The sequence below is a fragment of the Hevea brasiliensis genome, chromosome 18 (assembly GCF_030052815.1).
Source record: "Hevea brasiliensis isolate MT/VB/25A 57/8 chromosome 18, ASM3005281v1, whole genome shotgun sequence".
NCBI classification, from domain to species: domain Eukaryota; kingdom Viridiplantae; phylum Streptophyta; class Magnoliopsida; order Malpighiales; family Euphorbiaceae; genus Hevea; species Hevea brasiliensis.
This window is the reverse complement of record NC_079510.1, coordinates 33,402,294-33,474,382: the sequence shown is the minus strand read 5'-3', so window position 1 is coordinate 33,474,382 and position 72,089 is coordinate 33,402,294. Positions and strand designations below refer to the sequence as shown.

The window sequence follows — 72,089 nt, the reverse complement described above, 5'->3', positions numbered from 1 at the left end:
TGCTGGAATAGATAATATTTACCTACTTAATTTAACAAGTCTTGAAGAAAATTGTGAAACATGCTTTATGACTTCAGATGATAGTGCATGGTTATGGCATAGAAAATTAGGACATGCTAGCATGAGTACACTTGCTAAACTCTCTAGAAGGAACCTTGTTAGAGTACTTCCAAAGCTAATATTTGAAAAAGAATTTCAATGTAAAGCTTGTGCACTTGGTAAGCATACAAAATTATCTTTTAAATCCAAAAATATTGTAACTACGTCTAGACCATTAGAATTATTACATCTTGATCTTTTTGGTCCAATCACACCTAGAAGTCTAGGAGGCAAGGCATATACATTTGTAATTGTTGATGATTTTTCAAGATTCACATGGACTTTCTTTCTTGCCCATAAAGATGAAACCTTTGATATATTTGAAGCTTTTTGCAAAAGAACTCAAAATGAAAAAGGATATTGCATTACATCTTTGAGGAGTGATTATGGAAAAGAATTTGAAAATAATTTGTTTGAAAATTTTTGCTCTCAAAATGGTATTTATCATACATTTTCAGCTCCTAGAACTCCACAACAAAATGGAGTTGTTGAAAGGAAAAACAGATCTTTGCAAGAAATGGCAAGAACAATGCTGAATGAAAACAGTTTGCCAAAATATTTCTGGGCAGAGGCTATAAATACAGCATGCTACATTTTGAACAGAGTTTCCATTAGAGCTATTTTAAAGAAAACTCCTTATGAACTATGGAAAGGAAGAAAACCCAATATTGCATATTTTCATGTCTTTGGTTGCAATGTTACATTTTGAATAACAAAGACAGCAATCTCAAGAAATTTGATGCTAAATCTTGTGAAGGAATATTTCTAGGCTATTCAACAAATAGCAAAGCATATAGAATTTTCAATAGAAAAACATTGACCATGGAAGAATCAATGCATATACTTTTTGATGATGCTAACACTTCCTTGCAAAGGAAAGATTCTTGTGATGATGAAATTGAGCAGATTCTAAATTCAAAGAATTCAAATAAAGATGAGCTTGATTCAAAAGAACTAGTGGAGGATGATCAAAATGACATAGAAGAAGAACTCCCTTGCTCCACAAATGTTGAAATTCAAGATGACTCCTAACCAAATGTGGAAGAACTACAAATTGAGGAATCTCAACATCAAGATATTCCACAAGAATGGAGGTACCATAGAAATCATTCCAAAGATGACATTCTTGATATTCCATCACAAAGAATGATGACAAGAGCTCAACTTAGAAGATATTTTGGTAATGTTGCTTTTGTTTCTCAATTTGAACCCAAAACATATGATGATGCTCAAAATGATGAAAATTGGCTTTTTGCTATGCAAGAGGAATTAAATCAATTTGAAAGAAATAAAGTGTGGACACTTGTTCATAAACCTAAAAAGCATTCTGTTATTGGAACTAAATGGGTATTTAGGAATAAGATGGATGAAAAAGGGCATGTAATTAGAAATAAAGCTAGACTAATAGCTCAAGGATACAACCAAGAGGAAGGTATTGATTTTGATGAAACTTTTACTCCGGTTGCTAGAATTGAAGCTATTAGAATGTTGTGTGCATTTGCATGTTTTAAGAATTTCATGCTTTATCAAATGGATGTTAAAAGTGCATTCTTAAATGGATATATTGATGAAGAAGTTTATGTAGCTCAACCTCCTGGTTTTGAAGACCCTCATTTTCCAAATCATGTTTATAAGCTTATTAAAGCTCTCTATAGATTAAAGCAAGCTCCTAGAGCATGGTATGAGAGACTTAGTAAATTTTTGCTTCAAAATGATTTTAAAAGAGGAAAAGTGAATACTACTCTTTTCATTAAGAAACTAGAAAAAGACATGCTTATTGTGCAAATCTATGTAGATGATATTATTTTTGGTGCTACTAACCATTCTCTTTGTAAGAAATTTTCCAACATGATGAAAAGTGAATTTGAAATGAGTATGATGGGTGAACTTACTTTCTTCCTTGGATTGCAAATTAAGCAAATGAAAGATGGAATTTTTATAAATCAGTCCAAGTAGATAAAGGATATGCTAAAGAAGTTCAAAATGGAGGATATGAAAAGTATCGGAACTCCCATGAGATCAACAGTTAAATTGGAGAAAGATGAAAAAGGTAAAGAGGTAGATAACAAACTTTATAGAGGTATGATTGGTTCTTTACTCTACTTGACAGCATCTAGACTAGATATTCATTTCAGTGTATGTTTATGTGCAAGATTTCAATCATGTCCAAAAGAATCTCATCTTGTAGCAGTTAAGAGAATTTTTAAGTACCTCATTGGCACTCACAACATTGGCTTGTGATATCCAAAATGGGAATCATTTGATCTTATTGGTTATAGTGATTCAAATTTTACTGGTAGTAGACTGGACAGAAAAAGCACTTCTGGAACTTGTCAATTTCTAGGTCATGCATTAGTTTCATAGCACAGTAAAAAGCAAACATCTGTTGCACTTTCTACTGCAGAAGCTGAATATATTACAGCTGGAAGTTGTGTTGCACAGATTTTGTGGATGAAAAACAGCTTAAAGATTTTGAAATTAAATTTGATCACATTCCCATAACATGTGACAATACTAGTGCTATAAACCTATCAAAAAATCCTGTCTAACACTCTAGAAGCAAGCATATTGAAATTAGACATCATTTTATTAGGGATCATGTTCAGAATGGTGATATTCAAATTGAATTTGTCCCTTCTGAAAAACAGCTTGCTGATATTTTTACAAAGCCACTTAATGAGGAAGTTTTCTGCAATATAAGAAGAGAACTTGGTATGATTGATGCTCTTGATTAAGTTTTGATGCATTCTCATGTTTCTAAATGAAAATGAAGTGATATATGTTGGTTTGTAATATTAAAAATGCATTCTGATATTTTTGGTGCAATTTGAAAAATTATGGGTCTTATCAGATATGAACAGTATTCTGCAAAATTTGATCACAGTGGCATACTAATCTGTTTGCTAATTTTCTTGATTGCTAAATGCTTTACCACTGCTCCTAACTTTTCGTTGGCAAACTAGAAGTCAGGTTTGATTGTACCAAAACTCTAAAATTATTCTTATTTTCGAGCGCCTATTCTGCATGTTTAAAGAGCATATTACTTAAATACCCCTCTATCTAGAGCATTGCATCTCTATGTGATTTAAGGGCAAAATAGACTTTTGACATATAATCTAGCGCGGGACTCAAAATTTTTTCAGAACCATCAATCTTCTCACTGCTTCTCCACTGATACACGGTACCAGACTCTCTGCAAATGTCTCCATTTATGTCTTTTAAGTTTTAAAATTCAAAATTTCTTCTCTCTTCGTTGCATCGCCTTCCAAAAACCCGAATGAGTGCATCTTCTCTCCACTTGCAAACCCATTTCGTTCGCAACCTTTCAAACCATTGTCTCCCTTCATCGTTCTTAAATATTTCCGAAACCCATTGGCTGTGAATCAAATCGATTGTTTCAAGTTAGAAAATCCCCAAAATTTTTTATTCATTCCCATTATTTGTCTAAATCTGCCGAAAGAAACCACTTCTTGTTGGATTAATTTTTTGGTTTTTGATGCATTTGGTATTTATTCGCATTCTCTGTCTCTACAAGTCTCAGGTATTGAATCTAAAACTTTAATGGAATCATGTTTTACATTTTTTTTAGACTGTTCTGTTTGTTTTGCTTTCGCAATGAGCTGTTAATTTTTTTTTTTCTTTCTAATATCAGCATTACGTAAAAATGTGGTATATAACTAAATCATAAATCGATTGCCATGGATTCTCAAAAACCCGAGTATCTCTTGCTGTCTGTTCTATTTTTATGACATTGTGCTAAGTTGTGCTAGAAATATGTTGATGTACTTCGAATGATTATATATTGGCTGCTCACATCGTTGAATTTGTGAACTCAGTTTTCACTGTCCTTTCGGCCTAATTTTCTTCTGGGTTGGTCATGGCGCGGGAAAAAGGAAAAGGCAAAGCAAAAATAACCACATATTCATCGTCTTTGGATTCCACTGATGCAAGTGTTCCTGCATCTCCTCCTCCGCAAAAAGAAGTCCCTCTGGTAATTGGAAAATCAAAAGAAACGCCCAAGAAAAGAACTAGTGAGCTTGTCCAAGAAAAAGGAACTAAAAAGAAAAAGACTTCAAAAGCTCCAGTTATGCATATGGAAAGGGCCATTCATGAACCCAGGTATATCCACTGGCCTGCTTTTACTGAAGTTTCTATTCCTTTATAATCCTTGTTTGAATATAAAAAATGGGACAAATTGTGCTCTGACACTGAAGGAGTATATATGGACTTAGTTCAAGAATTCTATAAGAATTTAAGGGTTGATGATTCTGACAAAGATGAATCTTTTAAGGTGAAAATGAAAGGGAAAGTCTATGAAGTGACGGTTGATAGATTAGCCAAAGCCCTAGGAATCCCAAACAGTGGGAATAAAATTTGTTCTCACAAAGAAGTTTTTGCTGTTGGTGGATTTAATAAAAGAGATTTTGAGACTGAAGTATTTAAAGGGGAAGTAAAAGATAAGACTAGCATTACCCATGCTCATCAACACATCAAAATTCTTCATAGTTTTATCATCTATGTGTTGAATCCTAGAACTGGTAGTCCAAACTATTTAAGTACCCTTGATCTCTGCATAATTTGGCATATTGTGAATCAAATTGAATTTAATCTTGCCTACTTTATGCTGAAGCAAATCATGAAATGGAAACCACCTTACAAGCTACCCTATGCCCATCTTCTTAATGGTCTGTTTAGAGACTTTGGGATCCCTCTGGAAACCGAGAAACTTAGAACAAATATGATCCCAATTACAAGTCTGCAAAAAGATGATGATGGCAGAAAACTTAGATTTGAACAAGGTGCTAGTTCCAAGGATAGTGCAAGCGGTACTGTTAATGTTGAAGGAATTATGGAAGAAGTGAACAACTTGAGGGAATTTGTTGAAATTGAACTTGGAGAGCTACAGAAATTTAGAGGTTTTTAAACTGTTCTTATGAATACTCTTGATTCTAAAGTTGATGGCACTTTGATGTTAATGTATAAAATTGTGGAAGAATTATTTAAAATTAAAGTTCATCTGGGTATTTCAAGTACTGAAGCTGGAGAAACCAGTAAGGCTGCTACTAGTTCTGTTCCTCAAACAGAGAAAGAAAAAGAAAAAGAGGAAGAGAAAGGAGGAGAGGAAGAACAAGAAACAGAAGAGGAAGAACAAGAAACAGAAGAGGAAGAAGAAGAAACAGAAGAAGAAGAAGAGAAAGAGAAAGAAAAGGAAGAAGAGGAAGAAGAGGAAACTGAAAAAGATAAAGATGATTCTGATGATGGAAATGGTAATGGAGGTAGCAAAGAAGGAAGTGGGACGGATATGAGTAACTCAGAATCTAAGACAGAACCACAGACTCCTGCTCCTGTTGCTCCTACAAAAGAAAAGGCAAAAACAGCTCAAAAGAAACAAAGAGCAAGCAAAAAGAGGCAACTGGTAAACCATCTAACAAAAAGACTAAAACTGGCAAAAAGTTAATGAGACCGTACTATCACAGAATCGAGTTAGCACCGCCTGTTATTCCCTTGACACTAGGAACTGAAATGGCTGCTGAAATTCTTCAAACCTTGAGTGATAAACTTGTCAAGCCAAAAAAGTTGAAGATGGCTGCTCCAAGACCAATCAGACGAAGCTCTAGGCTAAAAGGATAAACAACCATACTGCATGTTTACTGATTGAATTTTGTCTAACAGTCTGTCTCTTAGTTTGCTACTTAGTTTGCTACTTAGTTTGCTACTTTTAGTTTTTCTGAACTTTAAATTAGTTTGCTATATTAGTTACTGTTTTGACTATTTATTCACTGCACTTAAACTGACTTTGGATTTATACACATGTGCATGATTTCTCCCATTATCTTTTGATGCTGACAAAAAGGGGGAGAAAATGAATGAGTAATCTTGTTGATATAACTTGTGGTTGATATAGTTTGTGATTACTTGTGGTTGATATAGTTTGTGATTAGTATATTGTTGATATAACTTTATGGTGTGCATATTGTTGATATAACTTGTGAATGATATACAATTTGTGATTAGTGTGCATATTGTGCATATTTAGTTAGTATCTTTAGTCACACTTGACTCCTTAAGAAAATGCTTATGAATATTTCATTGAAATTATTAAGGGGGAGTTATTTGTGATTAATTGTTGATATAAGCACATACATAGGGGGAGTTATTCTCACATATACATTCATACATATACTCACACTTATTAATATTTACATGGTGATTCAATTGAGTTTTGTCATCATCAAAAAGGGGGAGATTGTTGACCCCACAAGCTCAAAGGAGCATAGATTTTGATGATACCAAAATTCAACTAGAATCAAACTAACATTGTTTTAAGTGTTATGCATCTCAAAGAAAAAGACACAAGATTTCATGATGGATTCGTGCTTCTGAAGAAATGATGACATTTTAAAGATAACACAGGACGAATCAAAGGAGATAAAAGAAGAAAAGGTTACCTTCCAAGGCTTCATTGAAAATCAAATTTGAAGGTACATATAGTATAGAAGTTAAGTTTTATTTTTAGGATTACTTGTGAAAAGAATTGAGGAGTAAAAGTCAATGATACTTATTTTCAATCTCTCAAAAGATTTTTCTTTTAAATATCATTATTGGCCTAAAAGTATTTGACTATGATTTGGTGTAAAGTTTTATAGTTTTGAAAGTTATGCAGAAAAGTTTTCCTGGTATGCTAACTGGTTTGCTACTTATTTTAGTATGCTAACTGGTTTGCTATTTTCTCCAGTATGCTAACTGTCTCAACTCTGCACAACATCGCAGAAAACAACAAAATAACGGGTATTTTCTTGAAATTCGTAACTGTAACGTTCAAATGAGTTTCCAAACGGTAAAAAATGTTCCAAAGCTATAAATACACCTACCTTTGGCCATTTTGCACTTAATGAAAGTCTCCCCACTGTTCAAAATCATAAAAGCTTTCATTCAAAGTGCTCAAAGTGTTTTATTGCTCTTCATTGGCTTATTTACTCATCTCTTCTTTATAGATTCTGTTTTATTGAGTGAGAGTGAGTTTTAAACACATTATTATCATTTATGAGAGGTCATTCAAGCACCTATTGAAGCTTGATTGTGATAAAGTGTTTGGGATAACACTTGGTAGAAGTGTGAAGCTACTTGTAAAAGCTTTGGTGAGAAGATTTGTAAAGGGCTTTTGTCTCTTGCCTTTAAAAGAGAAGAATAGTGAAGTGAAGACTCAAAGTGGGATCTTTGAGAGAGTGGATGTGGGCTAGTTGAGCCGAACCACTATAAAAATTTCAGTGTTCATTTTCTCAACCCTTGCTCTTTACATTTATGCATTTTAACTTTATGATTGATATGCTTTTGCTGATATGAAAGTTGAGGCCATTTGCTGTTAACCTTGCTGCAAACTGAGAAAATTAGTTTACTGCTAAATCTGCTGATATATGATTTAATCTGCTTGTTGTTTGATCTGCTGTCAGTTAGTATATATGGTATACTGCTCTGTCGTGTTAAAAACGTATTCGAATCTCGATATCTCTGTGAATGCCGATATAATTTGTTAGATCAAGATTATCGATTGCATATAGCCTAACTTTGAATCAACTTGTCAATAGAGTTGTATTGTTCATATTTCACATTAGTCAGTTGAGTTGAACCTAGCTGCAATTTTCAAAGGTTTTGAGCAAGAACCGAAATTGTTTTTAAAGTCCAATTCACCCCCCCCCCCTCTTGGACATATTTTGGGACATCAGAGGGATTATTGATGCTCAAACAGGAGGAGAATTTATTATGAAGGATGAAGATGAAGCTTATGAGCTATTGGAGAAAATTGCAAAGAATACTCATCTTTGGAGTAGTCCAAGAGGAACAGCTCCAACTCAAAAGAGGCAAGCTGCTAGATTGTATGACCTTGATCCATTCAACATGATTAATGCAAAGTTTGATGCACTTACAAATGTTTTGGCTAAGAAGATGGAAGATTTAAGTATGTTGATTAGTTCATCATCATCATCTGGAAGTTCACAATAAGTTGCTTATGCAGAAGGAATTACCAGCTGTGGAGTAGACTATGGAGAGCAAGCTGCATATGTTGGTAATTATGGAAACAAACAAATGGGGAATCCTTACTCTCAAACTTATAATCCAACTTGGAGGAATCATCCCAACTTTTCATGGGAAAATCAGCAAAGTCAAGTCCCAAATCAGAATCTTCAACCACAACAACAACAAAAAATTCCATATCAGCAAAACAGGCAACCATTGCCTAATTTTCAACAGAGAAACATGAATCCTACACCTCCACCAAAACAGCAAGAGCAAAGTTCTATTACAGAAGCTTTGTTACAACAGATTCTTGCTAACCAAACTAAGCATGATGAGAAGATGAGAGAGATGAAAGTAAGGCTAGAACAGATGCAAACACATAACAGAATGTTGGAAAATCAGATTGCACAACAAGCATCTTCCTCAGGTACCAAGTCTTTTGGAAAACTTCCAAGTCAACCAGAAAACCCAAGAGAGCAGTGTCAAGCTATTACTTTAAGAAGTGGGAAGGTTGTAAATAATGAGAAGAGTGAAAAAAATGAAAAAAGTGAAAATAGTGAGAAGAGAGAAAATGAGAAAAAAACTGATGAGAGTGAAAAACAAGAAAGTGAGAAAGAAAGTGCAGAAAAATGTAAAGAGAAAATTAAAGAGAAGGAAGAGAAGTATATACCTCCAGAGCCTTACAAGTCATAACTTCCCTTTCCACAAAGATTTCAAAAAGCCAAGCTTGATAAGCATTGGAAAGTTCTTAGAGGTTTTGAAGAAGCTTTACATAAATGTTCCTTTTATTGATGCTCTTTCACAAATGCCCTCTTATGCAAAATTCTTAAAAGAAATTCTCTTAAACAAGAGGAAACTTGAAGACTATGAAACTGTAGCTTTGACAGAAGAATGCAGTGTTATCCTCCAAAGGAAGCTTCCTCCAAAGCTCAAGGATCCAGAGAGTTTTTCAATTCCATGCCATATTGGGGAATCATGTTCTACAAAAGCTTTATGTGATTTAGGGGCTAGTGTTAGCCTTATGCCCCTCTCCATTTATGAGAAGCTCAATATGGTAGATCTTAAGCCAACCCACATTTCTCTTCAATTAGCTGACAGATCAATTAAGTATCCTGAAGGGATTTTGGAGAATGTGCCTCTGAAGGTTGGGAAGTTCTATATACCTGTTGACTTCGTCATCTTGGACATGGAAGAGGATTCTAATATCCCAATTATCTTAGGAAGACCCTTTCTAGCTACAGCAGGAGCATTGATTGATGTTAAGGGAGAAAAATTGACTCTTAGAGTTGGTGAAGATCAATTGGTTTTCAATATTAATAACACTATGAAGAAGCATCATTCTGAAGCTGATACTTGTTTGAGAATTGATATCATTGATAAGCTGGTTGAAGAACACTTCAAAAAGAGATATCCAGAAGATCCACTTGAAAATTGCTTAGTTCATGGAGGAAGCATAGATTATGGCAACCCTCATGTGGCTGCATATGCTCAACATTTAGAGGGTAGTCCACTATTCATTTCTGCTTCAGTTTTTCAACTCACACAAAAGGAAAAAGTTGAATCTAAGCAACCATCATTCAAGGAAGAAGATGCACCTAAGGTAGAACTTAAGCAACTTCCTTCTCAGCTCAGGTCTGAATTTCTTGGCACTAATAACACTTATCCAGTAATTGTAAATGCAAACTTGAGTACTTTAGAGGTTGATAAGTTGTTAAGAGTGTTGAGGCAATTTAGGAAAGTTTTAGGATATACCATAGATGACATTAAGGGAATAAGTCCACACTTTTGCATGCACAGAATTATTTTGGAAGAAAATTGTAAGCCATCCATTGAACACCAGATGAGGTTGAACCCAAATATGAAAAAAGTTGTTAAAAAGGAAATTTTGAAGTTACTTGATGCAGGGATCATATATCCTATCTCAGACAGTACTTGGGCGAGCCCAGTACATGTTGTCCCAAAAAAGGGTGGAATGACAGTGGTAAAAAATGAAAATAATGAATTAATTCCCACCAGAACAGTGACTAGTTGGCGAATGTGCATAGATTACAGAAAATTAAATATTGCCACCAGAAAAGATCATTTTCCACTTCCCTTCATTGATCAAATGCTAGAAAGACTGACTAGGCATTCTTATTTTTGCTATTTGAATGGGTATTCAGGATTTTTTCAAATCCCTATCGATCCAAATGATCAAGAGAAAACCACTTTTACTTGTCCATATGGAACCTTTGCTTATAGGAGGATGCCATTTAGGTTGTGTAATGCACCAGCCACTTTTCAAAGGCGCAACCACTTTTCAAAGGCGCATGATGGCAATCTTCTCAGATTTCATTGAAGATATAATGGAGGTTTTTATGGATGACTTTTCTGTTTATGGATCTTCATTTGACATATGCTTAGCTAACCTTTCTAAAGTTTTACAGCGATGTGCAGATACTAACCTTGTGTTAAACTGGGAAAAGTGTCATTTCATGGTTCAGGAAGGGATAGTGCTTAGACATTTGGTGTCTAACAGAGGAATAGAGGTTGATAAAGCCAAGGTTAAAGTGATAGAAAAGATGGCTCCTCCTACTAATGTCAAAGGAATTCGAAGTTTTCTAGGGCATGCCGGGTTCTACAGACGCTTTATCAAGGATTTTTCTTGTTAGTAGTATGCCCTAGAGGATATCATTTAGTATGTATCTTGTACATATTTTTATTAATAAAAGGCATTTCCACTTTTCTATTTATATAATATATTTATGTGTAATAGAAAAGGTCCATTGATATTTTGTTAGAAATATTATTCTTAAGTTGTTAAGAATATGAGTGACAATATTTCTTGCACAAAGTATCATAAATAGGTTCACAATCGAGGATACTTCATAATAAGGACATGACTTATCCAGAAAGATTGTATTCATGTTTGTTCCTAAGTTATTTATATGAGATATAAATAAGATGGAATGGTGAGTCTCATGCCATATAACAAACATGATAGGCACTTATAAATGATAAGTAGGCCGAACCAGTGACACTTATGACAAGCACATGGAGTTTACTCTTGTCAATGTTTTGTCATAAATCATATCAGTGCATATAATCTTTAGACCTGAGATAGCACAGTTATCTTGTATATAGGTAGTTTGAGTTTGATACTGCTTTCATACTTGTACTGTGTATGGGTATATGGGCATCTGTTGGCTCCTACTAGTTATATATGGAGGTAGGTGTTGATCAAGATGGAATCTGTTCCTCTAAGTAAATAGAGATAAATCCTATGTTCATTTAATTGTTCTTGATGTTTCAAGTTCCTAGCCAGGACAGATAGATTTATTTAGAAAAGAGTTTCTGATGAGAAAATCTTTTTAATCAAGAACTGGAATTAAAAGAGAACATAATATTCATAGCAAATGGAGTTTGACATAAACCATGACTCCAGCTTGAGTTGGGATTTTGTAACAGAGAGATTCTAGTGCATGGTAACATATGATTATAGGTTCATTTAAGGTAAACTTATTACTAATTGGGTGGCCATGGCATGCTATGCTAGGTGTTAAACATGGTCTATGAGGTTCATAAAATGATTTAGAGAAATCATTTATGGTAAAAAAGAGTTCTGATGATATTAAGAGTTGATATCATGTCTCATTGCCAATTAGTGATGAGCCTAGTATGTCACACACATACACAAGTTATCACCTAATTAAATATGATTTAATTAATTAATTAAAGAGTTTAAATTGATTAATTAAATAGGTTTGGTTTGCAATAAGATTGCAAAGTCTCTAGCATGACTTGAAACCAAATCTAGATTATTGGATGTATAATATAAGTTAAATTTATATTTAAAGTGTTTAAATATGAATTTAATTAATGAGAAATTAATTAATAGAGATTAATTAATTAATTTATATTTGATATAAATTAATTAGAAGAAGAAAAATAATTATTTTGGGTTGAGAACTCAAAATTAAGACACAGGAGCATTTTGGTCATTTTGCAGTGTGACACGTGGCACCATGAGATGGTGACACTTGGGATTACACATAAGCTTGCCAAATGTTTTTTAATCATGTAAGATGATTAAAATCAAGATTAAATATAGGTTTGACACTTGGCACAATGTGATTGGGTCACTTAAACCTAGAGCTAATCAAAGGGTGACATGTGGCAAGGGTTTAATGTGTTAACCTAGCTATTTAAGTGTTGTTATGAGAAAATAAATCACAACCAGAAGCCACACTCCTTTGTCACGCCACTTTGAGGGTTTTCTTCTCTTCTTCTTCATCTCTCATCAATTCAAAGAGATTAGCCATCAATCTCTTGAATTAAGAACACTAGAAATTGTTTCTAGTGTCCTGTTTACATCTTTAATCTCTTAAAAGGCAGAACTTGATTTTCTAATTAATAGAAAAAGCTTTAGAAGCTATTCAAGGGCTGCCATAGGTGTTCTTGGTGTGGACAAGCTAGAGGGACAACCTCTGGTGTCCTGAAGACGAATCTCAAAGGCGCAGACACGCTGCAGTGCATCAAGAGGTTAGTGTAATCGTTCTTGATTTAATCTAGGGTTCTAAAATTAATCTGATTAATTTTAAAATCTTAAATGGCAAATACAGATCCAAAAACATATTAAAAGAGTTTTAATATGTTGTTTATCATTGAAATCAAATAGATAAAAATAAATCTTGCATGATGCATGTGACCCTAGGTGAAAATTTTTGAATTCAATGGTATAAACTGGTGTTTTTCACGCCTGCCTTCAATTGGTATCAGAGCCACTATATTTTCCATTTAGATTGATGTTTATATGATTTAATTGTGTGTTTGATCATGAGATCAAGAGTTTATTGCTGGTTGCAAAGTCAAAGTTGCGGCACAAATGATGAACACCATGGTGTGTATGGTTGATGCATCACATTGGTGTGCAAAGGTAAATGGATGGTGAATGTGCAATTGTTGTATGATTTAAGATCCATTTTATGTCTAATTAAATTGTTTAATTAGAATTTTTATCACACAATTAAATTATGATTCAAATCAGAATTTTAAAAATTGTTTGAATGTGATTCAAATCTGAATTTTAAAAGTTGTTTGAATGTGATTCAAATCTGAATTTTTAATGTTGTTTGAATCATATTTAAATCTGATTTTTTAAAATTGATTGAATAAAATTTAGATCTGATTTTTTAAAAAATATTTGAATGTGATTCAAATCTGATTTTTTTAAAAATGTTTGAATGTGATTCAAATCTGAATTTTTAAAGTTGTTTGAATGTGATTCAAATCTGAATTTTTAAATTTGTTTGAATGAGATTCAAATATGAATTTTTAAATTTATTTGAATCATATTCAAATCTGAATTTTTAAGTTGAATATGAGATATTCAATTTAATTTAAGTATGTATGTTTTATTTAATTGTTAAATAGTGATATGCATGATGGATGATCATGGACTATAAAAGACCAATGTGATTGGATTTATTTCTTTTATGTTTCTTTGGGATTGTAAATTAATTAATTTATTTTAATTTATTTTGGGCATGTATTATTAAGTTTGTAATAATTTTTGGGTTGTAATTTCATTTATTTAAGTTCTTGTAAATTCGCCTTGGTATGCCAAGGATTACTATGTAATATTGGATTGCAAGAAGTTCAAGGAGGTCAAGAATATTGGTGGGACCAGTGGGAGGAATTCAAGATCAAGTGTTGATTATGTACTCCTTCAGCAACTCTTGTAAAATGAATGAATGAAATGCACCTAGGAGTGCCCTGATTCGATTCTTGGTGGCTCAGAATTGAATCCCTTAGAAAGTCCATGATCATACCATATTTACTACTTATCCATGAATGCATGAGATGTATGGGAATGTATGCAATTATATGATATATGCATGCTAAATGGATAATGTGCAAAGTGAGACCTTAATAGTAAATAGAATGACCATAAAATCTTCTAAACAAATGATTAAGTTGGAAATGCTATAATTAAAGTAATTATAACATAGGGCCTCCATTGGGGCAATTATTTTAAGAAATTTTAAATAGTTGCATAAGATGCAATTTATTTAAGAGATTTTCTTAAGAATAATTGTTAAGCATGAGATGTTGTAAATATGTAAATGGTTTAGTGGCCAATATTGGATGTACCTGAGGACATTAAAATTATTTGCATAATTACTGGCTCAATGGGATCAACTTAACTAATGCAAGATAAGTCAATAATGGATGTACCTGAGATTTTGAGCATTAGGGGCTAGGTAAAGGATTGAACCTCACATGAGATGTGATGGGCAAAGAGTTGCTCACTTATAGTTTATTGTAATTCCAATAATGGATGTACCTGAGGATGATCAATAGAATTATAAGAATTCAATCACCCACTAGAAATCCATCCAACTAGGATTTCCGTTTTCTACTTTGGAAGTGTAGGATTCGCTAAGTTAGTGGGAGGACCAATTTGATTAAAAGACCATAATCATTTTGGTTAATTACATGATACATTTACTAATTAATCTGGTTATTTTCTCAGCTTAATTTTCTCGATAAAAATGATCACAAAACAACCACCACCATCCAATATCCTTGCAAGCATACTTGATCACAATAGGTTGACAGGACCTAATGTCTCGATTGGCTAAGAAATTTGAAACTTGTCCTGAACCTTGAACATATAGGATATGTTCTAGATTCAAATGTTCTTGGTCCCTTACCTCCAGAGGCCACACAAGAGGAACATGAAACTTTGGACAAGTGGAAGGAGCATGATATGAGAGCTAAGTGTTACATGCTTGCTTCCATGAGTAATGAGTTACAGAAGCAACATGAGAACATGCAGAGTGCGAGTGAGATCCTCCTTCACCTACAAGAGATGTATGGTGAGCAAAGCAGGAATGCTAGGTATGAGATATCTAGACATCTATTCCGTATGAGGATGTCTGAGGGACAGAATGTTGGGGATCATGTCCACAAGATGATTTGGCTGATTGAGCAGTTGGAACATCTTGACTTCAACATGGATTTCCAACTACAGACGGATTTGATCCTTCAGTCCCTTCCTGAGTCTTTTGGGAATTTTGTGACAAAATTTCATATGACTAAACAGGAATGCACCTTAGCTGGTTTACTCAACATGCTGGTTATTGCCCAAAAGAATATGCCAGGTAATAAAGGAAAAGAGGTAGCTTTGGTTGCATCTTCTTCTGCTGGAAAGTCCAACAAGAAGAAGGGCAATAAGAAAAAGAAACCTCGATTCTGGGTCCTTCTAAGAAAATAGCTAAACAGAAAAGGAAGACTAAAGCTGATGAAGGCAAAGGAAAGTGTTTCCACTGCCAACAAGAAAGTGTTTCCATTACCAGTAAGAAAGTGTTTCCACTGGCCAGAGTATAGCAATCTAAATGAAAGCAATGCCGTGGTGAAAAACAACTCAAGTTCAAAATATATTTGGCACTTAAGGTTATGTCATGTTGCAGAAGATAGGATTACAAAATTGGAGAAAATGGGGATTCTATCCTTATTGGACTCTGAGCCTACTCCAACTTGTGAATCTTGCCTTGTGGCAAAATGACTAGATCACCCTTTGTTGGACAGGGGCTAAGAGCTGAAAATATTTTGGAGCTAATACATAGTGATGTATGTGGTCCATTTAAAGAAATGGCTAGAGGGGGCTTTCATTATTTTATTACCTTTAATGATGATAAATCAAGGTTTGGGTATTTGTATTTGATGAAATACAAACATGAATCTTTTGAAAAGTTCAAAGAATTTAAATCTGAAGTAGAAAATCAAACAGGAAAGAGTATTAAAGCTCTTCGATCAGATCATGGAGGTGAATATTTGAGTACTGAATTTGATGAATACTTGAGAGAGCATGGCATTGTTTCTCAGCTGACTCCTCTAGGAACACCACAACTGAATGGTGTATCTGAAAGGAGAAATCGTACCCTATTGGATATGGTACGTAGTATGATGAGCTATACTGATATGCCAATCTCCTTTTGGGGATTTGCATTAGAATCAGCTTTGTATATTCTGAATAGGATTCCATCAAAATCAGTTTCTTCCACACCTTATGAGATATGGCATGGAAGAAAACCAAGTCTTAAGCATGTTAAGATTTGGGGTTGTCCAGCTTATATCAAAAAGCTGAACACTGATAAATTGGAGACCGATCGTAAAAGGTCAATTTGTTGGATATCCAAAAGATAGTTTTGGATATTATTTTTATTTGCCTACTTCACAAAAGGTTGTGATAAGTAGAGATGCCACATTTCTTGAACAACAGTTTGTTCAAGAAGGAGGCAAAGGAAGGCAAATAGAGTTAGAATTGGAGAATTCTGACCAACCAACATATCAGATGGATATAGATCCATCTAATCAACCAATACCCGTTGATGAAACATCTACAGCAGTTCCTCGTATATCAACTGGGGTATCTCACTCATCAGTGAGATATGGTTTTCTTCATGAAGAAGAACAAGAGTTGTCTATTCATGAAGAAGTAGATCATGGAGATGATCCACTTACCTATGAAGAAGCTATATCAGATATAGACTCTTCAAAATGGATTGATGCTATGAAATCCGAGATTGATTCCATGTATAAGAATCAAGTTTGGGATCTTGTTGACCCACCTGAAGGTATTGTACCTATAGGGAACAAATGAGTTTTCAAGAAGAAAATTGGTTCTGATGGAAAGGTAGAGACCTATAAGGCAAGGCTAGTAGCGAAAGGGTTTCGCCAAAGGCAAGGAATCGACTATGAGGAGACTTTCTCACCTGTTGCCATGCTTAAATCAATTAGGATTTTATTAGCAATAGCTGCGTACTATGATTATGAGATTTGGCAGATGGATGTCAAAATAGCTTTTCTTAATGGATACATTGAAGAAAACATTTTCATGGAACTACCTAGGGGATTTGAATCCCAAGATGGTTCCAAGGTATGCAAGCTAAAGCGATCCATTTATGGGTTGAAACAAGCTTCGAGGAGTTGGAACATCCGTTTTGATGAAGCCATTAAATCCTTTGGTTTTATCAAAAATGAGGATGAGCCATGTGTATATAAGAAGGTTAGTGACAGTGCTATCACTTTCCTTGTCTTATATGTGGATGACATATTATTGATGGGTAATGACACAGGTATGTTGATGACTATAAAGGTATGGTTGTCAAATACATTCTCCATGAAAGACTTAGGGGAGGCAACCTATATTCTTGGGATTCACATCTATAGAGATAGAGCGAAAAGAATAATTGGTTTATCCCAAAGTCTATACTTGGAAAAGGTGTTAAAGAGGTTTAACATGCTTGATTCCAAGAGAGGATTGTTACCAGTGAGACATGGTATCCATCTTTCTAAAGAGATGTCTCCAAAGACACCTGAAGAAAGAGATAAGATGGCCAGGATTGTAACGATCCGATCCTTCTCCAGTTAGTATTGTCCGCTTTGGCCCATGGGCCTCACGGATTTGTCCCTTGGGAGGTTTCATTCCCAAAAGCTACCGACTGTGTGAGGAAGGCTCCCACATATATGGCCCAAATCTTTTCTTCCCGTTTCCGATGTGGGACACGAAGTTTCCACCCCAGTGCGTAGCTGGTTGAACAAGCACGTCCCAACCCCATCCCTGGGTCGTGACAAGCCCACCAACTTCCGCTTGGTGCGTCCTCGCACCACACACCGTACTAGAGGGAGTCCAGCTCTGATACCAAATTGTAACGATCCGATCCTTCTCCAGTTAGTATTGTCCGCTTTGGCCCATGGGCCTCACGGATTTGTCCCTTGGGAGGTTTCATTCCCAAAAGCGCGCTGACCAGGTGAGGAAGGCTCCCACATAAATGGCCCAAATCTTTTCTTCCCGTTTCCGATGTGGGACACGAAGTTTCCACCCCAGTGCGTAGCTGGTTGAACAAGCACGTCCCAACCCCATCCCTGGGTCGTGACATACTCAAATGTAATGGCCCGGCCCACTAGTGATATTGTCCGCTCTGGGCTGAAGCCCTCACGATTTTAAAACGCGTCAATAGGGGTTACGAACCACCAACTTATAAACCCAGCATCTCTCCCGTGTTTTGTCGATGTGGGATTTGCCTAAGGTGTTACAATCCACCCCCCTTATGGGACTCAGCATCCTCGCTGAGGTTTGCCCCACCATCGTTCAAGGTTGCACGCGGAGCGGCTCTGATACCACAAATGTAATGGCCCGGCCCACTAGTGATATTGTCCGCCTGGGGTCAAGCCCTCACGCTTTTACAACGCGCCAATAGGGGTTACGAATCGTCAACTTATGAACCCAGCATCTCTCCCGTGTTTTGTCGATGTGGGATTTGCCTAGGGTGTTACAATCCACCCCCCTTATGGGACTCAGCGTCCTCGCTGAGGTTTGCCCCACCATCGTTCAAGGTTGCACGCGAACCTGGCTCTGATACCACAAATGTAATGGCCCGGCCCACTAGTGATATTGTCCGCTCAGGGCTGAAGCCCTCACGGTTTTAAAACGCGTCAATAGGGGTTACGAACCACCAACTTATAAACCCAGCATCTCTCCCGTGTTTTGTCGATGTGGGATTTGCCTAAGGTGTTACAAGGATTCCATATGCTTCGACTATTGGAAGTTTAATGTATGCAATGTTGTGTACTAGGCCGGATATCGCATATGCTGTTAGTTTGACTAGCAGGTATCAATCCAATCCAGGTTTGGAACATCGATAGTCACAAGAATATCCTTAAGTACTTGAGAAGAACTAAGGATTTATTCTTGATTTATGGAGGTGGAGACTTGCAATTGGATGGTTATACTGATTCTGATTTTCAATCAGATATCGATGATAGAAAGTCTACCTCTGGATATGTGTTCATTTGTAATGGAGGTGCAGTCAGTTGGAAGAGTTCCAAACAGAGCACGACTGCAGATTCCACTACAGAGGCTGAGTATATTCTCGCATCGATGTCGAAAGGAAGTCGCTTGGATAAAGAAGTTCGTGATGTAACTTACATGAGTTCCTTCCATTGAGTCAGCAGTTCCACTACACTGTGACAATAATGGAGTAGTCATACAGACTAAGGAACTAAGGTCTCACCCAAAATCCAAACACATAGAAAGGCACTACCACATTATCAGACATATAGTTGGGCGAAGGCGATATAGCTATGCAGAAAAATAGCATCAGCTGAAAATCCAGCTGATCCATTCACTAAGCCTATGTCAGCACTCGCTAGACCGACATCTTGAGAAGATAGGTCTAAGATATTATAATGAATGGCTCTAGTGCTAGTGGGAGATTGTTAGTAGTATGCCCTAGAGCATATCATTTAGTATGTATCTTGTACATATTTTTATTAATAAAAGGCATTTCCACTTTTCTATTTATATAATATATTTATGTGTAATAGAAAAGGTCCATTGATATTTTGTTAGAAATATTATTCTTAAGTTGTTAAGAATATGAGTGACAATATTTCTAGCACAAAGTATCATAAATAGGTTCACAATCGAGGATACTTCATAATAAGGACATGACTTATCCAGAAAGATTGTATTCATGTTTGTTCCCAAGTTATTTATATGAGATATAAATAAGATGGAATGGTGAGTCTCATGCCATATAACAAACATGATAGGCACTTATAAATGATAAGTAGGCCGAACCAGTGACACTTATGACAAGAACATGGAGTTTACTCTTGTCAATGTTTTGTCATAAATCATATCAGTGCATATAATCTTTAGACACGAGATAGCACAGTTATCTTGTATATAGGTAGTTTGAGTTTGATACTGCTTTCATACTTGTACTGTGTATGGGTATATGGGCATCTGTTGGCTCCTACTAGTTATATATGGAGGTAGGTGTTGATCAAGATGGAATATGTTCCTCTAAGTAAATAGAGATAAATCCTATGTTCATTTAATTGTTCTTGATGTTTCAAGTTCCTGGCCAGGACAGATAGATTTATTCAGAAAAGATTTTCTGATGAGAAAATCTTTTTAATCAAGAACTGGAATTAAAAGAGAACATAATATTCATAGCAAATGGAGTTTGACATAAACCATGACTCCAGCTTGAGTTGGGATTTTGTAACAGAGAGATTCTAGTGCATGGTAACAGATGATTATAGGTTCATTTAAGATAAACTTATTACTAATTGGGTGGCCATGGCATGCTATGCTAGGTGTTAACCATGGTCTATGAGGTTCATAAAATGATTTAGAGAAATCATTTATGGTAAGAAAGAGTTCTGATGATATTAAGAGTTGATATCATATCTCATTGCCAATTAGTGATGAGCCTAGTAAGTCACACACATACACAAGTTATCACCTAATTAAATATGATTTAATTAATTAATTAAAGAGTTTAAATTGATTAATTAAATAGGTTTGGTTTGCAATAAGATTGCAAAGTCCCTAGCATGACTTGAAACCAAATCTAGATTATTGGATGTATAATATAAGTTAAATTTATATTTAAAGTGTTTAAATATGAATTTAATTAATGAGAAATTAATTAATAGAGATTAATTAATTAATTTATATTTGATATAAATTAATTAGAAGAAGAAAAATAATTATTTTGGGTTGAGAACTCAAAATTAAGACACAGGGGCATTTTGGTCATTTTGCAGTGTGACACGTGGCACCATGAGATGGTGACACTTGGGATTACACATAAGCTTGTCAAATGTTTTTTAATCATGTAAGATGATTAAAATCAAGATTAAATATAGGTTTGACACTTGGCACAATGTGATTGGGTCACTTAAACCTAGAGCTAATCAAAGGGTGACATATGGCAAGGGTTTAATGTGTTAACCTAGCTATTTAAGTGTTGTTATGAGAAAATAAATCACAACCAGCAGCCACACTCCTTTGTCACGCCACTTTGAGGGTTTTCTTCTCTTCTTCTTCATCTCTCATCAATTCAAAGAGATTAGCCATCAATCTCTTGAATTAAGAACACTAGAAATTGTTTCTAGTGTCCTGTTTACATCTTTAATCTCTTAAAAGGCATAACTTGATTTTCAAATTAATAGAAAAGCTTTAGAAGCTATTCAAGGGCTGCCATAGGTGTTCTTGGTGTGGACAAGCTAGAGGGACAACCTCTGGTGTCCTGAAGACGAATCTCAAAGGCGCAGACACGCTGCAGTGCATCAAGAGGTTAGTGTAATCGTTCTTGATTTAATCTAGGGTTCTAAAATTAATCTGATTAATTTTAAAATCTTAAATAGCAAATACAGATCCAAAAACATATTAAAAGAGTTTTAATATATTGTTTATCATTGAAATCAAATAGATAAAAATAAATCTTGCATGATGCATGTGACTTAGGTGAAAATTTTTGAATTCAATGGTATAAACTTGTTTTTTTCACACTTCCGTTCCTTCATTTCTAAAATAGCCAAACCTTTGTCTAATTTGTTAAGTCATGACATACCATTTGTATTTGACCAAGAGTGTTTGGATGCCTTTTGTAGGTTGAAGCAAGCTCTTATCACTGCACCAATCATGCAACCGCTCGATTGGAGCCTACCTTTTGAAATTATGTGTGATGCTAGCAATTATGCAATTGGAGCTGTTCTTGGTCAAAGAAAAGACAAAAGGGCTTATGCTATTTATTATGCTAGTAGAACACTGGATGAGGCTCAAACAAATTATGCAACAACTGAAAAGGAATTCTTAGCAATTGTCTTTGCATTGGAAAAGTTCAGACCTTACATTATTGACTCAAAGGTGGTTATATTTTCAGATCATGCTGCTATCAGGTATTTACTCCGTAAAGGAGGCTAAACCTAGGCTCATTAGGTGGATTCTGATGCTACAAGAGTTTGATTTAGAGATTAGAGATAAGAAGGGAGCTGAAAATGTAGTTGCGGATAATCTTAGTAGGTTGAAATTGGATGATGAAGAAATGGATGAAGTCCCTATTGATGAGTTTTTCTTGGATGAACAACTTTTCTCTCTTGTTGCTAAACTACCTTGGTATGCAGATTTGGTGAATTATCTATCTTGTGGAGTTTTACCTCTAGGAATGACATGGCAACAAAAGAAAAAGTTTTTACATGAGCCAAAATTTTATAGATGGGATGATCCTTTACTCTTTAGGAGATGTTGTGATGGTTTAATAAGAAGATGTATTCCTGATGAGGAGACACAGAGTGTTATGCATCATTGCCATGCTTCTGATTATGGAGGACATTTTAAAATCTCTAAAACAGCTAGTAAAATTCTACAGGCTGGTTTCTTTTGGCCAAACCTCTTTAAGGATGTGAGGAAATTTGTGTTAGAATGTGATAAATGTCAAAGGAGTGGAAATTTTTCAAAAAGAGATCAAATGCCCCTAAATGATATTCTTGAAGTAGAATTATTCGATGTCTAGGGAATAGATTTTATGGGGCCATTTCCTCCTTCGTATGGTAATAAATACATTCTAGTTGGAGTTGACTATGTGTCAAAGTGGGTGGAAGCTATTGCAACTCCAACTAATGATGTTAAGGTGGTAGTGAAATTCTTGAAGAAATTTGTTTTGAGTAAATTTGGAGCTCCAAGGGCTGTAATTAGTGATGGGGGTTCACATTTTTGTAATAAGCAATTTGAGAGCTTAATGAGGAAGTATGGTGTAGTGCACAAGATAGCTACCCCATACCATCCTCAAACTTCAGGACAAGTTGAAATTTCTAACAGAGAACTCAAACATATCTTGGAGAAAACAGTAAGCAATTCTCAGAAAGAGTGGTTTGTCAAACTAGATGATGCTTTATGGGCATATAAGACTGCTTACAAAACCCCTATAGGAACTACTCCCTTTAAGTTGGTGTATGGTAAGTCTTGTCATTTACCTGTGGAGCTAGAGCATAAAGCATATTGGGCTATTTAGACCTTGAATTTTGATCTTAAGCAAGCTGGTGAGAAGAGGCTATTGCAACTTAATGAGGTTGAAGAATTGAGGATGGATGCCTATGAAAGTGCCCGTATTTATAAAGAAAGAACTAAAGTTTGGCATGATAAGCATCTTAGAAAAAAGGAATTTAAAGAGAGTAATTCAGTTTTATTGTTCAACTCAAGATTGAAATTATTCCCTGGAAAACTTAAATCAAGGTGGACTGGTCCATATAGAGTTTCTAAGGTTTTCCCTTATGGAGCAATTGAAATTTGGAGTGAAAAATCTGGGAATTTTAAGGTCAATGGGCATAGATTGAAACATTACATAACTGGAGACCAATAAAGGGAGCAAGCTATTACAAGCTCTCTGATCCCTCACCTCTTTTTAGTGAAATGCATGAAGAGTCCAGCTAAGGACTATAAATTAGCACTCTTGGGAGGCACCCCAAGTTCTTTTATTTTGCTTTTGTTGATTTACTTTTATTTGCATTACTTTTGTTTTTATCTTAAATCTCCCTAAATTCAATTTTTGACATTGTTGAATCTTGTCCTTTGTAGATGTATTTCAATGGATGAAGGTTGTGCTTCTTAGTTTATGTAGAGAAATGAAACTTTCAGCAAAGAGGGGTCTGCAGCACATGGCATATGCTTCTTTGTTGAGGTTGGGTGTGTAACTTTTAAGTATTTGTGCTTATTATGTTAATATGATGGTAAGTGGGTCATTTTAGTAGTTTTGAGCTTATTTGGGTTATGTGATTTAATGTGCACATGCTGCATTTTCTTGACATAACTTGGAGAGTCCATTTTCTTTTGTGGATAAATGCAACTTTATGTAGATTTTTATTGAGCTTTAATGTGCTAAATGTTAATTTGCAGAGTTTGAGTTGAAATGGCATAATTCACAAATGCCTCTTATGCAGAACTTACCTCTACAAGCTTGTATGATGCAATTGTGATGAATTTTGTATATAATGATGTGTTTTGGGTGATAATTTCTCATGATTTATGCTTCATAGGATTACATTTATTCATTCTAGTGTATTTTTCAAACTTGCAAAACATTTTCAATTGTAATCTCAATCTTGTTGAAAAGTGCATAAGTAACTGCATAGCTTATGCAGCTTTTAGACCACAAATTTTGTCATTTTTCATCTCTGCTAAAACCTGCATAAGCCATTGCATAACTTATGCAGTCCTGCATAACCACAATTTTTGCCATTTTTCATCTCTGCTGCAATCTGCATAAGGATGTGCATAGCTTATGCAATTCTGCACAGCCACATTTTTGCTAAATTTCATTTCTGCCGAAACTTGCATAAGTTATGCACTTTCGCATAACCACATTTTCTGGAATTCCATTTTCTGCCGAAACTTGCATAAGGAACTGCACAGCTTATGCACTTTTGCATGACCACATTTTTTGCACTTCCATTTTCTGCCGAAACCTGCATAAGGGAGTGCATAAGTTATGCACTTTTGCATAACCAATTTTTCAGACCACTTATTATCTATCGAAACTTGCATAAGACAGCGCATAAGTCATGAATTTTTGTATAACTAACTTTTCACACTATAATTTTCAGCCGAAACCTGCATGACCAAGCGTATAAGTTATGCACTTTTACACAACCAGTTTTTCACACTCCTTATTTTTTTGCCGAAACCTGGATAAGAGAGTGCATAACTTATGCACACTCATTCTCCCCTTATGCAGTTTTACACATGTCCTGTGCAAATAAAAAAAAACTTTCGGCACCCATTTTCCCACCTCCCACTTCCTGTCATTCCTGTTCACACCCCCCCCCCCCCACGTTTATTTTTCTTGGCATTACTCCTCCTCCCCACACCTCTTTTCACCGCCCGATACCCTAACTTCCCTTTACCTCTTTCATTTTCTTCTTCCCTCCTCCATTCTCACCAAGGCTCTCCTCTCCAAGTCACGCTCCTAGCAATGTAGGCCCCTAATCCTGATTCTCCTCCACAACAAACCCCTCCACCACCTCCCACATCCACCTATAAGAGGAGAATCCGATCGAAATCAACCCGACCCATGGCCTCTGCACCACCTCTCACAAAACGCAAAGACCCACCTACCACTCCACTTTCAGAGCCTGCACCCAAAAACCCCAAAACTTCAGCTTCCACACGACAGGGGGTTGGCGTTTCTACCTCTACCTCACAAGCCAAATCACCCTCTTCTAGCAAAAAGCAAACTTCAGCAGCAACACAGGTATTTAAACTACCTTGGCCTCTTCCTGATGCAACCCACAAGGCAACTTTTAAGAGACTAAACGATAGGAAAGTACAACCCACTAGGTACATTTTTGTAAATGCCCTCCAATTAGTTGGTTTATTTGATAATGTTGTTGCCTACCTTGATGGTTTAGGTTGGATGAAATTTGTGCATAAATAAGAACTAGTTTATCCAGCTCTAGTTTTGGAATTTATTTCCTCATTTTTTACTACTCTGAAATTGCATGAGATATATTACAAGCCAACTATGAAAATTAGGTGTTTGGGGCAAAATAGAGAGCTATCATTAGACCAATTTCATAGTATTTTTGGGTTTGCAATTGATGGACTATTTAGGGTGCCATATATAGGCATAGAGGTAGCAAATAAAGGTGTTTGGAATGCTATTCAGTTTTGGAGGAGTATCACAAACCAACCTCAGAGTTTTTATGCTGGCAGATCCAAGACCTCTCAAATACTAGACCCTGCACTTAGATTTATCCATAGGCTTATTACTAGCACTATCTTAGGCAGAGGGACTAGTTCTGGTGTTGTTGGAAAATCTGAATTGTTCATGCTATGGTGTGTTTTTCACAAAGTCAAAGTATCTCCTAGTTACTTCTTTTGTGAGCATGTGTTACATATTGCTACCAAATCTATAGGTGATATAGTCATGGGTGGGCTCATAACTGTTATAGCTAAGCATTTTGGTTTTAACTGAAGAGCATCCTCTACCAAAGACTTTCAGACACTCTATATTTTGATGCTACTCACCTATACAAAATCGATTAGTTTGCCACCTTCTGACACTGCACAACCAGCAGCAGATACAGGACCCACTGCACAACCAGAGGCACAATCTGTACCACCAGTCTAACAGCATTCTACTGAACTTGCACCACCCACTCAGTCTGCACAGAATACCCCAGCAGATTCTACACAGCCAACACCTTCTGCAGTTGGACCCTCTTCATCCATAGCACCTCCTCCCTTCAACGCTAAAGCCTTATTCACCTATCTTGAGAGGCTTAGTGATGATGTATACTTTGTGGATAGGAAGCTTGAAACTGGTCTTGATACCCTCAAGCATCGTCATGATCAACTCTTTGATTTTGTTATGGAAACCAGAGATAAACAGAAAGAGTTAAAAGAGATGATGAAGCAGCTCATGGCTTTTCTGGGAATGCCACCTCCACCTCCATCAACTCCTCCAGAACCACCCCTTCGGCAGCAGCCAGCTCCATCTAGTCCTTTAGCAACATCTTTGGACAAGGGCAAAACCATAGAATTAGACTAGTTTTTATTTTGCTTTTGTTCAAACTTCTAGGAGTTTCTTTTTTTTTTCTTTTTGGATGTGCTGAAACAATTTTAATTTGCCTTGAATTCTGTTTTCTTGAAGTTCTATTGGATGGCTATTCCATTAGTTTTTCATTGATTCTCATTGCCTTTACTGCCCTTTTGTGCATAGTACTGTATATATTAACATGCCTCTACTGGTTTTTGCACATTTTTTCTTGCTATATCATTATGCAGCAGCTTTTGAATATACTGCACAGGCTGTGAAACTCCTTATGCAAATGTTCTGCATAGCTTGTGCAGTTCCTTATGCAACTCATGCAGAACTGCACAGCTTATGCACCCTCCTTATGCACCTGTTCTGTACAGCATTTTATTCTGCATAACCTATGCAGCTTCTTATGCATCACTATTATCTCTTGAATTCTCATCTACTCTATACTAGGTAACTCTTTCTTTTTGCTCTTAAATTTAACTATTCCTGGTTATTCCTCTTTGCTTTGAGTTTTGATAATGCACTGCTTTAGACATTGAGGACAATGTCCAATTTTGAGTTTGGGGGTGTGCATTTTGATTTTTGCTACATTTTTCACATTTTGAGTATAGGAACATTTCATACATTCCATTTACATATATATTGTAAATATTTTACATATACATCCATACATACATATACATAACACATTTACACACACATTATACATCACTTAGAAATTGTACACATTGCACACTAATAGATTTCCTCCATTTAGTTAATGCATTGCTCATTTTTAGGAATCATGCATCATGAAGTAAAATCTTTTGCCAAATTCTTTGAGTATTGAAAAAGTTACCTATGAGAGTGATTTGACTTACCTTTAGTTGGGTTTGTGGATTGAAAGTTTTCTAAGAGGTGCAAAGTTTTGAAGTGTTTATCCCTTGCCTATATCTTCTTAGCCAAAAAGCCACCCAACTAGTCCTTTAGATATTGGAGTGTTTAGAGGGAGTTATTGGATATAAGATAGTCAAATGATGTCTCACCAATCCTAGAACAAATTTTCTAAACCTTTCGAGGTGAAATACCAGCTTGTACTTGAAAAGAGAGATGATTAGGCATTCTTTGATTTAAACCTTCTCATTTTAAACCTTTGGCCTTTTTCCTAATTAAAATTAACCCTTGTAAACCCTTTTGAGCCTTTATATCCCTAATTTTTCTTGAAACCCTTATTGCTACCTAGCTAATGAACCAAACACTCCAACCCTTTTCATGAGAATAATTATTCATAATGTTAGGTACATAAAAAAAAATACAATAAAAGGGAGAAGAAATGCTTGTCATCTTGTAAAAGTGCTAGTATATGTGCTTTTCACTATTGTCATTCAAATTGAAAGAAATCCACCCAAAGTAATTAAAGGAAATGAGTTTGGGGGTGGCATTTTTAGGGACAATCATCAAGAGAAAATATAAAATTCAAGCTTAAAAATATCAAAGTGTCCCTCCATTTTATGTGTTTTGTAAAATATGCTAGCATTTGATAATTCTCATTGTGTATTTCTCTCCTCCATATATATATATATATATATATATATATATATATATATATATATATATATATATATAAAGAGAAAGAAAAAGAAAAAATAATAAAATAAGAAGTGTACCTTATGTTTTCAAGATTGAAAATATTCTCATGCTTTGAATCCTTTTTACCCATTTTTCTTCTTAGCCTCATTTTGAACCCCATGGCCCCATTACATCCCTAAAAAGACCTTTGATCTCTTGATAGTACTTGCTACATTAGTGGAGATAGGAGTAGGGAATTTGCCTATGGGATTGGAAAATTATCCATTCATTCATTTAATTCCATCATTCTATAAAGACACTTTGACTATTGATTGTCCTAGAATTCCTTTTGAGCATGACTCTCTCTTTTGATTGGTTGGTTTGGGAATTTTGAATAATAATTGACTTGATGGCTAAGCGGTGAAAGCTTGGATAAGCATTAGATTCTTTGCATTTTAAAGGATGGGTATATGGATTGTTGGTATGGCTAAAGGTGTGTTAAGTTACTTTAATAGGTGGTTTTCATAGCTCTTTGGATAAGGCACCCCTAAAAATTGCATTATATTTTAAAGTTTGCTTGAGGACAAGTAAAAGCTTGAGTTTGGGGGTATTTGATACATACATTTTGCATTGTCATTTAGGTTTAATTTCATAGCCATTTTATTTGATTATTATTCACTTTTAGCTAATTTCATTAGTTATTTAGATAGTTTTTCATTATTGCCAATTTTTGGATTAATTTGTAATTTTACTTTGTTTTGTAGGTAAAATGGTGTTTTTGAGGGGCTAAAAGGAAATTATACTTTTGGGGAGTGATTTCCACAGCCAAAGATGTCAAAAACAAGTTTCAAAGTTGAAGTATGCATTGGCCAAATTGTGCATAACTTGCCGCATAAGTTATGCAGTTCTGCATAAGAAGAAGAAATAATGTCCCAAACATCTACCGAAATCTGCATAAGTTGCCGCATAATTTATGCAGATTCGTGCCTCCCTTATGCAACCTCACAGAATCCTGCATAACTTATGCAGTATTGCACCTCACTCATGCAGTTTCACACAGAGAGCCAGAAACCAGCTGAAAACTGCATAAGAGACTGCATAACTTATGCAGTCCCACAACGACTTCATAATGAGCTGGCAGAAGATTCCCTCAGAAAATCACACCTCAAACACACCATTTTAGGGCTCCTTGTCAGAAAAAGTTATAAATAGACCCTTATCCCATTTTAGAAAAGAAGGGGAGGAAAGAGAAAAGGAAAAGAAAGTGGGCAGCAGCTGAAGAGTAAAAAACGTCACCCACACTATTTCCAACCAGATTTGGAGTTTTCTTTCCTTTCTTGCATATTTCTTACTTTTCTTGTATTGGGTTTCTTAGTTCTTAGCTTAGATTAAAGTTTTATTTCCATATTAACTCAGAATATCTTGTAAATATTATGGATAGTGAGTAGTTTTCATTAGATTCTGGAGTTGGGATGTAATATTTGAGATATTTTGTGGATTTTAATTGGGTAATCCATATTTTGTAGTCTTAATGAGTTTTATTCATTTCTTGTGTGCTCAATCACATGCTTAGTGTAGGATCCCATTAAGTGATGTTCTTAATCCATGGTTGAGGCACCGAAAGGAGAAAGCCTTATGATAGATAATCAAGCAATTGGACTTAATTAACTTAGATCTAGAAATAGACTAAGGATTAAGAGAATTTACAGATTAATTCAGGAACTTAATGGTTCTTGATTAACTTTAACTCCACGAAAGTAGGATTATATTGATTAAGGAACTCTTTATCCCACTCGAAAGGGTATTCAAAAGATTTAAGAATTAATCTCCTTAAAACCCGTAATTTCTACAAGATTGGATAACCAATTTAAAAATCCCAAAATAGCTTGAATATGAACTCTCGAACTCTGGAATCGCCTTTTTATCATTGTTAATTTCTAATTGAATTTAATTACTTGCCACTTTAAATCATGCCATATTTCAATTTGTGTATTTTAATTTGATGCAATTTTAGTTAAATCATTACATTGTTGAATAGATTATTGATTTTGCACATATAGATTTCATACTTCAATATCCATCAATTTATTACTTTAATTTCAAAAATAGTTCAAATTAGTCAAATTTTTATATCAAAAATTTAATCATTAACACAACTCCTCGTGAGAACGATATCTTTTTTATATTACTTGTACGACCCGTGCACTTGCGGTTGGGCCACATCAATCGCGCTAAGCATTGCTGCTTAGTGGTGCAATAATATAACAAGAAAATAATATAACAAGTAAAAATAATAGGAGCATATTTTCTATACTCAAGAATTTTACTGGGTTTATATGAAATTTTCCATACAATATATCTTTCGTCATTTATGTTACTTTCTAGAATCACTTCTTTCATAAGTTTACAATAATTATTTATATCATGTACAAATAAATCTAAAACTTATATTTATACTTATATTCTTATGAAAGTCACATTTGTAATGTTATTTAAGTTTTAATTCCTCTATTAGTCTTTTTATCACTTCCTTGATACTTTCTAAGTTGTTTACTATCATTTCGTAATATTTACAATTTTTAGAACTAGTTTAATTTACTTCAGATCATTCTAAGGAACAAATTTTTGGAGCTAATCTAATTTATTTCAGAACTTCTTCTCATTTATTTACTTTTTAGCATTTTTAATTACTAATATTCATAACTTATTTTAATAAATTAGACTGCCCAAGTAACCTATGACAGACTGACTAAACTGGATAACGGGTCGTTGGCACTGGACACCGCGGTGCCTCGGGCCGTCATACCATGGGATGCAGAACGTCAACCACGTATGCAATCAGTATGGCTAAAAAGCCATGATAACACATAATTGGGCATAAAAGCCATGAGTGCGAGCATAAAGTCATGAATACGGGCATAAAGCCATGAATACAGGCATAAAGCCTTTCGCAGTACTGCTAAAATAATACCCTATTGGCATGCCAAACTATCCAATCTGACACACATGTCTAGGCAATACAAGGGCACATAATATAATTAAATATTAATATATTGTGTTTTATGACTTCATTATTTCATGATAAATTTCAATTATAATTTATATATTCATTTGATCATTTATATGATCACAATTCACATCAATTATCCTTTTATACCATTGTACTCAAAGTACTTTTCCTTTCTACAATAATGAGAACTAATGTCTCATTCATATATTAATATGGTTCATTTATTCATTCATTATGTTATTTATATTGATCACAATTTTAAACAATGGTTCACATGTACCATTGTATTCAAAACATTTTTCCTTTCTCTCTTGATGGGAACTTAAATCCCAAATGACACTTTTATCACATTTATTCATTCAACAATCTATTCATGTAAAGTACATTCCATACTTCAAGTTGTATTGCTAATATATTATGAACTCCATTGGTGTTGGGAGTATAAGTCTCAACAATCCATCTAGGTTAATTTCATTTCATATTTAAGTGGTATTACTCATGTTTTATTAGATCTACTAGTAATTAGAATATAAATCTTAATTATATATTCACATAACTTAAATGTTTATTAAGTCATTTAGGTAAATTACTATTTCTATTCCAAGTAATCCATGAACATTTCATGGATTCCAAATGTCATACCTTAATTTCCTCTACCAATTTAGTTCTTATACTTTGTGTCTTTGTACTACTATTCACATTACTATTCACTCAAATTGTTGACTTTTTAATACATAATAAATTTATTGAGCCTAAGTTCACCAAGATACTATATTTTGCATTTTATTTTTGTTGGTATTGATTTCCAATACCATTTCAATGCTTATCGTATATTATTCCAAATTTTCAGATTTCATACCCTATGTTTACTATTTCATTGGTTATTTGTACAGTAGGAATTTGATAAAATTGTCTTCATAAAAGTTGTTCCTTATTGTGTCTAGTTATATTTATTTTTTTTGAATCACTCTATTTGGAGTTTTGTGGCTCAAGTTATGGTCATTTTACCATAACTGGCCGAATTGACCTGTACCCAAAATTTCTGGGCAATTTGGTTCTGCTAAATTTGGTGACCTAAGTTTGGTTGGCAACTTGACTAGGTTATAGTCAGAATTTGGATTTGTCTTCTTCATGAAAGTTGTAGGGCTATGTCTTAGCTTTCTGCTGGTAAAATTTTATATCAATTAAACTTGCCTACACTGAGTTATGACCATTTGAACAAATACTATTCATTTAGTTATTTTTCAGGAACAGCCTGTTGGTCACCCAGATTAGGGTAATTTTTAGGTCAACTTCGTTTGGTTTTCTAGGCAGGGTTTCTTCACCAAAGTTGTGCCATTATGTGTCTAGTTTTATGTCTAATTAGCCTTGCACCAATTGAACCTATACAACTTCATTTATGGCTGTCCAAACCTGCTGGACTTACAACCAGTCCAGCAGGTCACCTAGGGCAGCATGCCTAAACTCAACTCCATTATCCTTACTCACTTCAATTCCTCCTTACACACATTCAAATGGTCACTAATTGACCATTACAAGTTTAATATACCATTTCATAAGCAAAACTCTAATTTTTTCACAAACCCTAATTCCCAAGTGTCCATTTCATGCTTTTCATGTCATCTAACACATCCAACACACATAGTTCAACATCTAACTCAAGTTATCTCATCACAAACTACTTCTAAACAATTCAAGTCATACAAATCAACAAATCTCATCCTTCTTCCATGGCTGCAAATTTTCATACACACTTCAATATAATTGTTTTGTTCAATTTTACAACAAATTCTCATTTAATTTGGCTTCCTAACAAAGATTAAAAGATATGGAAGTGAGTATAGGCACTAACCCTTTTTGAGCAGAATTTTCCCAAGCAATTCCTTCACCTTCTTGGCTTTTCTTGGCAGCCAAACACTTTCCCAACAGGTAAAATCAAGTTTTTGTAAAGGAGGGTAGGGGTTTTATGGTGAAAAGGTGAGGTTTGGCAAGAGAGAGAGAGGAAAGCTCTTTAATGGTGAAGAGAAAAGTGGCTGCCAAGAACAAGAAGAAGGACAGAATTTGTGTTTAATTTTTATCTTATTTTATGTATATTTATCTCTTTTTAAAGTGCTTGTTGAAATTTGATTGGTGGAGGGCATTTTAATGACATCATGGTGATGTCATAAGTCCCATTTAATTCATTTTCTTTTTCTTTTCTTTTCTACTCATTTTCAATTTATTTTTTAGCAATATTTATTCACATTTTATGTCATAATAATTATTTACTTAACTGGACAAGTCGGCAAAAAATTATCTCTGAAGATGAAATGACCAAAATGCCCTCCGTTTGGCTTAACAGACTAAAATTGTCAGTACCGATTGAAAAATTTTTCTAAGCCTTTTTTTGGCATTCTAATGCTATAGAAATCTCAATGACTCTTCTCTGGAGTTTTAAAAATTATTTCATGAATTTTCTCCCGAGTTTAGGGCTTCTAGCTGCGAAAATCACAACTTTCCATTGGGTTACCCATCGCTAGGGCACCGGCTCATTTAACTTGATTGTATTTTATTTCTAAAATTTTTCCTTAATTTTTCTTACACTTATTTGAGTTATTTATGACTCCTCACTCTAATCTAAATATTTTTCTAGGCGTTCTAGCTATCTAGACTGACACTGGTCATGGGAACAGTAGAATATGCGAAATTGCTACAGTGAGGGTGTTACATCAATACAATTATCAATGTAATATGAAAATATGATAATCATACATCTCTGAAATGTGGCAGGTGCATTACAAAGCCCAAAAGGCATCCTTCTAAAAGCAAAATTTCCAAAAGGACAAGTGAAGGTAGTCTTCTCTTGATCCTCTGGTGCAATCACAATTTGATTATATCCAGAAAAACCATTAAGAAAGCAGAAATAAGACTTACTAACTAACCGCTCAAGCATCTGATCAATGAATGGCAATGGGAAGTGATCCTTCCTTGTTGTCGAATTCAGCTTGCGGTAGTCTATGCACATTCACCATCCACTCTGAATCCTTGTTGGAACAAGCTCATTATCTTGATTTGCTACCATAATGACTCTCAATTTTTTTGGCACTACTTGGAATGGACTCACCCATTTACTATCTGAAATTGGGTAAACAACCCCTGCATCCAGTAGCTTTAAAATCTCCTTCTTCACAACCTCCATCATCTATGGGTTCAACCTCCTTTAAGCTTCTCTACTTGGTTTAGCATCATCCTCCAGTAAAATCCTGTGCATGCACACTGATGGACTTATACCCTTGATGTCAGCTATTGTCCATCCAATTGCTTCCTTGTGCACTCTCTGAACTCTAGTCAATCTTTCTTCTTGAATCTTTATTAAATTACTTGAGATGATAACTGGAAGTGTCTCATTGTCTCTTAAGTAAACATACTTCAAATGCTTAGGTAAAGGCTTGAGTTCAAGAACTGGTGCCTGCACAACAGAAGGTAATAATTTTGTGTGAGATTCAGGTAAGTCAATCTTTGATACTTTATACCTTTTTGGAATAGAATGTAATGACTGCAATGCCATTACTGTGTGTTAAACCTCTACACTTAATGGCTGATTGATACTAACTTCATGAATTCCTTGACTAATCACCATTTCTAACTCATCCTCCATGCTTAACTTAAAAACATCCTGCACAAATGTATCAACAACATCAATAGAAAAGATAGAATGATCATCAGCAGGATACTTCATGGAATCAAAGATATTAAATTTGACAATATTTCCATCAAACTCCATAGTTAAGGTACCATCATCCACATCAATTTTTATCTTGGTAGTTTTTAGGAAAGGTCTTCTGAACAAAATCAAAGCTGAGTTTGATGTGGGAGCTCTATCCTCCATATCCAAAATGTAGAAATCTGTAGGAAAAATTAACTCTCCAACCTGCACCAAAACATCCTCAACTACTCCCAATGGGTAAGCATTAGAACGATCTGCTAACTGAATAATGACACTGGTTTCTGTCAATGGACCCAAATTTAAAGTTTGAAAAACTGAATATGACATAACATTAATAGATGCTCCTAAATCTGCCATTGCATGTTCAAATCTAGAATCACCTATTTTGCATGGAGTAGAAAACGAATCTGGATCCTTACACTTAGGGGTAATTTATGCTGAATTAATGCTGACACATTTTTCCCGACACTGATCTTCTTATTATTCCTCAACTTGCGCTTTCTAGTGCATAATTCCTTAAAGAATTTAACATACCTTGGGACTTGTTTGATAGCATCAAGTAAAGGTGTATTAACCTCTACCTTTCTGAAAGTCTCTAAAATCTCTTTTCTCATGTTCTTCTCTCTTAGTCTTGGCCAACCTGCTAGGGAATGGAGGAAGAACAGAATTATTAGCTTTATTCAGTTCAAGTTCAATATTTACCTCAACTTCAGGAACTTTAAACTCTTTTGCTCCTTGCTTTTTCTTTTTCATTGACTCATGTGGATTCTGATTTTCAACTTCTTTCCCACTCTGCAACACTATAGCACTTGTATTTTCTTTGGGATTTATAACTGTTTGTGATGGAAGCTTTCCAGAACCTTGAGCTTCAAGCTTACTCACAGAAGAAGCTAATTGACCAATCTGCTTCTTTATGTTCTGAATGCTATTTCTGGTCTCCTGTTGAACTGTTGTGTATTGCTAGCTAAAGATTTAACAATTTCATCGAGTGACATACCTTGATTTGAGGGAGGAGGAGGTGGTTGATTAACTTGTGGTCTCTACTGCTGATATCGGTTTTGTACTGGTTGATTCCCATAACTCCAATTGGGATGATCTCGCCATCCCAAATTATAAGAATTAGAAAATGGGTCATACCTGCGTTGTGGTTGTCCAAAATTTCCTACTACATTAGCATGCAACAGTGATTCATTCTCTTGTAATATAGGACACATGTCAATAGCATGACCCGAACCCGAACAAATTCCACATACTTTAATTGTTTGCATGTTCCCTATAGCCAATTGCCTCACCCAAGAAGTTAAATCAAAAATCTGTTTCCCAAGGTTACCTCATTAACCTTCTTAGGTGTGTGATCCATTCTCATTCCAAACTATTGAGAGTTTACTGCCATGTTAGCAATCAGCCTCCTTGCATCTTCTGATGTCTTGTCAACCAAAGCTCCTCCACTAGCAGCATCTATCATACTACGGTCCATTGGTAGAAGTCCCTCATAAAAATACTGAATCAAAAACTGCTCACTTATTTGATGATGGAGACAACTTGCACATAGCTTCTTAAATCGCTCCCAATACTCATACAAACTCTCTCCATTGTACTGCCGGATGCTACAAATTTCTTTTCTTATGTTAGCAGCATGGGAAGCAGGAAAATTCTTCTCCAAAAACATCTGCTTCATCTCATTCCATGAGTTAACAGATCCAGAAGGAAGGTAATACAACCAATTCTTTGCTGTGCCTTCCAGTGAGAAAGGGAAAGCTCGAAGCTTAATCTGCTCCTCTGAAACTCCTTGAGGTTTCATGCTGGAACACACAATATGAAATTCATTTAAATGCTTATGTGGATCCTCACCTAAAAGACCATGAAACTTAGGCAACAAATGGATTAGTCCAGACTTTAACTCAAAAGCAACATCTAAAGCAGGGAAGTGAATACACAAAGGCTGTTGGTTTAGATCAAGGGCAGCCAACTCTTTCAAAGTCCTAGCAGCCATGGTTTCATTTTCGGAATCTGAATCTGAACTTAATTCCCTTGGTGAATGGACTCCTTCAGATGTACTCGGAGCTTGAATTAGGTTAGCCTGCTTAGCTTGCTTAGCTAATTTTCTCAACTGTTTAGCTGTTTTCTCTACTTCTGGATCAAAGAGCAACTCATCAGATCGAGAAGTTCTTGTCATAAACAAAAAGAATCAAACTATTAGAAAATGGTAGAATTTAGCCTAAAGAGAGTGGGGCCAATGAATCCTACGCATTGATTGGTTTTTTTCAAAACGTCCTTTCCTTCAAAACAAGTATAGAATGCCCTCCTAATTCAACCAAAATTCTACCAATGAATAGTAACACCGTAATTTTCACCGCAAACCTGAAAACAGCAACACTTCACAAACAGAGGTAATAACAGAATATCCTAACACTAAAAACACGAAATCCAATAAACTTTTAGTCCCCGGCAACGGCACCAAACTAACACCCAAATTAAGGTTTCTTCAAAAACGAAGGTAATATTTTTTAATCTCATTTTGTTTAGGAGAGTTTCGTAAATGATAGTTTAATAATCTTATATATGGTTTGGTTGGACGGTATGAGAATGTAATGTTAAAGTTAAATATGATATTACTTAAAAATTCTTATTATGAAAAATAATATGTGCATTTTGTTGCTATATATTTTGAGATTTGGCTACAATTATTTTCAATCTTAAAGGTTTTATGTGGTATAAAATTAAAATGTTTGAATACAATTATCAATTAGCGAAAAGATTTGGCTTTTTTGTCAAATTAATATTTGATATTTATCACAGCAAAATGACTTATATTTATGGAGTAATTATACAATGAAAACTTGCATCTGTTTGCCAGCTCTTCTTGATGTGGCAAATTTTAATGTTGGAAGAGTTACAATGGATGAAGAGAGTGAAAAGAAGGCTTACTAGCTAGCCTATTGTAACTTTGATATTGCCTTAGTGTCAAGTGGACTTATATTCTCTTATTATTTTTTTTTCAATTTTTTTTTTAGTTTTGAAGGATTACATCAAACCCCGCTTATTATATGATCTCTTTTATGATTTTTATTTAAATTAAGAAATTTGAGGTTTCAATGTATTTACACTGATGAGAAAAAATGAATTGGCCACCAAAAACTGATACCATGTACATTATCTGCAATCTCCACTTAGGGAATACACCTATGAGGTTCATTTCTATTTTTTTTTTTTTTTCTAATTTTCCTATAATGATGAAGTTGCTTAAATTTATAAGAGAAATAAAATTAATGAAAATTTATAAAGAGTAGAAGAAGGATTATTATGGGGTATTCATTGATTTAGAAAAGATTTATGATTGAGTACTATGAGAAAAGTTCTTCGTGATAAGTACTACTCATCCCAGACACATGAGCAGCACAATTGTTCAAATTTCTCTATTAAATGGTGTGAAAGGCCAGAAAAGTGAAATTGTCAAATTTTCCACACTTTGTCGGTCAACAATCGTTTATGATTTCTGTGTTACCCATGAAGCATGGCAAGTAACTCCATCATCATTTAGTCAATCAACTTTAACTTAAATGGTATTGGAGTAGTTTTTAAAACTGCAATACCTTGATTTCAATCTTCATCTAAAGTTTGATCAATCACAAAATAAAAATTTCATCTTTGAAATTAAAAAGAAAATTTTCATTAAAATATGTAATTGTTTTAATTACTTACACCCATCAGGCTGCAAATTATAAAAATTTCATCCCAAACATGTAAGTTATAATTCATATGTGTTTGTTAGGGAATTACAAACTTAAATAAAAATGATTTTGCATAATGTATAAAGGGAAGGAAACAATACCACCAAACAACCATTGAAGAAGAAATATTTTTTCCTTTATATATATATATATATATATATATATATATATATATATATAAGTAGATAAGCTATTTTATATTATATGGACAGAACTCACATATTCTTTCTTAGATCCAGTATATCATAAACAAGATGAAATATATACAGTGAAATATACATGTAAAATGGGTGAGACTCATGTATTTATATTTTTCACTAAGAACAGTTGTGAATGAATTGACCAGAAAAACATTGAAGTACACGTCAAAATAAGCTGAACCGGAGCATGAAACACATATATATATACTTGAGCTATATAGTAAGTTTGTCTATAAATAGCAACAAAACACTAGCATGAACCACTACACCAAGAGATTAAGCCATTCGTTACCGAAAGAACTGTAGCAATGGCTCCCAAATTCTTTTATCTTCTTACAACCTTCCTCCTACTGCTCTTTTCAATCCAGCTCTTTACAGTTCAGTCTGAAGGTCATGAGGGGAAAACTCTCAAATTTCTTCAAAGCCTAAAGGAAGTCAAAAAGGGCCAATATGTTGTTGGCCTTAATGAGGTCAAGTAGCACCTCAGGAAATTTGGATACTACCCAAGTGATGATACCAATAATCTAACTGACGATTTCGATGACCTTTTGGAGTCTGCGCTCAAAACTTACCAAAAATTTTACAAGCTAAATGTCAGTAGAAGTCTTGATTCTGCTACCATCAAGAATATGATGATCCCACGATGTGGAGTACCCGATGTCACCAATCTCACATCCTCGTCAAAACCAACCCGCAGCAGCCATCACAAGTCGAAAATGTTCCGCATGGTTTCACACTATGCTTTTCCCGAGGAAATACGAAGATGGCCATCTTCTAAGTATCAACTCACCTACACGTTTCGCCCTGGAGTTCAAAACCCAAATGAGGCGGACATGAGGTCTGCTTGTTCGCGAGCTTTTCAGAGATGGGCAAGTATTTCCCAATTCACTTTTCAGGAAGCACCTACAGGTTCGAATGCTGATATTGTGATCGGTTTTTATAGAGGTGATCATAGAGATGGAGATGCTTTTGATGGGCCTCTAGGAGAGGTGCTGGCTCATGCATTTTATCCCCAAGATGGAAGATTCCATTATGATGCAGATGAGGATTGGAGTAGTAATCCCAACATGAACCAATTTGACTTGGAATCTGTGGCTGCTCATGAAATTGGTCATCTTCTTGGGCTTGCACACAGTCAGGATTCAAATGCCCTTATGTATTCAATAATTCCAATAGGGACTATCAAAAGGGAACTCACCCAAGACGATATTGATGGCATACATGCTCTCTACCCTAATTAATCAACCATAATCTTTGTTTTACATGGAATAATCAAAGAGAAATTAATTCACGTGGTCATGTTTAATTACCAAATATGAAAGGATCTTAATCCATATGTAATGGATATTATATTGTGCTTTTCATTTTTCAATTATGAATAATATGATGAAAGCATCTTATTTATTGTATTTTACTCTACAATTAAATGCAAGGCAAATTATTGTAAAGGGACCCATAATAAAAAATTTTGAGTTTAAGAATTTTATGTTTGTCATAAAAATTATAAAAGAGAGAAGCGCTACCCATTAAACTTCTTTTTTTTACATAGAATGTGTAAATGGGACAACACACCTCTTAATAAAATTACAGTAATTTTGTCAAAATATAATAATCTATATTATGGGGAATCATTTATAACCTCTCTTTCTAAAATAAATTAAGAAGGTGCACATGCGAGATCATACGAATAAAATTAATCACAATAAAAACTTGAAACAAATTAGTAAAGTGTAAATAAAAGAATATTTAATCTCATAAAATTAATTAGTTAATAAGCAAGAAATTATTGATAATATTTAAAGAAACAGAGATTTATATAAATTAGTTTAAGCTTAATGTTGTATATGTGTTATACTCATTTCATATAGGCATTTTAAGATAGTTTTGCATCCATTTTACCCTTATATTTTAGTATATTTTATGTTTTTAGGTTTATTTTAGTTTTTTGTTAGTTTTAGTTACTTTATATTTGATTTTTATAATTTTGATATTTTTAATAAGTTTTATAGTAAATTGAAGGTTAATGAATGCATTAGGAGGTGATTTGCAGAAATTTGGAGCCCTTTAAGTATGGAGAAAAATTAAAGAAATCAAGCCTTAGAAAATTAAGTTGGCCAAAATTTGCTTGAGATCTTGCTTATGATGTCACTTATGATATGTCATATTGCTTAACCTAAAACCTAGGGTAAGTCACAAGTCAAACGTAGCTTAATTCCAACATATTTAGAGTTTTCATCTCCAAACCTGCGGAGATTTTATTGGGGTCTTGCGTGAGATCCTGCTTAGAGTATGTAGTAGTGCTTAAGGTGCAGCTTAAGTCAAGCTGGAAGTCAAACATGAGCGAAAAAACTCATTTCAACACAAATCTGTCGAGATTTACTAAGGGTATTGCTTACCCTAAGTAGACAGGCCATGTAGAAGTCAAAATTTGCTTAAGATGTTGTTGAGAGTAAGCAATACCCTAAGCAGATAGCCCAAAATGTGAAAAACTCTGCTAACCTAGATATTTTTACACCTCATTTTCTATCCACCCTAAGCAGACAGCCTATATAAAAGCATAATTTTCTAGTTTTTGCCCTAAAAAGTAAGAGGAAAAAAATCATAAAAATAAAAAGGAGAGCGACGCCATCAATTTTGGAGGGGTAAATTTTGACAACTATCCCTAAACTTATCTAGTTGTAACATTACAGTCCCTCAACTTAAAAATGTAGTATAAAACCCCATCAACTTTCAAATTTTACGCAGTAAAATCCCTCTAATCTCCAATTACCAGTTTTTCAGTTAGACGCTGACCTAAACAGTTCCAGCAAGGATCTTAGTCAGTATTTCTCTTTTCTCTCTCAAGCCATATGTAAATTGAATCATTTTTCTCTTTATAGACAGAATAATTTTTTATGCATAAAGAGAATAATTTTACACTTTGCATAAGAGAAGAGAGAGAAATGTTGACTAACTGTCATGCGAGAGCTATTCACATTAGTTTCTAACTAAAAATCTTTAATTGAAAGTCAGAGGAATTTTACTGTGTAAAATTTGAAAGTTTATGGGGTTTTATGTTACATTTTGAAGTTAAAGGACTATAGTGTTATAACTATATAAGTTCAGGGACAGTTATTAAAATTTATCCAATTTTGGAGAGAGGAGCTGCTGCCACCATTTTTGGAAGCTCCAGGATTCAGAGATTTTGGGTTCTTCTATCTGGGTTTTTCTATTTTTAGTTCCTTATCATGTTTTTCTTTACTTTTTCATCATTTCCTGTTGTAAATATCAACATGAGTGAGTAAATTCTTTAGATTTCAGAGTTGAAAAATATACTTTAGATTAATTTGTAAATTTGGATTGATTTATTCCAGATTTTATCTAAATATGAGTTTTGATTCTTTCCTTGTGTGCTTATTTTACTTGCCTAATATTGTTATCCATTGGGTATTATCTTAATCTTTGATTGAAGGACCGAAATGTGAAAATCATTGATAGATAATTAATTATTAGAACTTAAAATAACCTAGATTTAGAAATAAACTAGGGTTTTAAGAAGATTTATTGATTGGTTACAAAACTTAACGGGGTTTTAAGTTAATCAAATATCGTACGAAAGTAGGTTTGATTTTCTTAAAATACACTTTGATTTGCTTGAAAAAGATTTCAAATGATTTTTAGAATCAATCACCTTCAAACTCGTTTTTCCCTTAAAATTGGAAAAACCAAGACAAATCCCAATTAATTTATGCATAAATTCTCAACTTTGGAATCATTTTTCCCATTAATTAGCATTTGATTTAAATTACCCATTGTTAATTTAGTTTAATTGCATCTAGATTAGGAATTCATTTGCTTGCCCTTTACTTATTCTGTTTAGCTTCATCAATTTCACTTAGTTTATTCATATTTACACTTTGCTTTCATTAATCATTAGTTCAAATAATCGCTTCATTCATAATTTGGTAATCAAACGGCAAATCCTTATGAGAACGATACTTGATTTATCACTTTATTACTTGATACAGTCCGTATACTTGCAGATCACACTCATCAATATGTATGGGTAGAAGTATCCAAAATATTGAATCCATCCACATTTCATTTCAAAGAATAAAATTTACTGCAATATCATACTTTCTTTATAAAATAATTGCAGTGGCAACAGTGTAGTGAAAACTTTTTTTTTCATATAATATTGATTAGTATTTGCTTGTATTAATTATATTGTAAATTTAATTTCAGCTAAATTTCATCATCGTCCTTGAACTTTGATGGTCGTTTTAGTAATGTCCTTAAACTTCAATTTGTATCACAAAAATTTTTCAATTCTAATTTAGCTCTACATAAAGTCTTTCACATCGTTTTCCGATAGTCTCTCAGACGAGATGCTATTGTGTACATTGCAAACTGGATTTTTATAGAAAAAAAAAATAAGAATTTTCCTCTCTCTTTCAGCAAGATAAAACACAGTCTCTGTCCTTCCTTATCATTGGCAAATCAACATTCTGACCCCTAAATGAGGAAGACCAAAGTAGTGATGACAACTACAGAAAAAAAAAAGGTACAAAAGAATGTAAAGTCCTCCTAAGATAATATGAACGATATAGTAGCCCATGCATAATTATGGATGTAATTTGGTGAGAGATGAAAAATACAGTGTAGAACCTAGAGGAACAATTTGCACATACAAAATATTAGAGGAAAACAACTCCACAAAATTGTCAATAGCGCAATATAAGTAGAACATTGAAAGAAATAAAAATCATTTCCAAAGCTCAAAAAAGAAAAAATCTACTAACAGATCTCTTGACAAATATATTAAGAAAATAGAAGGGAGATCTAGGGGCAATTGACCGTACAGGGTCAATTTAAAAAATAATATACTGAAACGGGGTAGAATTTGAGAAAATTACGGGAAGGGGGCGAGAAGACCAAAAAACGTTGATAAAAATAGCGTCCCAACACACAGACGCTATTTAAAATAGCGCAAAAAAAAAAAACGCTATTTTGAATAGCGTCCTCACGTAAAAACGCTATTCAAAATAGCGTTTTTACGTGAGGACGCTATTTTGAATAGCGTCCCCACGAATCTGCCTGAAGCCGCCCGAAGCAGAAATATGCACCGTCCCGAAGCCGCCCGAAGCAGAAATATGCACCGTCCCGAAGCAAAAACACGCTAATATGATTAGCGTCCCAAAAAGCATGAAAAACGCTAATATTCCTGCACAGATTGGACTTGCGCCAGGCTTGGGAGGAGGCTGCACGCCAGGCTTGGGAGGAGGAGTGGATGAACACGGGACGCTAATAAAAATAGCGTCCCACTACTGAAGATTCGCTGCACAGATGCGGGAGGCTGCACGTCATGCCCAAATATGCTAATTATATTAGCGTCCGGAGGTACAAGATGCTAATATAATTAGCATCCGGAGCAGATGGGACGAGATGGGACGTAATATTCCTGGTGTGCTGCAGTGGCTCATTCCGGACGCTATTCAAAATAGCGTCCGAGCTTCGGGTGCTATTATGAATAGCGTCCCTTGTTGAGACGCTATTTTGAACAGCGTCCCACGCGCTGACCACTGCAACCCGCCCCCTCTTCGTAATTTTTTGAGGTGTTAGCCTGTTTTGGTATTTTTCGTTTCTGAGATACCTTAATACGGTCATTTGCCCGGAGATCTAGTACATCGTCAATTTCTAAAAGTATAAAACCACAATAATGAAAACAAAAGGAAAACTACACCATACGATTTAGGCACAAAAAGCATTATAATACCAATCCAATAATAACGTGATCGAATCAAGCATAAATGATAACTTAATCTCAAAAGGAGTCAACAAACACTAAAAATAAACCAATAGAGATCAAATGCTAAAACGATTAAAATCAAGCTGCATAAAGCATCAAACCCAAATATAGATCTAATCAACCACTAAAATGCCAAAATAAAGCAAGAACAAGCATAGATCTAAGGAAATGATACCTGTATATTACATTTGACAAGATCAAGAGGAGTGAAGGCCATGTGAGTAAGTCCACAACTCTAGTGCAAGCAGCATAGAAAGTTGGAGAGTACACCGTGATCTTCCCAAGCTCGCTGGGAGCGGGGATCATAAAGCTTCCAGTCTTCCTCATGAGTAACGGTAATGGTGAAAGGGAAGGTTGGGTAGGATTAAAGTGGGCGAGTTTGGAAAGGAAGAGGTTTTGGGAGAGGAAGAGGAGTAGAGGAAGCCAGGGATTAGGGATTGGCGAGAAGAATTGGAGAGAGCTATTAAGGGAATTTTCAAGGGAGCGAGAGAAACAAAGGAAAAGAGATTAACACTCTCTGGCAAGTCCCTCATTGACAATTAAGGAAGGAGAAAGAGAGTATTTTATCTAGCAGGAAGAGAGAGAATTTTTTTTTTTTTTTTGGATAAAAATCCAGGTTGGCTTGTACACATTAGCATCTCGCCTGAGAGACCATCAGAAAATGGTGTGAAGGACTTTATGTAAAGCTAAGTTAAAGTTGAAAGATTTTTGTTATACAAATTGAAATTCAAGGACATTACTGAAATAACTATCAAAGTTCAAGGATAGTGGGTGAACACCTATCATCCATTAACACTTTCCTATGATATAGACCAACCTTTGTAGAAGCTTATTAGAACATGCCCAATGAAGAAAATACTTAACCTTACCCAACACATTAATGTTCCAAAGCTTCTTCCACACTGAATCAACTTGATTTGAAGAAGAAGCTCTTGAAGCAGAATAAACTAGATCATATAACGCCACCTGGTATGCACTTTTAACACTGAAATCACCAATCTGCAAAAAAGCGAAATAGTACAATCTCTGGACCGCCTCCTACTAAGTGGAATATCACATGTTTGAGCTGCTTCAAATGGCAAAAAAATCCCATCAATAACCTCTTTTCTCCAACACCACATATCATGATTGATAAAATCATTCACATACAAAACTGAATTTAATGAAGGAGGATGGGACAAAACTTTAAACTCATTTTGATGGGGAAGCTACCTATCATAACATATATTGATCGATGCCCCATTGCCCATGAGTCACCTAGTTCCTTTCTCAAGAATCAACCAAGCTTGAACAATTGAACGCCAAGTATAACTTGGCCTGAAACTTACCGTAGTGTCAAAAAATGAAGATCGAGGATAGTTCCTAGCTTTTAACAATTGGGCAATTAGTGAATCTAGATCCCTCAATAGGCACTAGCAGTACTTAGCTAACATGGCTAAATTAAAAGCATACAAACCTTGGAAACTCGCTTCATTGCTACACTTTGGTTCACACATTTTCCTCCAAGCATACCAATGAATCTTCCTCTCTTTATTTTGTTGATCCACCAAAATCTTGCTATTTGGCTTTTGATATGCTTACAAAGCTCATTAAAAAGCAAGAAACAACTCATGGTGTAAGTAGAAATTGACTAAATAAATGCCTTGAAAGGACCTTTCTGCTAGCTCTTGAAAGGATTTTCCCTTTGGAACTTTTTAAGTTTTTCCCCCACTTTATTGCACAGGTTACTGAAAATATGTTGCTTCTTCCTACCAATAATAGCTGGGAGACCTAAATATTTGCCATGCTGATCAATCCCACGGACACCAAGCTGAGATCACAGCCTTTCTTGATGGTAAACATGAACATTCTCGGTGAAAGAAATCTTCAAATTTCCAAGTTAATTTTTTTGCCTGATGTTGCCTCATAATCACTCAGAATGCCAGCAATTTGACTTTTTTAACTAAAAGGAGCAATATATATATATATATATATACACACACAAACACACACACCACCAAATAATAGTTTAATATTCTAAAATATGCATTTTGTTAGTAGAAAGCTTGAGATTTGGCTACAATTACTCCCAAATCTCAGAGGTTGTGATCTATGGTGCTAAATTAAAATTTTTGAATCTAATTAACAACTCGCGAAAAGATTTGATCTTTTCTATCCAATTGGTTTTGATATTTAACAAAATGAATTTTGTTTTTAGGGAGTAATTATATAATGGAAACTTGCATCTGTTTACCTACTCTTCATGTGGCAAATTTTAATGTTAGAAGAGCCATAACGTATGCAGAGAGCAAAAAGAAAGCCCTATTAGTTAGCCCATTGCAACTTTGATATTGACTTGGTGTCAAAGGAACTTATGTAACTTCTCTTCATTTTTTTTGAATTTTTTGATTTTTGAAGGTTGACATCAAACTTCGCTTAATATATGACGCTTGCTGATATCTGCTAAGATTTTTATTTAAATTAAGAAATTTGAGATTTCAATGTGTTTACATTGATGAGAAAAAGCAAATGGGCCATCAAAAACTGATACCATGTACATTGTCTGCAATCTCTACTTAAGGAATATACCTCTAAGGTTCATTCAATTTTTTTTTTTTTGTATTTTCGTGTAATGATGAAGTTGCTTAAATTTATAAGAGAAATAAAATTGATAAAAATTTATAGAAAGAGAAAGAAAGATCTTTATGTATATTCATTGATTTAGAAAAGTTCTCTGATTGAGTGCTATAAAGGAAGCGCTTTGGTATCAAGTTCCACTCATCCGAGATACATCAACAGCACAACTATGCAATACATTTTTATATTAGTTATTACAGGCGAAATTATCTACACGTTGCTGTAGATTGTTATTATTATATTTTACAAAATTTAGTTCTTTATTTAGTGATAAAAATAAAATAATTAATAAATAAAATTTTTATTTTTTTATTTTACAAAAAAAAAGACTTTTTCATTCCTTTCAAATTATCCACTTTATTTTAAAAAGTAGTAAATTTATTAATTTTTTAATATGTACATATTTAATATATATTTTTATTAATAAATATATTAATAATAAAATGTAATTAGAGCAATTAATATGAGTAATCTAGTATTAATGTAATTTATATTAGAAAAAGAATGATAAAATTTGTTACTTCCATACATTAAAATTCCTTTGTCATTGAGGTTGAGAGGCTAAAAATAATAATGTTGAAAAAAGTTATTTAATTATTTTAGAGTTCTTATAATAAAAACATGTCAAATTTAATTTTAAATTAATTTTTAATACTTTCTACCTAGCATATTTAAAAATATACATGTTGGTAATGGCGAATTCAACAATAATACTAACACACACACACATATATTTTATGTAATACTCCTAATTTTTAAATAATTATTTTATATGTAAATATTAGTATTTTATTGTATTAAATATTTTGAGAATTTTTTTAAAATTTCTGAATTTTTAGAATCGGGTTTGATTTTATGAAAATATTAAACTTTGATGCTACAAATTTTTTTGAGTTTTCTAAAATTTTTTGGGAATTTTTAGACCTCATTTTTTGTCCCAAGACTGAGTAAAAAATTCAATTTTCAAGTGTTTTGAATCAAACCGATCAAATTGAACTGGATTTCCTTCCTCTTCTTCCTCCCCATTGTGCGCCTGCTGCACCTCCCTTCCCTCTCTATTTTTTTTCCTCCCCTTGCCGCCCAACCGCTGCCTAGCCCTTCCTCAGTCATTGGAGCCCCACCTGGATGTCTCCTCGTCACCGGCCACTGCTCTAGGACGCCGAAAAGTCGTGCCAAACTCTCCCAAGCGTGCACGCGATGTTTCACCTTCTAGGGCTGATTCCGGCCAATCCGGCCATCAATTGAACTGGGTCTTGTCCTAAATATTATCTACACCTCGAGAGCTTTCCATAGATACCAAGAACACCCAAATCCATCGAGTTGTTTATCTAATTTTTGCCAGAAAAATTTTAGCTCATTTTGACTTTTGGTCTAAATTTTTCACAAACCAAGAGCCCCACGAAAAATTCGAGAGTGCCGGAATGCTCCCCTCGATGACACCGTTTTCCGATGGGTCCCATAGAATTTTGTAGTGTTTGTCTAGGTATTAAATGAGCTTAATAAATTTCGTAAAAAGTATGTACTAACCCCCATGTTATGAGCTTCACGTAGGTATATTTGATTCACAAAAATTTCACTGTCGATCGGGTCTGCATTTTCAGGCTGGATAAACAGGCGGCCAAAGCTACTTCAAAATCAGGTCAAGATAGGCTACTCCACCATTTTTAGACGTCTTGGATACATTTTCAGTATCAAAGTTGGTGTAAGTAAGCCCAAACCCTAAGTTTTCTTAATTATTTAGTTTCAGGTTTAGATTAAAAATCCATAAAATATTCTTGGGTAGTTAGAAAATTATAATTCCTTTTGTATTAGCTTAGTAATATTGCTGAGGACCGCGGGGCAAAATTTTAGAATTTTTAGGGCTCATTTGAGAAGTTTTTGCAAAAAGGGTTAGTTATAGGGACTAAATTGTACTTTTTTAAATTTATGATTATTGACTATTTGGATGGGCTTAGAAGGGGCCATGTGATGTGATTGAGATATAGTTGTATGACTTATGGATATGAAAGTGTATTTTTTAGCCCTTTTACAGAATAGGTAGATCCTAGGTATAGGGAGAACTATGCTAGATTTTTATCACAACTTAGGGTGTTTTTGATTCTTTTTAAGCTTGCATTGAGTCAATTATATTAAATAATTATAATATAATTATCAGTTGAGTCGAGAAAACCTTCCTCCTCCATCCAGCCACCATAATGATCTCGATTTATGTTTGTAAGTAAAATATTTATTTTAATTATAATTTCAAAATTATTTATATTCAAGGCATGCCCATGCATCACTTATAAATATATTTTTATGTAGTTAAATACTAGGCTCGCTTTATATTATATTTTTAATTGATGAAATGAATATGGATGTTGTTTTATGGTAATTTGGAGCTGTGTACATGTGTAGCGTCTGTGTGTGGTGATATTGGATATAGGCAAGAAGGATAGACGCGACTGGAGCTTGACTCGCTAGGACCCGATCCTATTGTGGTTAAAATGGGGTAGGCATGGCTCGAGTTGATTTTGCTGACCTCCACATTTGGACTATTAAGAGAAAGTCCAGCTTGAGATGTACTCGCTGGCAGAGATTGGATTTAAGAGAGCTGTTTAAGGGATCAACTCCCATATATATATATATATATATATATATATATATATATATATATATATATATATATATATATATATATATATATATATTGTTTGAACATTATATAGGTGTGTGAGTACTCTAAATTACCTTCTTGTTATCTGTGATGTGACTTGTATAAAATCTTTAAAGGTGTTGCATTCCTTCCCTTAGGGTGCACTAGCCTTAAATAACTATAGAAATTGTACTTAAAATCAATATTTTACTCTTTGAGTTAAACGCTCACTCATGTTTACCTTATTTTTCCAGGATATAGGAGATTCCTGATTGAGTTTTAACCTGCCTCTCTCCTTCGCAGGTCATTTAGTAATATCTATTATGTTTTGTATAACTTTACTAGATTCTAGAACTCCGCATATATTAGAAGTATTTTATTTCATTTGGGTCTCTAATATAATGCCATGTCAAATCTGTAAATCTATTAAATGCATGTAAGATTGGATTGGATGAGGGAGCTGAGCTCCTATTTGATTTTATGACATGATAAGTATGAGAAGGGTGACCTAAGCTCCCCAAATTGATATGTATTATGTTTACAGGTCGGGTAAGTAAAAAACTTCCCATTAGTTGGTCCATGTTATGGCTGGACTCTGTCCGGTTGATTTCTTGAAATTGGGCTCAACATGGGCCTTAGGATTGGGTTAAGGAAAAGTTAGGTTTACTACGGGCCTCAGGGGCTTTAAGCTGGCCCAAGTCTTAGTGCCGTTTTGGGCCATAGGTTGGGTCGTGACATTTTAGTGATAAGTAAGTAATATTATAAAGACGTGAAACATGAATTTGAAACTCTAATTCATATATTGTTGTAAATCATCTTAGTTATAGTTATTGTTAAAATAAAAAATTAAAAAAATATTTGAAAGAAAAAGAATGTTTAGGAAGGGTAGAGTGTGTAGTAAATGGATTGACAATGTTATAAAAAAATCTAAAAAACAAAATTAGTAAAATAAAAATATATATGGTTTCTATTTAGAATTTAACCTTACACATAATTAGTTGGCGTGTTTTTCTAAAAGTATATTTTAATTATTAACCTTTTATTTATCAATTAAATAGTTTTCTTTATTAGAATTCATTCTTTATATTAGAAAATTCAAATGCAAAGAAAAATCAATTTTTGATTTTTACCTTTTATCCTTATTATTTATTATATTGGTCCAAATCGATACGTTATTAAGCAATGCGGTAGTCATGGAAATTTTAATTTAATAGAATCAAATTTTTTCGTGATTATAATCAAATTAAAAAAAAAAAAAAGAAAAGTGAAAATTGAAAAACAAAATTAGCCAGTGAGAAAGAAAAATTGGCAAAGCTGAAATTTTATAAACCCGTTTATTAAAAAAAAGCCCATCACTAGAAAGGGCAAAAAAAAAATAAAAAGATTAAAAAAAAATCCTGTCACAGTTCCATGAATAGTGTCTGAGGATTCAACTTTTAGGTCAGAAAAGACAAAGCAAAGTCTTCAATGAAAAGACAGAAAAAACCTATCCATTAAAATGGTTATTCAAATGTGTGAATTAACACTCGCTATTCAAATGGCTACTGTTCACGTGAACAATGACTTCATATTCTCTTTTAATGTATGGATACAAATATGAATGGCGTGAAAGATAAAAGGCGAAATTGTCAAAATTTGCAAGTCAAAAAGAAATTGTCAAGATTTTCATACTCTGACTATCTACAATCATTTATGATTTTTGTGCTACACAAGAAACATGACAAGTAATCTCATCATCATTCAATCAATAACTTTAACTAAATAATATTGAAATCGTTTATAAAATTGTGATACTTTGATTTCAATTTTTATTTAAAGTTAGATTAATTAAAAAAATAAAAATTTTGCCTTTCAAATTAAAAAGAAAATTTTTATTAAAATATATAATTATTTTGCTTGCACCCATCAGGGTGCAAATTATAAAAATTTCATCTCAAACATAGGGAATTATACTTAATCAAATATGTTCTCCCATGATGTATATAGGGAAGGAAACAACACCACCAAACAACCATGGAAGAAGAATCAATTTTCCTTTTTTCTATATATATATAAAGGAAGTAGATAAGCTATTTTATAGTATATGTACAAAACTCACATATTTTTACTTAGATGTAGTACATATGCAAAGTATGTGAAACTCATGTATTTGTATTTCTCACTATGAAAAGCTGTAAATGAACTGACAAGAAAACATTAAAATAAGACAACAAAATAAGTTGAACCCTAGCATGAAACACATGCATATTTCCTTGAGCTATAGAGTAAGTTTGTCTATAAATAGCAACAAAACATTTACATGAACCACCGTACCAAGAGATTAAGCCATTCGTTACTAAAAGAACAGTAGCAATGGCTCCCAAATTTTCCCATCTTCTTGCAACCTTCCTCCTACTGCTCTTTTCAATCCAGCTCTTTATAGCTCAGTCTGAAGGTCATGAGGGGAAAACTCTCAAATTTCTTCAAAGCCTAAAGGAAGTCCAAAAGGGCCAAAATGTTGTTGGCCTTAATGAGGTCAAGAAGCACCTCAGGAAATTTGGATACTACCCAAGTGATGATACCAATAATCTAAATGACGATTTCGATAACCTTTTGGAGTCTGCACTCAAAACTTACCAAAAATTTTACAAGCTAAAGGTCACTGGGAGTCTAGATTCTGCTACCATCAAGAACATGATGATCCCACGATGTGGAGTACCCGATGTCACCAATCTCACATCCTTATCAAAACCAACCAGCAAAAGCCACCACAAGTCGAAAATGTTCCACATGGTTTCACACTATGATTTTCCCAAGGGAATGCCAAGATGGCCATCTTCTAAGTATAAACTCACCTACACGTTTCGCTCTGGAGCTCAAAACCCAAATGAGGCAGACATGAGGTCTGCTTGCTCGCGAGCGTTTCAAAGATGGGCAAGTGTTTCCCAATTCACTTTTCAGGAAGCACCTACAGGTTCCAAAGCTGATATTGTAATCGGTTTTTACAGACGTGATCATGGAGATGGACTTGCTTTTGATGGGCCGCTAGGAACGGTGCTGGCTCATGCATTTTATCCCCAAGATGGAAGATTCCATTATGATGCGGATAAGGATTGGAGTAACAATCCCAACATGAACCAATTTGACTTGGAATCTGTGGCTGCTCATGAAATTGGTCATCTTCTTGGGCTTGCACACAGTCAGGATTCAAATGCCATTATGTATTCAATAATTCCAATAGGGACTATCAAAAGGAAACTCACCCAAGATGATATTGATGGCATACATGCTCTCTACCCTAATTAATCAACCATAATCTTTGTTTTACATGGAATAATCAAAGAGCAATTAATTCACGTGGTCATGTTTAATTACCAAATATGAAGGGATCTTAATCCATATATAATGATATTATATTGTACTTTTCATTTTTCAATTATGAATAATATGATGAAAGCATCTTATTTATTGTATTTGACTCTACAATTAAATTCAAGGCAAATTATTGTAAAGGGACCCATAATAAAGAATTTTAAATTTAAGAATTTTATATTTGTCATAAAAATTATAAGAGAGAGAAGCACTACACATTAAACTTCTTTTTTTCACATAGAATACGTACATGGGACAACACATCTCTTAATAATATCGCAATAATTTTGTGAAAACATTGTAACGTATGTTGTTGGGAATCATTTATAACCTCCGTCTAAAATAAATTAAGAAGGTACACATGCGAGATCATACGAATAAAATTAATCACGATAAAAATTTGAAACAAAATAGTAAAGTGTGAATAAAAGAATATTTAATCTCATAAAATTAATTAGTTAATAAGCAAGAAATTATTGATAATATTTAAAGAAACAGAGATTTATATAGATTAGTTTAAGCTTAATGCTGTATATGTATAGGTAGAAGGTATCCAAAATATTGAACCCATCCACATTTTATTTCAAAGAATAAAATAACTGCAGTTTCATACTTTCTTTATAAAATAATTGCAGTGCTGTATATGTATAGGTAGAAGGTAAAGACTTTTTTTTTTCGTATCATGTTGATTAGTATTTGCTTGTAATAATTATATTGAAAATTTAATTTCAGCTAAATTTCACCACTGTTTGATGGTTATTTTAGTAATGTCCTTAAACTTAAATTTGTATCATAAAAATCTTTTAACTTTAATTTAGCTCTAAATAAAGTCTTTCACATCGTTTTCCGATGGACTCTCAGACGAGAGGCTGATGTGTACATTGCAAACTAGAATTTTATGGGAAAAAAAAATTCCTCTCTCTTTTAGCTAGATAAAACACAGTCTCTCTCCTTCCTTATCATTGGCAAATCAACATTCTGACACCTAAATGAGGAAGACCAGAGTAGTGATGATAACTATAGAAAAAAAAAAGGGTACAAAAGAATGTAAAGTCCTAAGATAATATGAACAATATAGTAGCCCACGCATAATTATAAATGTAATTTGGTGAGAGATGAAAAATATAGGGTAGAACCTAGAGGAATACTTTGCATAGACAAACTATTAGAGGAAAACAATACCATAAAACTGTCAATAGCATAATATAAGTAGAACACTGAAAGAAAAAAAAAAATCATTTCCAAAGCTGAAAAAAGAAATCTACAAACAGATCTCTTGACAAATCTATAATATATGTCAAGAATAAAACCACAACAATGAAAATAAAAGGAAAACTACACCATACGATTAAGGCTTAGAAAGCATTAAAATACCAATCCAACAACAACGTGATCGAATCAAGCATCAACGATAACTTAATCTCAAAAAAAGTCACCAAACACTAAAAATAAACCAATAGAGATCAAATGCTAAAACGATTAAAATCAAGCTGCATAAAGCATCAAACCTAAATGTAGTTCTAATCGACCACTAAAAACACCAAAATAAAGTAAACATGAGCACAGATCTAAGGAAATGATACCTGTATATTACATTTGACCAGGTCAAGAGGAGTGATGGCCATGTGAGTAAGTCCACAGCTGAGAATACCTCTAGCAGTGCAAGTAGCGTCAAACGTTAGAGAGTACATCTTGTGTTATAAATAGCTTGTATGTTAGACAATATAGAGAGAAAGAATTCTTATATTGTTAAAATATAAGAAAGTGAAGAAATGACAAAATTGAAATATGTATAGAATTATATATATATATATATATATATATATATATATATATATATATATATATATATATATATATATATATTATTCTATTATGGCACTTGGCACATATATGTGTGAAATAAAATAATTATCTTATTGCAATTTTCGTAAATAAATTACAAACAGATGTATTTATTAACAAGTAGATATGTCTATTAATAAACAAGACATGTTAATTCTATACAAACAGTCATAATTGTTTGTATAGCTATCTGTTCATAAACAGATATGTCTATTATATACAAACAGTAACAGTTATTTGTATAGGTATATGTTAATAAACAGACATATCTATTTTATACAAAAAGTCACAACTATTTATATAGATGTCTGTTAATAAACAGACATGTCTATTACACAAACAGTTGTATCTATTGGAGATAGACAGATGTGTCTATCTAGTAAAAGTTCCATGACTTCTCATTCTTTATAAATATGGATGAGTTTTTCAATCCAGAAATATACTACTTCTGCTTCTTCTTCTTTTCTTCTAGTCTCTCTAAATTCGGTTCGTATAAAGAGTTTTTAAGGGAAATCTTCAGGAGTTGCTGTCTGCAGATTTCAGGTTTTGTTGTATCCTGGAGGTATATTGCCATAACTTTACAACAATCTAGTGGGGGCAATTAATACCTTAAAGATAATGATTCATCACGCCTCAAAGCCTATTCTACACCCACTGCCTCAACAATTTTAAGGTATTAATCGCAATAGAGTCTAAGACTATTTTCATGATGAATCAAGAGTTCGTGAAACTTGATCATTTTAAGGAACAAATTATGTTCACTGAGAAGGTAAAAGCAGATCAAGAAAAGAAGATGAATTGCCATACAGAGGTCATATTCTCAATAACTCATTAGATATATTATAAGATTTGTTTACCTCTGTCAAGTCTCCAAAGGAAATTTGGAATTCGTTAGAATTAGAATACAATACAGAAAAAAAAGGTATGGATAAATTTCTCACTATGAAATATTTTGAATTCTAAATACATGACAATATGCCTGTTATGGATAAGTTCATGACTTGCATATCTTTGTTTCAAAGTTTAAGGATTTGAAAGTGGTAGTTCCTAAATCATTGCAATTATGAGGAATAATAGCACATCATACTTCTAGTTTGAATGATTATAGGAAGAAATTACTGTATGCCACATACGACTTCTCTCTTAAACAGATTCAGAAATACTTACACATTAAAAAGTTTTTTATGTAATAATTTGTTTTGTGTCGATGACATGCTTATAATTAGAAGAAATATATGGTTGTATTATGATGCTAAAGCTCATGGTGAATGTGATAAAGAAGGTAATAAGATTTATGTGCATAAGTCGAAAAATAATTTTATATGCATAAATCCTAATTCATATTAATTGTGTCTATCACTAACTAGGTGGGGATATTGTTAAAAATATTAGTGATAATAAAACTTGTCTCATTTTGAAAGCGTTATGTCTGTTCATTAAAAGGCATCAAAATGAACTATATATTACCGATAGTTATATTTGTTTTAAAAGGTATAAGTGAATAGATGTAATTGTTCTAAGAGATAAAAAGTGAACGGTTGTATCTGTTGTAAAAGGTATAAGTGAACAAATATAATTATTCTAAGAGATACAAAGTGAATGGTTGTATCTGTTCTAAGAGGTATAAGTGAATGTTTGTATCTATTCTAAGATGTATAAATGAACGGTTGTATATGTTCTAAGAGGCATAAGTGAATAAATGTAATTGTTCTAAAAGATACAAAGTGAACGGTTGTATATGTTCTAAGAGATATAAGTGAACAAATATAATTGTTCTAAGAGATACAAAGCAGACGGTTGTATCTGTTGTAAAGGTATAAGTGAACAGGTATAATTTGTAACACCCTAAATTTTTAAAATTTATTATTTTGTGAGTAATATTAATATTTTAATTTTTTAAAAATTTTAGAAAATTATTTGAAATTTTTTAGATTTTCGAAATCGGGTTTGATTTCCCGAAAATATAAAACTTTGATATTTTTAAAAATTAATTTAAAGACTACGTGGCAAAACTAAAAATATATTTGGAGTCCACAATTTTTTTTTAGTTTTCTAGAATTTTTTCGAAATTTTTGGGCCTTGTTTTCGATCCCAAGGCAGAGTAAAAAAATTCAAAATTTTGTATCCTGCATCGAACCGGCCGAATCAAATCGGACTGGATTGGACCGGCCCTTTTCTTTTTCTTCCTTCTTCTCCCTCGCGTGCCCGACCTCTCCCCTTCCCTTCCCGTTTTCTCTCTCCTCCCTCACCCCCAGGCCGCGCCGCCCCCTCCCTAGCCACCCCACCTTGCCGGCCCCCTGCCTCACCACCTCCCCACGGCCGGCCGACGCTCCAGGCGGCTGGAAAACGTGCGCGAAGATCACCCGACGCGCACGCGCCATTTCGACTTCCCGGCTGAAAGCTGGCCTATCTGGCCACCGATTGGGCCGGGTCTTGTGTCAAACAACATCTACACCTTGAGAGCTTTCCATAGACACCAAAAATATCAAAATCCATTAAGTGGTTTGTCTAATTTTTGTCCGAGAAGTTTTAGCCCATTTTGACTTTTGGGCTAGATTTCTTGCAAACCGTGAACCCCGCGAGAAAACCGAGAGTACCAGAGCACTCCACTTGTCGAGAGCTTCGCGGCAATATAAATTTCAAAATTTTTGGACACCATTTTTTAGTGGGTCCTACAAAACTTCGTAGTATTTTTTCGAACATTAAATAAGCTTAGAAAATTTTGTAAAAATTTTATACTAACCCCCGTGTTGTGGGCTTCGTGTAGGTACCTTCAATTCACAGAAATTTGACAGTTGTCCGGGTCTATGAATTTCCAGTCAGACAGACCGGCTACCGAATAAGTCTTGAAATTAGATCGAGATTTTGGCTACCCCACTATTGTCAGACGTTCCGAGCGCGTTTCCGGAGTCAGAATCGGCATAGGTAAACCCAAACCTTTCTTTTTCGTAATTTTTTAGTGCTTAAATGGGATTAAAAATCCATAAAATATTCGTGGTAGCTCAGAAAATTATGATTCTTTTTACATTAGCCTAGTAATATTGCTAAGGACTGTGAGGCAAACTTTTAGAATTTTTAGAGTTTATTTGGTTAGTTTTTGCAAAAAGGGTCAATTATAAGGACTAAACCGTAATTTTATATCGTGTGATTGATGACTGTTTGGATGGGCCCAAGAGGGGCTGTGTGATATGATTGAGTTGTGGATATATGGTATGCAAATATAGAAGTGTGGTTTTAGCCTTTTTGCAGGTTGGGTAGGTCCTAGGTATAGGGGAGACTCTGCCGGATTTTCAGCACGACTTAAGATGTCTTTGGTTTCTTTCTTAGTTTGTATTGAGTCAAATTTATTAAATGATTGTAATAAAATTATCAGGTGAGCCGGGACAGCCTTCTTCCTCCGCCCAGCCGCCACAGTGACTGTTGCTACGTCTGTGAGTAAAATATTAATTTTAATTGTAATTTTGATATTATTATATGTTCAAGCATGCCCATGCATCACTTATATGTATATGTCTATGTAGTTAAACTCTAGGCACGTTTTATGTTGCATTCACAACTATTAAAGTGCCATGGATGTTGTTGTGGTAATTTGGAGCAGTGTGCGTGCGTTGGCGTGCGTGTGGTATAGTGTTGGCTATGGACAAGACGGGTAGACACGGCTTGAGATCTTCACTGGGACCCGGTCCTTCAGGGTAGACATGGCTTGATTTCTTCGCTGGGACCCCAATTTGGTTTATTAAGCGAAAGTTCGGCTTGATTTTTTCGCTGGCACAGGCTAGATTTAAGAGAGCTGTATAGGGGATCAACTCCCATATCTTTATGATTTAACATTACTGGGTGTGTGAGTGCTCCAAATTACCTTTTTGCTGTTATGATGTGAAAATATTGCTGATGTTGCATTTCACTCTACAGGGTGCATTAGCTTTAGATAGTTATAGAGATTATGGTTAAAATTGATATTTTACTCTCTGAGTCGAACGCTCACTCCTGTTCATTATTTTTCAGGCTACAGGAGGATTTTGTTGTGGTTAACCTGCTTTTCTCCTTCGCAGGTTGTTTATTAATGTTTGTGTAATTTTATTAACTCCTAGAATTTTCGCATGTGTTAGAAGTATTTATTTGATTTGGGTCTGTAATATAATTATCATGTTGGACCTGTAAACGTATTATTATATGCATGTTTGATGGACTGGATGAGGGAGCTGAGCTCCCATTTATTTTTATGACATTTGAGTATGTGGAGGGTGAGCTGAGCTCCCCAATTGATTATATATTGTGTTTACAGGTCGGGTGAGTCAAAAACTCTCCGTTGAAAGGTCCACTTTATGGCCGGACTCTGTCCGGTTGAATTCTTGAAATTGGGCCCAAATGGGCCTTAGAGTTGGGTTAAGGAATAGTTAGGCTTACTACGGGCCTCGGGGGCTTTAGGCTGGCCCAGGTCCTAGTGCCGGTCTGGCCCATAGGTTGGGTCGTGACAAATGTGGTATCAGAGCTTAGGCTCCAGATTCATAGGGAATAATTGTCTAAAGTGTTGGGAAGAGTCTACTAGGAGTCACATGCAGAAAATAGGGTCCACATTCGTCTTGCATTGTCATCTTTGCTTCTAGTTTCTGCTTCATATAATTATGTATAAATATGAGTCTATAGAGCTGTGTAACATGTTGTTTTGAATTTTGTGGGCTAATGCTGCTGAATTTCAGGAAAATGCGTAGAAGCAGGAGAGCTGCCACTGCACTAGAACCAGATGTGCCTGACGAGGTGTCAGCACAGGATGAGGCGCCTGCCCCGAGGAGGCGGGGTAGGAGGCCTAGAGCTGCTCAAGTAGAAGAGCAGCTGCCACCAGTTCAGGATCAGTCTTTTATGGCACAGGGTCCCATGGACCCAATGGCAGCTACTCTAGCTGGTTTGCAGAGAACCATCGATATGATGGCATAGTATATGGTCCACCCTCCCCAACAGCAGCAGTCCACCGCACCAAGAGGGGAACCTTACAAACAGATAATCAATTTCAAGAAGTTGGTGCCGAGTACTTATGATGTGTCAGACGATGCCTATCGATTTTTGGATTCCTGCAGACAGGCAGGAACAGAGTTGCAGTTGACTGATAGAAGACTTATAGAGTGTATACAGCATGTCATGGGGCCTATGCCTAGACAATGGATGAATGACTACATATTACCTCGGATGGAGGGTTTGTCATGGACCCAGTTTGTGGAACTGTTTATCAACCGGTTTGTACCAGAAAGTTTCAGAGATCAAAAGCAGTGGGCCTTTGAGGCCTTAAGACAGAATGGCAGGTCTGTAGATGAATATGCTACAGAATTTCTGGAACTGAGCAGGTATGCCCCTACAGCAGTAGCTACAGAAACTATGAAGGTGAAGAGGTTCCTAAAGGGGCTTGACAGGAGGTATGCAAACCTGGCCATGATGTCTGATCAGTCTTTTGATGTGGTGGTTGATCAAGCTAGACAGATTGAGATTAGCTATGCTGTGGATGATAGCGAAAGAGCAAAGAAAAATAGAGCAGAGGGTTCTTCAGGTGTTCCCCACATGGGTGCTCCGAATAGCGGTGGCCAGAGTAATTACAAAGGAAGAAGTAAGAACAAGAAGAGTGGTTTTAGACACAAATCTTGAGGATTCAGACCAGGATACGGATCAAGCAGTGGTCATAGTTCGGGATACAGCAGTTCTGAGTCTGGTTCAAGATCCTCCTTTGCACCTTGTGCACAGTGTGGAAGAGGACATTTAAGACCTTGTATGAGGGGTTCAGGAGTATGCTTCAAATGTGGCCAATAAGATCACGTTGCTCCGGACTGCCCCGTGTTCAACGAGCCACAGTTGGGGTCACAGGGTTCTGTTGCAAATGTTCCTCGTCAGTTATATCTTTGTTCTTCCGGCATGGCGGTGATCGATTGATGGCCATGAGGCCAAGGACAAGGGGGGCATGGATTTGGAGGCAAGTCAGGAGGTAGAGGTCGATGTCGAGTTACGCCACCCAGGGTAGGGGTTAAGCTCGGGTTTTCACCCTGACCCACCAGGATGCTCAGGCTTCCACTGCAGTTGTGACAGGTATTCTTCTAGTCTGTTCCTATGAGGCTCGTGTTTTGATAGATCCGGGTGCTACGCACTCATTTGTCTCCCCAGTGTTTGCCATGAGATTGGGTAGGAACCCTATAACTTTAGAATGCCCTTTGTCTGTAGCTACCCCGCTTAGTGATAACATAGATGTAGATATGGTTTTTCCGGGTAGCCCAGTAATAGTGGATGGAAAGATCCTCCTAGCAGACTTAGTTCCTCTACCAGTAATGGATTTCGATGTAATCTTGGGAATGGATTGGTTGGCAACTCATTATGCCACTTTAGACTACAAGAACAAAAAGGTGTATTTCCACACACCCGGTGTGGAAGAGTTTAGCTTTGATGGTGACAGGAGCGTGGCTCCATATAATTTGGTGTTAGCAATTAGTTCTAGAAAAATGTTGAGGCGTGGATGTCAAGGGTATTTGGCATTAGTAAGAGATACATCTGTAGAAGGTGTCAACATGGAAAATGTTCCTGTTGTTAGAGAATTCATGGATGTCTTCCCTGAGGAGCTTCCAGGGTTGCCACCAGGAAGGGAAATAGAGTTTTGCATTGATTTTGTACCGGGTATAAACCCCATATCAATGCCGCCTTATAGGATGGCACCAGCAGAATTGAAGGAGACAAAGGAGCAACTACAGGAGCTTTTGGACAAGGGTTTTATACGTCCGAGCACTTCACCCTGGGGCGCTTCTGTTCTATTTGTGAGAAAGAAATATGGGTCTTTGAGGTTGTGTATTGACTATAGACAGTTGAACAAAGTGACTGTGAAGAACAAGTATCCACTTCTTCGGATCGATGATCTGTTTGATTAGCTCCAAGGGGCTAGATTCTTTTCCAAGATAGACCTGTGATCAGGCTACCATCAGTTGAGAATCAGGAATGAGGATGTGTTCAAAATAGCATTCAGGACAAGATATGGTCATTATGAGTTCTTGGTGATGTCTTTTGGACTCACTAATGCACCAGTAGCCTTCATGGACCTGATGAACAGGGTATTCAGGCCATTCCTAGACCGTTTTGTCATCGTATTCATAGATGACATTTTGGTATACTCTCGGACCGAGGAAGAACACGTGTGGCACTGGAGGATGGTGTTACAGACTTTGAGGGAGCACCATCTATATGCCAAATTTTCAAAATGTGAATTTTGGCTAGAAAGCATCTCATTCTTGGGACACGTGGTTTCTAGTCAAGGCATTCAAGTAGATCCCAAGAAAATTGAAGTTGTAACTGATTGGCTTAGGCCTACAACAGTCACTGAGGTGCGAAGTTTTCTGGGTCTAGCTGGCTACTATAGGCGTTTTGTGCAAGATTTTTCTAGGATAGCAGCTCCCCTAACTAAGTTAACTTGGAAGAATGTTCCATTCATTTGGACAGATGACTGTGAGAAGAGTTTCCAAAAGCTTAAGGAGTGTCTAACCACCGCCCCAGTGTTGACACTACAGATGAGTGGTGAAGGATATACCGTGTACTGTGATGCCTCCAGAGTTGGCTTAGGGTGTGTTTTGATGCAGAATGGAAAAGTAGTGGCTTATGCTTCAAGGTAGCTGAAGAGGCATGAACAGAATTACCCCATCCATAATTTGGAAATGGCGGCTATAGTCTTTGCACTAAAAATCTGGAGACACTACTTGTATGGTGAAGTGTGCGAGATATACACTGACCATAAGAGTTTGAAGTACATCTTCCAACAGAGGGATTTAAATTTGAGACAGAGGAGATGGATGGAGCTTCTGAAGGACTATGACTGTACCATCCAGTACCACCCTCGGAAGGCCAGTGTGGTAGCAGATGCTTTGAGCAGAAAATCTTCTGGCAGCTTGGCATACATATCAGCGGAGAAGAGACCGTTGATTCAGGAAGTACACGAGTTGATGGATCAAGGTCTAATCTTAGATCTTTCAGATGAAGGGGTATTGCTGGCTCATTTTTCAGTGAGACCAGACCTGCGAGATAGATTTAGAGTTTCCCAGCACAGAAACCAATAATTGATGAAGATCGTAGAAAGAGTACAGCAGGGTGAAGGTGGTGAGTTTGGATTTGCCAATGATGGCGCCCTAGTGCAAGGTTCTAGGATATGTGTGCCCGATGTGGACAATCTCAGAAATAAAATCATGTGAGAGGCACACTATACACTGTACAATATCCATCCAGGCTCCACCAAGATGTACCATGATGTGAAAGATAGCTATTGGTGGAATGGCATGAAGAGAGACATAGCAGACTTTGTGTCCAAGTGCTTGACTTGTCAGAAGGTGAAGTTTGAACACTAGAGGCCGTCAGGGAAGCTGCAAGAGCTTCCTATCCCAGAATGGAAGTGGGAGATGATTACTATAGATTTTATGACTGGGTTACCTCATACCACGCGAGGATATGATTCGATATGGGTAATTGTAGATCGCCTGACTAAATTAACTCACTTCTTGCCTGTGAAGATCACCTATTCTGTTCTGTTGCACAGTACACCCGACTCTATATTCGAGAAATAGTTAGATTGCATGGAGTTTCGGCTTCCATAATATCTGACAGAGGGCCCCAATTCACTTCTCGGTTTTGGAGGAAGTTGCAGGAGGCACTTGGCACACAGTTGAACTTCAGTACTGCTTTTCACCCTCAGATAGGCGGATAGTACGAAAGGACAATCCAAACACTAGAAGACATACTTCGTATAAGTGTTTTGGATTTTGAAGGTCAATGGGATGATCAGCTACCTTTAGTGGAGTTTGCCTACAACAATAGTTACCATTCCATCATAGGGATGGCACCCTATGAGGCACTATATGGAAGAAAGTGTAGGTCTCCTCTGTGTTGGACGGAAATGGGAGAAGCGAAGGTGCATGATGTAGACCTAGTGCAGTACACTTCAGAGATAGTTCCTTTAATCAGGGAATGATTGAAAACAGCTTTCAGTAGGCAGAAGAGTTATGCAGATCCCAGATAGAGGGATGTAGAGTTTGCAGTAGGCGATTACGTATTCCTGAAGGTTACTCCGATGAAGTGAGTTATGAGATTTGGAAAGAAGGGCAAGTTGGCACCTTGGTATATTAGATCTTTTGAAGTTACTGATAGAGTCGGAGCAGTTACCTATCAGTTGGAGTTACCACCCAGCCTTTCTCATGTTCATCCTGTATTTCACATCTCCATGCTTAGGAAATACATACCAGATCCCTCTCATGTGCTACAGCCGGATGTAGTAGAGCTGAAAGAAGACTTACGTTTGAGGAGCAACCTGTAGCCATAGTGGACTACCAAGTGAGGCAGCTAAGATCAAAACATATCCCTATGGTTAAGGTTTTGTGGTGAAGCTAGTCTGTGGAAGAGTGCACTTGGGAGTCTGAGCGGGACATGCGTAGCAAGTACCCTTATCTATTCAATGTATAATTCTGTACTTTATTCTGCCTTGTGTAAAATTCGAGGACGAATTTTCTGTAAGGGGGGAAGAATGTAACACCCCAAATTTTTAAATTTATTATTTTGTGAGTAATATTAATATTTTAAATTTTTTTAAAATTTTAAGAAATTATTTGAAATTATTTGGATTTTTGAAATTCGGTTTGATTTTTCGAAAATATAAAACTTTGATAATTTTTAAAAATTAATTTAAAGACCACATGGCAAAACTAAAAATATATTTGGAGTCTACGAATTTTTCTGAGTTTTCTAGAATTTTTTCAAAATTTTTGGGCCTCGTTTTCGGTCCCAAGGCAGAGTAAAAATTTAAAATTTTGTATCCTGAATCGAACCGGCCGAATCAAACTGGACCGGAATCGGACCGGCCCTTTTCTTTTTCTTCCTTCTTCTCCCTCGCGCGCCCGACCTCTCCTCCTTCCCTTCCCGTTTTCTCTCTCCTCCCTCACCCCAGTCACGCCTTGCCTCCCGACCACCCCACCTCGCCGGCGCCGCCACCACCTCCCACGGTCGGCCGACACTCGAGCGGAAAATGCCCGCGAAGGCCACCCGACGTCGCGCGCCGTTTCGACTTCCGGCCAAAATTTGGTGATCCGACCACCTATTGGGCGGGTCTTGTGTCAAAACACATTTACATCTCGAGAACTTTCCATAGAGGCCAAGAACACCAAAATTCATCTAGCAGTTTGCTCAATTTTTGTCCGAGAAGTTTTAGCCCATTTCGACTTTTGGGCTAGATTTCTCCCAAACCGTGAACCCCATGAGAAAATCGAGAGTACCAGAGTGCTCAACTCGTCGAGAGTTTCGCGACAATATAAATTTCAAAATTTTTCGACACTGTTTTTCAGTGGGTCCCACAAAACTTCATAGTATTTTTTCGGATATTAAATGAGCTTAGAAAATTCAGTAAAAATTATATACTAAACCCTGTATTGTGGCCTTCGTGTAGGTACCTTCAATCAGTGGAAATTCGACAGTTGCCTGGGTCTGTAAATTTCTTGCCAGACAAACCAGTTACCGAAAAAGTCTTGGAATTGGATCGAGATTTTGGCTACCCCACCATTGTCAGACATTCCGAGCACGTTTCCGAAGTCAGAATCGGCATAGGTAAACCCGAACCTTGCTTTTTCGTAATTTTCTAGTGCTTAAATGGGATTAAAAATCCATAAAATATTTGTGGTAGCTCAGAAAATTATGATTCTTTTTGCATTAGCCTAGTAATATTGCTAAGGACCACGGGGCAAAGTTTTAGAATTTTTAGAGCTTATTTGGGTAGTTTTTGCAAAAAGGGTCAATTATAAGGACTAAACTGTAATTTTACATCGTGTTATTGATGACTGTTTGGATGGACCTAGGAGGGGCTGTGAGATATGATTAAGTTGTGGGTATATGGTATGCGAATATAGAAGTGTGTTTTTAGCCTTTTTGCAAGTTGGGTAGGTCCTAGGTATAGGGGAGACTCTGCCGGATTTTCGGTACGATTTAGGACGTCTTTGATCTTTTTCTTAGTTTGTATTGAGTCAAATTTATTAAATGATTGTAATAAAATTGTCAAGTAAGCCAAGACAGCCTTCTTCCTTCGCTCAACCGCCACAGTGACTGCTGTCAAGTCTGTGAGTAAAATATTAATTTTAATTGTAATTTCGATATTATTATATGTTCAAGCATGCTCATGGATCACTTATATGTATATGTCTATGTAGTTAAACTCTAGGCACATTTTATATTGCATTCACAACTGTTAAAGTGCTATGGATGTTGCTGTGGTAATTTGGAGCAGTGTGCGTGCGTTGGCGTGCGTGTGGTATAGTGTTGGCTATGGACAGGACGGGTAGACATGGCTTGAGATCTTCGCTGGGACTCGGTCCTTCGGGGTAGACACGGCTTGAGTTCTTCGCTGCGACCCCGATTTGGTTTATTAAGCAAAAGTCAGGCTTGAGTTCTTCACTGGCACAGGCTGGATTTAAGAGAGTTGTGTAGGGGATCAGCTCTCATATATTTATGATTTGATATTACTGGGTGTGTGAGTGCTCCAAATTATCTTTTTGCTGTTATGATGTGAAAACATTGCTGATGTTGCATTTCACTCTACAGGGTGCATTAGCTTTAGATAGTTATAGAGATTATGGTTAAAATTGATATTTTACTTTCTGAGTCGAATGCTCACTCCTGTTCATTATTTTTCAAGCTACAGGAGGATTTTGCTATGGTTAACCTGCTTTTCTCCTTCGCAGGTTGTTTATTAATGTTTATGTAATTTTATTAGCTCCTAGAATTTTCTCATGTGTTAGAAATATTTATTTGATTTGGGTCTGTAGTATAATTATCATGTTGGACCTGTAAACGTATTATTATATGCATGTTTGATGGACTGGATGAGGGAGCTGAGCTCCCATTTATTTTTATGACATTTGAATATGTGGAGGGTGAGCTGAGCTCTCCAATTGATTATATATTGTGTTTACAGGTCGGGTGAGTCAAAAACTCCCCATTGAAAGGTCCATTTTATGGCCGGACTCTGTCCAGTTGAATTCTTGAAATTGGGCCCAAATGGGCCTTAGAGTTGGGTTAAGGAATAGTTAGGCTTACTATGGGCCTCGGGGGCTTTAGGCTGGCCCAGGTCCGACCTATAGGTTGGGTCGTGACATAATTATTCTAATAGATACAAAGTGAACTATTGTATATGTTCAAAGAGATGCAAATGCTTTATAAATAGCAGTTTGGAACAAAAATCTATTAACTTTTCTTTTTTATCTCTTCTCTTCATTTTTACCTATAATCAACATTATTATTCTTTAATTTATTCTTGAGAGAATTTTAAAATTACTGTCTAGATTTATATTTTGGTTATCATCCTTGAAGGATCTGCCTAAAACTACCTAACTGTAACATAGTGGGGGTTTTACTCTTTGTCAATTTCATTATATTGAGAGAAGCAAATACTCCATATGATATTTATTGCAAATTGACTGGAAATTTTGATAGAATAATTGCTCAAATTAAGTGTGCTATTGTTATTGGTTGCTTAATGTATACTATGCATTACACTACTCCTAATATTGCTTTTACAGTATGTAAATTGTTAAGATTTACTAATAATCCCAGTGTGGAATATTGAAAAAAAAAAAAATTTCAAGGGTTTTTGGATATTTAAAAAAGGAATTATAAACTATAGATTATTCTGCGATAAATTTCTAATTATGCTAAAACCATATAAAGAGTTGTATCTATTCAAAGAGTTGTGTCCCTTGACCAAAAGATGTAACTAAATGAAAAGATGCAATTCTTCTAAATAGTTACATGCATGAAGAGATGAACTTATTGGTCAAAAGGTTGGTACATTTTGAGTAGTAAATATAAGAGCCTTACAAGTTATTTGTAAGAAGTAACAAAAGGACAAATGAGTATGCATTTTTGTGTGTGTGCAAGTTTAGCTTGGTTCTTTATTGTTCGATACTCTCATTTTAAACGAGTTATGGAGTAATTTATTTACGAAATAAGGTACATATCTAGGCTAGTTATGGAGTAATTTATTTCTGCAAATAAGGTACATATCTAGGCTGTGAATTATTTTTGTAGTTCATGTTATAAACATATGATTATATGGTTGACTTGTGAAACAAATATGGTGGAGATCCTAGAGTTATACAAATGGCAATTGAAAAAGTAGTACTAAGGATAATAAGTCAACCTTTGGTTAGGTGTCCACTTTAGATGGAGGTTCTGTTTCTTAGACATCAAAGAAACAAACTTGTATAACTCATTTTACGGTGAAATCTAAATTTATAACTTTGGCTAATGTTGGTAAAGAAGCAGAATGGTTGAGAAACTTGTTATCGGATATTAAGTTGTGGCCACAACCTGTGCCATCTATTTCTTTATATTATGATAGTCAAATCATGATAGTTAAAGCTTATAGTAAAATATACAATTGAAAGAATATACATATAAGCTTAAGACATGAAAATATAAGATAATTAGTCTCTAATGGTATTATTATCATGTTTATGTTAAATCCTATAATAATCTAGTAAATCCTTTAATAAAAGGGCTCTTGAGAGTTATGATCATAAGTACATGTGCTGATTAGGATTTAGAATATTCCATTAAATTTACTAATGATGGAAACCCTACTTTATAGTATTATTGCTAAATAAAGTTTAAAGGGTAACAACAAGTCATTAGTAAATGTTGTAATTAAAGTACTTAATGTACTAAGTTAATGGAATGAGGATGAGTATTTATACTCTTAATGAAGTTTAAAATTATTACAAAGGAAACTTCACCTATATGAACATAGGAAGTAGTGCCGCTTTAAAAAAAGCGAGAATAACTTTTGTAAATGTTCATGAAAACAGGAGGTAGCACAAGGCCATATTCGTGCTAAAATTTTGTTGAACTTTTTAAGTCGAACTAATTGATTTATCTGTATAGTATTTCCGATTCTATTTAATAGGAATCTAGGTTCAAGCTAAGGCCACCATAATTTTTTTAGAACTTTGAAGTACTTATACTAAGGAAAAGTTTAAATCAAAAGATACTTTTCATTATGTATGAAACAATGGGATCTAGCAATACAAGCTAAGTAGGGGATTGTTATAAATAGCTTATATGTTAGACAATATAGAGAAAAAGAATTCTTATATTGTTAAAATATAAAAAAGTGAAGAATGACAATAGTGAAATATGTATAGAATTATATATATATAATTCAATATATATTATTCTATTATGGCACTTGGCACGTATATGTGTGAAATAAAATAATTATCTTATTGTAATTTTCATAAATAAAGACAAACAGATGTGTTTATTAACAAGTAGATATATCTATTAATAAACAAGATATGTCAATTCTATACAAACAGTCATGTTAATTTTATACAAACAGTCACAACTGTTTGTATAGTTTTCTGTTAATACACACACATGGCTATTCTATACAAACAATCACAGCTGTTTGTATAGGCATCTGTTAATAAACAGATATGTCTATTTTATACAAAAGTCACAACTATTTGTATAGGTGTCTGTTAATAAACAGACATGTCTATTATACTAACAATTGTATCTATTGGAGATAGATAGATGTGTCTATCTAGTAAAGGTGCCATGACTTTTCATTCTTTATAAATATGGATGAGTTTTTCAATCCGAAATATACTATACGCTTCTTCTTCTTTTCTTCTAGTCTCTTTAAATTTGATTCGTATAAAGAGTTCTTAAGAGAAATCTTGAGAGTTCTTTGTCTAGATTTCAGCTTTGTTTTATCCTGGAGTTATATTGTCATAACATTGCAGTAATCTAGTGAGGGCAATTAATACCTTAAAGATAGTGATTCATCACGCCTCAAAACCTATTTTACACCCACTGCCTCAACATCTGGATCTTCCCGGGTTATTTGGCGCGAGGATCATAAAGTTTGCAGTCTTCCTTATGAGTGATGGCAATGGTGAAAAGGTAGGTTGGGTGGGATTAGAGTGGGTGAGTTTGGAAAGGAAGAGGGTTTTGGGAGAGGAAGAGGAGTAAAGGAAGGAAGGGATTAGGGATTGGCGAGAAGAATTGGAAAGAGCCATTAAGGGAATTTTCAAGGGAGCGAGAGAAACAAAGGAAGAGAAATTGGCATTTTTTTTTTATAAAAATCCAGCTTGGCTTGTACACATTATCATCTCGCTTAAGAGACCATTAGAAAACAGTGCAAAGGACTTTATGTAGAGCTAAATTAAAGTTGAAAGATTTTTGTGATACAAATTAAAGTTCAAGGACATTACTGAAGCAACTATCAAAGTTCAAGGATAGTGGGTGAACACCTATCATCCATTAACACTTTCCTATGATATAGACCAACCTTTGTAGGAAGCTGATTAAAGCATGCTCAATGAAGAAAATGCTTAACCTTACCCAACACATTAATGTTCCAAAGCTTCTTCCACACTAAATCAACTTAATTTGAAGTGGAAGCTCATGAAGCAGAATAAACTAGATCATATAATGCCATCTAGTATGCACTTTTAACACTCAAATCACTAGTCTGCAAAAAAGCCAAATAATACAATCTCTGGACCGCCTCCTACTAAGTGGAATGTCACATATTTGAGTTGCTTCAAATGGCAAAAAAATCCCATCAATAACCTCTTTTCTCCAACACCACATATCATGATTGATCAAATCATTCACATACAAAACTGAATATAGGAGGACGGGGGGGAAGCCACCTATCACACCATATATTGATCGATGCCCTATTGCCCATGAGCCACCTAGTTCCTTTCTCAAGAATCAACCTAGCTTGAACAATTGAACGCCAAGTATAACTTCGCCTAAAACCTACCGTGGTGTTAAAAAATGAAGATCGAGGATAGTACCTAGCTTTTAACAATTAGGCAATTAGTGAATCAAGATCCCTCAACAGGCACTAAATTACTTAGCTAACATGGCTAAACTAAAAGCATACAAATCTTGGAAACTCGCTCCATTGCCACACTTTGGTTCTCACATTTTACTCCAAGCATACCAATGAATCTTCCTCTCTTTATCTTGTTGATCCACCAAAATCTTGCTATTTGGCTTTTGATATGCTTACAAAGCTCATTAAGAAGCAAGAAACAACTCATAGTGTAAGTAGAAATTGACTAAATAAATGCCTTGAGAGGACCTTTCTGCTAGCTCTTGAAACGAATTTCCCTTTCAAACTTGTAAGTTTTTTCCCCACTTTGTTGCGCAAGTTTCTGAAAATATGTTGCTTCTTCCTAGCAACAATAGCTGGGAGACCTAAATATTTGCTATGTTGATCAAACCCATGGACACCAAGCTGAGATCCCAGCCTTTCTTGATGGTCAACAAGAACCTTCTCGCTGAAAGAAATCTTCGATTTTTCAAGTTAATTTTTTGGCCTGACGTTGCCTCATAATCACTCAAAATGCCAGCAATTTTCATTTTTTGAACAAAAAGAAGCAATACCCACCCACACACCCACATTATAGTTTAATATTCTAAAATATGCATTTTGTTAGTAGAAAGTTTGAGATTTGGCTACAATTACTCTCAAATCACGGAGGTTGTGATCTATGGTGCAAAATTAAAACGTATGAATCTAATTAACAATTAGCGAAAAGATTTGATCTTTTCTATCCAATTGGTTTTGATATTTAACAAAATGACTTTTGTTTTTAGGAAGTGATTATATAATGGAAACTTGCATCTGTTTGCCCACTCTTGATGCTTCAAATTTCAATTTTAGAAGAGGTATAACGTATGCAGAGAGCAAAAAGGAAGCCCTACTAGTTAGCCCATTGCAACTTTGATATTGACTTGGTGCCAAAGGGACTTATCTAAATTCTCTTTATTTTTTTTAATTTTTGAATGTTGACCTTAAACTTCGCTTAATATATGATGCTGCTAATATCTGTTAAGATTTTTATTTAAATTAAGAAATTTGAGGTTTCATTGTGTTTACACTGATGAGAAAAAGCAAACGGGCCATCAAAAACTGATGCCATGTACATTGTCTGCAATCTCTACTTATGGAATATACCTCTGAGTTTTATTCAATTTTTTTGGGTATTTTCTTGTAATGATAAAGTTGCTTAAACTTATAAGAGAATTAAAATTGATAAAAATTTATAGAAAGAGAAAGAAAGATCTTTATGTGTATTCATTGATTTAGAAA

General features: G+C 35.0%; 1 protein-coding gene, 1 non-coding gene and 1 pseudogene across 2 annotated transcripts; all 3 read left to right on the top strand.

Moving 5' to 3' along the window:
• The first annotated feature begins 36,285 nt into the window (after window positions 1–36,285).
• On the top strand, window positions 36,286–36,392 carry LOC131176142 (small nucleolar RNA R71). The gene has a single exon (XR_009146268.1). It is a non-coding gene; the product is annotated as a small nucleolar RNA R71 (small nucleolar RNA).
• A 2,556-nt stretch (window positions 36,393–38,948) lies between these two features.
• LOC131175809 (metalloendoproteinase 2-MMP-like) lies at window positions 38,949–39,934 on the top strand (annotated as a pseudogene).
• An 11,961-nt stretch (window positions 39,935–51,895) lies between these two features.
• Window positions 51,896–53,096, top strand: LOC131175852 (metalloendoproteinase 1-like). Its single transcript, XM_058140530.1, has 2 exons — window positions 51,896–51,905; window positions 52,017–53,096. The coding sequence occupies exons 1-2, from the start codon at window positions 51,896–51,898 to the stop codon at window positions 53,015–53,017; spliced, it is 1,011 nt and encodes a 336-aa protein (XP_057996513.1). The 3' UTR covers window positions 53,018–53,096.
• The last annotated feature ends 18,993 nt before the right edge of the window (window positions 53,097–72,089 follow it).